This window comes from Balearica regulorum, chromosome 11, assembly GCF_011004875.1.
Source record: "Balearica regulorum gibbericeps isolate bBalReg1 chromosome 11, bBalReg1.pri, whole genome shotgun sequence".
In the NCBI taxonomy this organism is placed as follows: Eukaryota; Metazoa; Chordata; class Aves; order Gruiformes; family Gruidae; genus Balearica; species Balearica regulorum.
In genome coordinates this window covers 434,639-504,310 of record NC_046194.1, presented here as the reverse complement: position 1 = coordinate 504,310, position 69,672 = coordinate 434,639, and the positions used below count along the sequence as shown (strand labels likewise).

The 69,672-nt window shown below is 50.4% G+C and overlaps 2 protein-coding genes and 3 long non-coding RNA genes across 7 annotated transcripts; 2 read left to right on the top strand and 3 right to left on the bottom strand.

Annotated features, from left to right (window-relative positions):
• Positions 1-9,439: 9,439 nt before the first annotated feature.
• LOC104639454 (G-protein coupled receptor 83) lies at positions 9,440-22,050 on the bottom strand. Its single transcript, XM_075762962.1, has 7 exons — positions 21,808-22,050; positions 18,730-18,812; positions 17,945-18,629; positions 17,020-17,145; positions 15,577-15,710; positions 10,873-11,485; positions 9,440-9,871 (listed from the first exon to the last, which is right to left on the bottom strand). Exons 3-6 carry the CDS (start codon positions 18,326-18,328, stop codon positions 10,891-10,893), a joined length of 1,239 nt encoding a protein of 412 aa, XP_075619077.1. The 5' UTR covers positions 18,329-18,629; positions 18,730-18,812; positions 21,808-22,050; the 3' UTR covers positions 9,440-9,871; positions 10,873-10,890.
• A 31,373-nt stretch (positions 22,051-53,423) lies between these two features.
• Positions 53,424-55,078, top strand: LOC142603301 (uncharacterized). The gene is made up of 2 exons (XR_012837193.1): positions 53,424-53,741; positions 53,869-55,078. It is a non-coding gene; the product is annotated as an uncharacterized LOC142603301 (long non-coding RNA).
• On the bottom strand, positions 53,894-55,506 carry LOC142603299 (uncharacterized). Its single transcript, XR_012837191.1, has 2 exons — positions 54,869-55,506; positions 53,894-54,331 (listed from the first exon to the last, which is right to left on the bottom strand). It is a non-coding gene; the product is annotated as an uncharacterized LOC142603299 (long non-coding RNA).
• A 6,656-nt stretch (positions 55,507-62,162) lies between these two features.
• Positions 62,163-69,055, bottom strand: LOC104636710 (G-protein coupled receptor 83). 2 transcript variants are annotated; one of them, XM_075762966.1, is made up of 5 exons: positions 67,809-69,055; positions 65,874-65,999; positions 63,714-63,847; positions 63,163-63,181; positions 62,163-63,033 (listed from the first exon to the last, which is right to left on the bottom strand). In XM_075762966.1, the coding sequence occupies exons 1-5, from the start codon at positions 68,301-68,303 to the stop codon at positions 62,557-62,559; spliced, it is 1,251 nt and encodes a 416-aa protein (XP_075619081.1). In that variant the 5' UTR covers positions 68,304-69,055; the 3' UTR covers positions 62,163-62,556. The 2 variants fall into 2 exon arrangements, with proteins under 2 accessions (XP_075619081.1, XP_075619079.1); XM_075762964.1 differs by having other exon boundaries at positions 62,166-63,181.
• Positions 64,793-69,169, top strand: LOC142603297 (uncharacterized). 2 transcript variants are annotated; one of them, XR_012837190.1, is made up of 3 exons: positions 64,793-65,307; positions 66,118-66,176; positions 69,046-69,169. It is a non-coding gene; the product is annotated as an uncharacterized LOC142603297 (long non-coding RNA). The 2 variants fall into 2 exon arrangements; XR_012837189.1 differs by having other exon boundaries at positions 64,793-65,321.
• The last annotated feature ends 503 nt before the right edge of the window (positions 69,170-69,672 follow it).

The following is a 69,672-nucleotide window of genomic DNA, read 5'->3' as shown; positions in this document are numbered from 1 at the left end:
TGCCGTTCCTCCCCCCTTCACCTTCAGTCTTTCCTTCCTTTGCAATGACCGGGGGAAAGGCAAAGGCAAACCAAAAAATTTGGCAGCTTGGCTTCAGAAAGAATCGGTAAATCGATTCAGGCTCGGCCGCTCCGGCTGACACCGGTCTGGCACAAGCCGAGAGCAGCACAGGGGGACAGCAGCGACAGCCCGGCCGAGCGGAGCCAGGAGGAGAGGCCGAGGGAGGCGGGAGAGGCAAGCTGGGGGGCAAAGCTCGAGGTGCTGGGGGGCAAAGCTCGAGGTGCTGGGGGGCTGCGGGGTGAGGAAGCAGGCGGCGTCTCCGGGAGAGCTGTGAGCGCTTGAGGTGCACGCTGTCGCTCGGCCGTTGCACGCCATCGCTGCCGGCAGAGCTGGGTGCAAGGTGGCACGAGCACCGCTGTCCAGCAAAGAGCTCCGCTCTTCACGGCCGTTGACTTCGCCTTGCGTAAGTAACCACCGCGGAGTTTTACCACACTCGGCCTGCCTCAGACTAATTATGTTTTTGCTGGAAGACTCCAGATGAAAGAATTAAGCTTTTCCCAGGCATGAGGTTAGTGGAAACCAGGTTTCATACACACATGCACACAGAAGATTTCATGAAGTGCATCTGGCATTTAGCTGAAAATGGCAGAACCTACAGCGTAACGCACAGGCACAAGAACGTCAATTTTCATGGGAAGCTTTAATTTCCCACCTTTTTACTGTTTGATTCTCCAACTGCCGTGTTCTTTACAGCCAAGTTTTAGAATGTTTTGGAACATGATGTTTTGGTAAAACCCAGCGTAACTTCCCTGAACCCGTTGCTTTCGCCTGCAGGCCAAGGCAGACGCAGGCTCTGACCCTCCCGGCGGGTGATTCCCCGGAGGTACCCGCAGCCCGTGCCAACGAGCACGCAACCTGCAGCAACGTTTGCAGGCGTTCCCCTTCCCGCTCCGTTCCTGCTGGTATGAGACTCTGTGTCCACATCCCCCCTCTCTCTCCCCATGGAGAGGAGCTCCAAGAACATCTCAGCATCTTTTACAAGCCGGAACGAGACTGCCATTAACTGGTGTGGCCATGTGAGCTTCCACACGCTTGGTGCCAAATGTGGACTCACCGTGCAGGGGCCAGCAAGGAGACGGTGAACAAACCACCGCCAGCGCTACCTTTGCCTCTGGCGAAACCAGCCGGGCTCCTCCGCTGCCTGCGTGGATGAACAGGTCTCCGTTTGGGTCCAGCTGCCGGCACAATGCACTCCTGCGAATGACACCGCAGTATAAAGCATCCCTTCCCTCTGCCTTTCATCCTCCTAGTGCCCTTGCTTTTCCGCAGCCTGCGTTTTATTTCCTATTCTATTAATTTGCTGCTATGCCAATTTTCTGAGATAATGAAAATACGATCAGTGTTCTTCACTTAGCAAACACTATGGCTAGCCATGGTAAGTGCTGAAAGGAGCAAACAGATAAAAGCTTGTAAAACAGAACTCTTAGAGTTTCTAAAAGAGCTTTAGTTTCTCCAAGAAAATGGAGGATAAAAATAATGGAAAACTACATGATATTTGTGCTTTCTGTGCTGTTGTAAGCATCTATACAAAGGGATGTTAGCCAAGCTGATGATGCTGATGTCCTCCCTTTTTACGGACCCTTTTTATACCAGTCTGCAAGTGGTCAGCTGTGCTGAGGACCAGACTGCCGCTGGGCACACCTGCGACGTGGTGCTGCTCCCGAAGGCATGCCCTGGGCAAAGGGCTCCCACGGGGACAGCTGTGCCACAGCTGGCTGAGCCGGGCTCTGCGCACCGGCAGCGGGGCGGGAGCGCGATGAACAAAATCACCCCAGGGAAAGGGAGAGAATCTTCCTTTAAAGCCTGTTCCAGAGCTGAAGCGTCTGTTCTCTTCTTGAGCAAGCTCTTCTGTCATCCGCAGGTAAGACCTGGAGGATGCAGTGATAAATAACCTTGCATGTGGCAAGAACAGGTGAGCCAGCTGGATTTTATAGTATTTGCATTCGGAGGAAAAGAAGAGCACAAAGCACAGCTGGTCCTTTGCCTGAGGCCACCAGCCGCCCTTTACTGTCACTTGCAGGGTTTAGCAACCCTGCTGCTGTAAAATGCAAGGGTGGCGTTGCAGGGTTGCACCAAGGACTAAAATGAGTGTCTGTTAGCTGCTAATTCCCTGGCCAAACCCCCAGGAACCCATTGCTTCTGCCTGGCCCCCTGTGCAATCGCATTAACGGCAGAAGACTGACCTCCGGGCGGTCGGGGGGCTCAGGCTGGGCGCAGGGCTCTGACCGGCCCCTCAGCACCCAGAGGGGTCAGAGGGATGCTCGGCCGCGGGGTGCGGACGGAGCTGGGGGAACGAGTGTAGGAATTGCCGCTGGAAAGACTTGCACACCCAAGCCGGGTTTGTCACTAACCCTCAGAGTGACTTTTTCCTCTTTTTTTATTCTGTCCCTCCATTTCTCCATCCACACCACGAATCACATTGTAAATGAGATGATAAAAATCTGCCCTCAAATTAGAACTGATGCCCTCAGAGCTAACCAGAAAAGGCACTAAACTTTTTATTTGCAATGTACAGTTTAAAGATACAATCTCACCAGAAGTATTTCACAAGGGCACCAGTGAGTCATTAGAAGTTGCTCATCCTGGAGACTGCTGGAAGGAGGACCACGATGGTGCCCGCAGCATTTGAGTGCTGGGGATCAAACAAGCTTAAGGTTCATTTTCAACCTGTTCTCATTTATAACAACTGAGACGCCTGAATATATTGCTAAATATTCATGGTCTTTTTTAGTAATGTTAATCATTACAGTTCACCTGGAGGATGAATATATTTCTACATTATGCCCTGCGAGCTGTGAAGGACAACAGAATACTTGCATTCCAATAAATAGAAGGCAAGGAAATGTAATTTAATACAATTATTTTAAATAGAACACAGGGTAACCTTATGTTCAAGTCAGCTTTAGCTTTAGGTTTCTTAAAATTAACCTTCAAATTTAACAAAGGGGGGGAATAGAAATGTGAACATAAAGAGGGGATACTGCGTTAAAGTATTTATTTGGAGCCATCTCCACGCAGGGAACTGTCGGCGTTATTCACTGCTTGTAAGCAAGAGCCACTGGTGCATTTAATTCAAGAATGGGGTAGAAAATGAAGGTAGTCTGTTAAATAACTGGCCTGTAGAGACAGATTCAGGGAAGACAATGCACTGTGAAGGGAATCCTAGAAATACTGTAATGGTAAAAACTGAAACTAGGTCCCTTTTCAGTCTTTAGGAAGGATTTGGTTTATTAACCTTAATGTGAAAGGCCCGAGCAATGTATTGCAGTTCAGGAGGAAACAAGACTGTCCAAAATAGCCCAGAGTCCTCCAGTCTATTGCGACACCTCATTAACTGAACTTCGTGGTAAATCCATCACGGAAGTTTTGGGTGACCCAGGGACTCCTTATAATTATGATTTCTGCCTTGTTTGACATGTATCACCAGGAAAAGATCAAAATGAGCAGTGGAAGGAGAAAAAAGAAGAAAAAGGGTTAGGCCATTGATTAATTGGTCACTTAATTCCTGTTTGAAATTGCCTCAGACAAGATGCAGCACCACCTCTGTCTCACAAAAAGGAACAAAAGCTGTTGCTCCAAAACTTGACTGCCATCATTTTTATTGTGCACCATAAACTGTCTCCTGATGACACCCAAAGTCTGGCTGCCCCAGAATCACACTGATTACAGGACTCAAGTTGGCTACAAGTGTGGGGTTGAAATAAATAGAAATTACTTCTGCAGACCTGGTTGAGGAATACGCTGCAGTTCTGGTAGAATGCCACGAAACAGTGAAAAACGCCATTTTGAACCTCACCGTGCTACTTTCAGCTACAAACACCAACTGGAGACCCTTGCGGAGGGGAAATCCTTGGGGCAAGAGACCACCAAGGTTCAACAGCCTGCCAGGACACGGTGTGTGTTAGATACTTACGTGTACAATGAACGCATGCGGGTATGTTAGATCGAGCTGATGCTTGGAGAGGATATAAACCTTCATGCTCTGAAGCAGCATTAATTGCACGGCAATAGGCAGAAATTCCATTAATGGGGACAATCCCTATGATCGTCCCTGATGGTGTTCCATAAAGCGATTGTTTTTGTCTCCAGCAGACAAATTAGATGGTCCATCAATCCGATTTTATAAAGCAATTTGTTCTTATCTGCCAAGGAGATTTTTATGAGGCCTGTCATGGAAAAGGCTCCTCAAGTGACAGACTATTGTGTTGTAAAATCGGACACATGGTTTCCACAGGATTCAGCCCATTGTTAGTTTTTTTTTCCTTACTATTTTTTTCCCCTCTCACCTCTGATAGGTGACAGCTGCTCTTCATTGACAGCTCATTGCAGTGTTCTGATGCGATTTAGCATTACTGAACAAGGCGTTATTAGCCAGTATGGGCTCGTGGGAGAAAACTGCATTACCAGGGCAACTGCCTGAACTCAACCCTTATTACTGGGGTAAAGGAAAAAATACTGGGGGGAGGGAGCGGGGCAAGAAGTGCTTTTGCTTTGGCGTCTGGGGAGACTTCCAGTACCCTGCTAAGGAAGGGTTTGCTTCAGCGCAGCGCACCAGGCACAGACGCCTGCAGACCTCGCTCCTCCGGCCGCGGCAGCTCGCTGCCTCCTAACCATTACCTGCCTGCTCCAGCACAAGTCCGAGCATCGCTCAGGCGCTCGCCTGAGCTGCAGCAGCGTTTGGCAATCTGCTCCTGCGCTGCTGCCTCGTACCATCAGCCAGCAACCCCAAATGACTTCGGTCCTGTTCCAACATAGACACCCAAAACACGGCATCGCCAACGCGTCTTGGCAATGAGGTTGCCTCTGCCGTACCTGCTCGGCACAGAAAGCTCGCCGGGATGAGCTGGGTGCACGGTCATGGTCGGAAAGGTGTGTGCACTGGGAGCGCTTGGACGTCAAGCTCGGGGGGAGCCGTTTAGGACTATATGCTGGACTTTGGGTAGGGATTACTGCCGAGCACTGGTGGGGCAGGGCAGCTTTGTGAAAAGCCTTGAATCTTCAAAGTGAGAGCTGACTGCAGCGCTGTGCTTGGCGTGATAAACCTGCCCCCACCCTGTCAGTATTCCTGCTTGGGCTTCATCCAAAGTCTGGGGGGATCAGAAGCATTTTTCTCCCTACCGCAGCGCAGGAGGCGATCGCTCGAGGGAAGCAGGCATGTTCGCTCCTCAGTCGGTGAGAGGGTAGAGCCATCTGCCCTGACTTGAGGGAGAGACTCTCCTCTGCTGCCCATGGCAGAGGGTGTCTGCTCATTAGCTTCCAAGTGTGAATTTGGGTGTGCCCTTTGCATCCCAGCCTCCTGGGCAAGGGTCGGGCTTCTTCCTCCTCTTCTTCCCCTGGTCTGGGAGTGACCCAACATGCTGAGCTATATCTCAGTGCACGAGGACGGACTCTGATGCTGACCCAGCTATATCCCTGCTTCCCAGGGCTTGATCTGGATTTCACTGAGGACATGTCCATTTATTCCTTCAGCATGCTTTGGACAGCCCCTTGGTTCTGTTTTCCACTTGAAGAGCTAACTGATGATAATTGTATTCTGTTTCTCCTTCCTGAGCTAATTTTCTGACTCATTGTGGGTTTTTTCTGCTTGCTTTTTGTTAATCTAGTTGGCATTTTGTGGTTTCTTTGTTCATTATGTGATGGGGCTATATAAGGGGATTTGTCTCTGGAATTCAGGTATCCCCTGCACTGTGTTCTCTGTTATCGTCTTCATCAGCAACTATGCTGAAGGCAGTTAGATGCATTTGGCATGAGCTAACCTTAATAAATCTGGGTTGTTAATCACTCCGACATGTCTCTGTTGAATCGTTGCATACTGATTTGTGTGTGCTCAAATAGTTTCTCCGGAGTAGCCTTCTGGTAACTCAAGAGTTTTAACAATCCACCCTCCAAATTCGCCCTCGGGGTCTTACCTCCTGGGGCTGTGCCGGCCAGGGACAGGTTCAAGTCACCTGCCTGCCGAGGACAGCAGCACCGCAGCCGCCAAAGGTGCAGGGCGACTCGGTCTGCAGGGCATGAGCAGGACGAGGGCTCTCCCGACAGCACGGGCTTCCCGGGGGACTCTTCTCCCACCCCACGCTCCCGTTCAGCCCTACAGCCTCGAGGCTGCCCCACCGTCGGGCTGCAGGGAGCAAACAGTGCTGCGTCTGCTGCCCGCATGTCACTGCGGGCTGCCCCGGCCAGGGCAGGTCTCTGTGAACAAAACCCGCAGCAGCCTGCGAGCGCAGCCCCCTGGGAATGGGCAGGAAAACACCCAGCGGGAAGCGGTGGTCCTGTTCTTGGAAGCTCTCCCTTGGTCCTATTGATCTTGCACACAGGGCTTCCTCCAGCACCACTCAGGAAGCCATTCCCATGGGCAAGTGGCATGTCTGAAGACAAATTAATGAGTGTTTAAGCATCTATTTACCTGCTGAGTTGGCTCAGACCTTGACCTGTTTCAGCAAAAGCAGAATCTCTTAGATTCTCTTTTCCAGACCTTGGCTAGGTAAGCCCTCTGACTGCTGCAGCAAGCCTTGCACCTGCAGTTCAGCAGAGATGCAGTCTCTTGCCCCTCAGTCACTGAGCCTTGCCCAAATCAACAACAGAGATCAGTTTAGCTTTTTTTTTTTTTTAATGTTGTGCATCCTATCGTTTGCCTGAACGCTACTGAGAGAGTGCTGCTGTGTTAGGACATCCTCGAGTGATACAAGAGCCTTGAGGCACTGGGCAGAGCATGTGAGGATTTGAATCTCATTCAGGCATTGATAATTACCAGTCTAGATACCTAAACCATTACGAAGATGCAATATAGTCAGCTCTTACATCATGCCCATTTAGGGGAGAAAAATTCAGCAATGAAGAGATGCTACGATTGACAGATCCAAGGAAAACCAGCTAGGTTATTTTTCACAGCAAGAGATGGCTAACTACATAGATTAGCAGAAGATCCAGGCAGTATGGAGAGACCCACTTCTTTGGCATGATGTCTTTGATTGCTCCAGAAAAAGATTATGCAGCCATTTAAAGAAAGAAAGGGGGGGGGGGGGAACAAACCCAACCTAAGAATTATTAAAGATGGACTCAACACAAGGTTAAGGGACTTCAAAGAGACTTTCACTTCACCAATAGCCATTAGGCGTGACAGGGGCTCCCAGAACAGCTCTTATCAAAGGGACGATGGCCAGGTGTGACCCCAAGCTTTGCTTGCTATGTCCCAGAAATTTGGTTGTTTCTGAGCAAACCAGCAGCCAGTCTGTACCAGTATTCTTGGACATAGATCTCAAGAAACTACCGAAAATTTCTATCTATCCATCCTGCACTGTAAAAAAGCCCTGGGGATGGTATTTAATCCCCAGCTTGGCTCATACCCCAGAATTTGCCAACAGCGAGGTAGATTTCATTTCTGAATCACAGCGAGAGCTATAGCTTGGTATTGCTCATGGAAGATATCAGCATTAGTGTTGTTGCTATGGTTATTTCATAGAAACCCAAGATACAATATGTACATTGAAAGAAAGCATAGAAAGGAATATCTTAGAAACCGTGTGGGTTTTGTGTGCACAGTGCATCAAGGCACACTGAGAAAACATGCTGTGCACGGGGCTGGCAGTCCGTGCAAGTGCTGCCACTTGGGTGTGGGGGTCACACACAGCCCCTCGAGTGGTTACAGAGAGCTTTTCCATCTTCTGTTGTTTCTTTGTGAAATGCTTGCTTTGCGGGTGTTATTCAAAAAGAGCCCTGGGAAAGTCTCTCTGAGGCAATAAAATAACAAATAAGGAATGCGTTTGTCCAGGATGCAACGTTAGGTGAGTGGTTTTGTTAAACTCTGCATGGTTTTCAGGTGACACCAGTGGTGTTGTCCATGTGCATCTATCTGAATTAGCTGAATAACTGTGAACAGCAAATAAGCCCATGAATCACAGCTAGCCAAGCTCCACGTCTGCCTTGTTAACTGATGGATGCTGCTATCACAGTTCACTTAGCACTACTGCCACGGCACTAGAGAGATGGGTAGTTTTGGTTTTTTTTACTTATTACTTGGCCATCACTCACGTTTCCACTCTCAGAGGAAACATCCCAGTGTCTGGGAGAAGCCTGTCCACTGTACATTATAACTGCGTCTCATTTACATCCTCAGCTGGTGCTAAAAACTTGTGCTACAGCAATCAAAGGGTGAAGGATGCTGGGTTTTGCAGTATTTGGGAAAAAGCTTCTTAAACTTATGAAGATATTTGAGTGGAAACAGGCTGCTACACTTCTGTAGAGGAAACCAAAAACTCCGTACAGATATCCACCCTTTCCACAGGGCAGAAATAACATTTTAATAGAGTGGAATGCATGGTAGTTAGAAGGGGCATTCACTAACAGTTGATGAGGGGTGAGGAACAGTAAAAAAGGCAAATGGCAGCTTCTCTGAATAATTAGATGAGGTGACACTCATTAATTAGAGATGCTTTTAACATTTTTAAAAACTCATGTGATTGATTGTTTCAATTGAAAACGCACCCTGCTCTACACAGAGAGAGGGCAGTGCCTGCACCCGGCGGCAGGCTGCCTTAAATTCCCACAATCAATTAATTGTTAGTTTCCAAGTGATCGTGTATTCATCCATTTCTCCTGCTGCTCATGATGCTCGGCTCTCTTCTCGTGCAGATGTTGCCATGTACACCGGAGGTATGGGCTTGTAGCCAAGTGGGGTCAACTGGCCGGCAAGCAAGGACATCCCCTCCTTTCTCTCCTGTTCCTTCTCACTGTGCAAATGGGGTGGGGGGAACGTCAATCTTTAGCTTCCCTTCTTCAGTCTCGCTCATCCTCCCCCAGAAGGGTGGTGGGAACACGTCCTTGCCCCCACCAGTGACCCGGTCCCCCCCCACCTCCTCCCCGGGAGGAAGCTCAGCCCAGGCTATCGCCAGGGTAGACCAGGAGCATCCCTGACCCTGAGCAGCCCTGCCTGCCTTTAAACTACTGAAAACCACCACCTGGGTTATTGGAATAGGTGAGGTGGCCGGGGTGAGGGGACCCCAAGACTCTCGCCGCTCCACCGGCTCCCACTGGATTGTGCCCACGAACTCCGACTACCCGCAGCTGCTCAGAGGTGCTGCCGCTCTTGGAGTAGCTTGGGACTTTTCCCTCAGTGTGTGGCTATCTGTCCCAGGAGGGGATTAAGTGGGATGTTTTCCAGGGAAAGGCTGTCTCTCGATGCTGCCTTCCTCCATGGACTTGACCTTGCCCTGACCACGGCCAGCACGAGCCCGCTGACGTTCAGGGGTGGTGGGTCCTGCCGTGCCCGTCGGGGAGCTGCAGCCCGTCTGCTGCCCCTCTGCGCTCCCCAGCAGAGCTCGGCTTCTGCCATCATCAGTTCCAAGCGCACTGGTGTTCGGTGGAGCTATTTTTATCCAAAGCAGCTACGAGTACAGTGTTTCCCTATGTGTGCAGGCCTGAGGACCAGGAGGAACCACTCCGGCAGTCCATCCCAGAGCCCCTCCGTCACCACTGCAGCACGTGCCGGTCGCCAGCACCAAGTTCTGGAGCATTACCCGGGAACGCTCGGGGCTCAAAACACACACGGCTTTATTCCTGCAAACAACTTACGACGACTCAGCCCAAAGTCTGGATGGATAAGTGAGTAATAAGTATCTACTCGTCTTTTGTCTGGCTTCTCCAAGTAAGACAAGTCCCATGCTCAAGCTCAACCAAGGGAGCTGAGAGGAGACGTCTGGCCTCTCCGGTCTTGGTGCAATGTTTAAGAGGGGTCTGTGATGGAGAAAGGGCCATTGCTGGCCAGGCCAGGAGGTCCTTCAGTTCCTGCTCCCCAGTGCCCAGCCACTGCTCCACACTGCTTGCAAAATCACATAGCAATTCTGGTTTCTTTCTGCCTTTAACGTCTCTTTTCCGTGTCTTTTTCTTTTTTTCTCTCTCTCGTGTACTAAATCTTCCCTTTGCTCTGTATCCTTTTTTTCACCTGCCTCCCAAGTGTAGCTAAATTAAACTGTATTTTTCCCAGGACTGTAAACAAAACCCTCCCTCTTTTAGTCCAAGTCAATTCCGTTGTTTAAATGAAACTCTTTTACAGCAATTAGCAATTATGCAGAAGGGTTTCGTTCCTCAGTCAGTGAATGCTGCAGCCCTGATAAAATATTTTGTGGCCTTTTGTTTAGTGCCAGTGTAGGTTTATTTCCTGAATTAATATATTTATAATAAAACCAAAAAGAAATTCTCAACGGACTAAATTTGTCCGCCCGAGGCTGCTGCCGCGATGCCCAGCGTGCATTCCTGCTCCCCTCTCGCCCGGGCTGGTTCAGCTGCTGGCTCTGCGGGGGGAGCACACCATCTGAAGGGGAAACTGCTATGGGCTGACCCTCACCTCTGCTGGGAGGCTTTGGCATAAATTATCTGGTGAAACTCCATGTGGACGGAGTCAACCTGGATGTCCAAGTGCTTTTTTCAAACACATGTCAGAATGGGTCCGTTCCTGTCGCTCTGCAAAGCCCCCATGTCGCGGCACGTGTTACGAGCTCTGAGACAGGCCGGTGACTTGGGACAGCACGAGCAGCGACAGAAACCTGGCTCCCACTCCCTCTGCTAGTAATCAGATGGGAAACCCCGACAGCAAATCACCCCGTCTGCGGACCTCCATGTCCCCTGCACGACTACCTGCTCCTTGGACCAGCTGCAGCTGTGGGCGCACAGGGACGGGGCTTGAGAGGCTCTGCTCCCCCTGCACCGAGTAAAGGGGGTGCTACTGGGATGCGAGTCAAAAGTGAGCAGTAACACCCCAGAGTGGCAACACGGGCTCCTGAGGAGAAATGGGGGGATGCTTGTTGATGTCCACCGAACTCACCTCAGCCCTTCGGCTCACAGGTCTGTGTCGGCCGTCTGGATGTTTACGGTGGAGCAAATGGTTTGCGAGGCAGGTCCCTTCCTGCACCTGGCCTGCTCCACCCACGCCTCGCGGCAGGACGTGACCACGGGCGGCAGCACGTTGTCCTGAGCCTGAGGCACCTTCTGGCACACGCAGAGCAGGGACTTGAGCTCCGAGCGGAAGCTCTCGTTCAGCCAGCAGTAGATGAAAGGGTTGTAGCAGGTGCTGCTCATGGCGAACCAGTGCAGGGCGAAATAGAGGGAGTTCTTCGTCTTGATGCCGAGGCTGGAGATGAGAACCACGTAGCAGTTGAGAGGGAACCAGCAGACAGCAAAGACCACCACCACCAGCATCAGCATCTTGATGCTCTTCTTCTTGTTCTTGTGGTGGGTGATATACTGCTGCGTGGTGACGTCTCCGATGGCGTTGCGGAGCCACAGCTTCTTGGCCAGGCGTGTGTAGGTGACAGTGATGATTAGCAGAGGCAGGAGGTAAAGAAGGAGAAAGGTAGACAGGTCCAGATACTTCCAGACCAGCTCTGCGGGCTCAGGGAAGTCGGGGAGGCACAAACTCCGGACAGTGGCTTCCCTTGAAAAACAAAGAAATACATATATAGCACGTGGCCGCTGCTGTGCACGTGGATGCTGCTAATTTGTCAAACCACAGTGGGGCTTCCACACCACCCACAACCACCTCCTCAGATCTGTACTATGGACAGAGGAGGGACCCTGTCAGCTCAGCAAAACAAAGCTTAGTCAAACCTCTGTTTCCCAGATAGTCTTCTCATGACGTTCTCCGTGTCCGTCTCACCGAGGATACGCCTGGCTACTGTTACCGTTATCTGCTCTCCCCTTAAATGGTCGTGTTGTCTGATGAAAGAAATTCTTAGACAAACTGAAGTTTCCTCTTAGAAGCTGCAGTTGATTTTAATTGAATGAGTCCCTGGTGTCCCCCTCACAGGGCAGAAGTCACCCCCCATGGCCCATTCTTGCAAAAGGGGCTACCGTGGAAGAAGCACTGACCTGGCTGCATCTGCCCCGTGTGCGTGGGCACGGAGACACGGCAGTGCTGGTCTCCTCCTCCCCAAAAACCCAGGGCAGGAGGAAAGAGGGCAGTGGGTGAGGCCCACCTAACGCCCGCTTTTCCCCAGTCTCATAGGCAATTCCTATGCACCTGGGAAAAGGACACATCATGCCCAGGTTTCCCTGAACGTGCCCACCCCGGGATGCGTTACTCCTCTTGCACGTGGGCTGCGCAAACTGTTGTCTGGCCGCGCACAACTGACCTGATCATCCCGGGACACGGCAGAGTCACAGCCCGCGCTTGGGTCACCACTCGCAAGAGTTCTGACTCGTCTTTGCCACGACGGATCTGCAGCCCATGCCCTGCACGGGTACACCCGCCTGTCTGTGCCCCCGAGCAGGTACAGGACCCCCTCGGCCAGAGCAGAAAACCGCTCCACCGGCCGGGAGTCAAAGCCCTTACGGATGGAAGCGGAAGGGGCTGCTGGGGGCTGTGCGAAAGCCTCGCAGGCACCACCCCACCTGCACGGACAGCGCTCCTTCCTCCCCTACCAACCACCTCGTCTCCATCAGCTTTTCAGGAGTCCAGCTCTTAAAACCTTATTGCTACATCTTAAAAAATGATGATAGGAAAACCTGGTCGCTTAACTGAAGTTTAACTTGAGCCTGACAGTTTAACTTCTAATGGTTAACTAACAAAAGAACTGAGTTTAACTATATGCGACAGCTTATTTTAACCGCACTTCAGCAATCCGTCCTGTTCAACCCAATGGATCGCGTCTTCTGGCTGGCAGCAGCTCTCAGCTGACGCAGCCCAGCACCCTCCACAGAGCACCACGCGTCCCCTCCGCATCCTGCAGTGACTGGAAATGATGATACATTAGGAAAAAGGACCACTCGCATATTTATTTCTGGTGGATGTTTTCTCCTTGTCTTTCCTTTTTTTCCTCTCTTTTTCTTTCTCTTATTCCATTTTGCCCTTCTCTCTTCAACCCTTGTACTCTGCTCACTTCTATTCAGCACAGACGTTAGTCCCTATCAGACTGCATTATTTGTTGCAGTATTGATTAATATCTCTAATATCCTGTTTTCAACCTCTGGAGCTGGCCCTTGTGCCACAAATAGAAGATTGCCTGAAAAGGGATGGCTGCGAGCAGGGCCGGCTGCCGGAGGGATGACAACGGGCTGGGAGCAGAGCTTGGCCGTGGAGGAACCTGGAGACGCTGCTCGAGAGGAGAACCGATGGAGAAGGGAAAATCATCCTTTCTGAACCACGCTCCCAACCTTTTCCTCCCCAGGATCCATCTTGCTGCTGGCACGGGTGAAGGCAGCCCTGCCTGCACGCAGCTCTGCCTGCCTGCCTGCCAAAGTAACCGGAGATCTGGCAGGGGAAGGAAGCACAGTGCCCAAGGTGACACCAGAGCACGGGGTCAGACCCACCGCGGCCAAAGGGCAAAGCTGCAGCGAAAGAGCAGAAGTGATGGGGCGGGAGTGGGGCGGTCATCCCTCACCGCCCCCCGGGAATCGGCCGTTTGGGGAGCGCCTTGAGCTTGGGACGGTGTCAGGGCTGCGGCCGTTGGTGCTGGAGCGCAGCTGAAGGCTGGGGAGGGTGATGCTTCGGGGCTTGTGGAGCCTAGAAACACATTTGAACGGAGCGGGCAGCAGAGCGAGCCCGCAGGTAACCAAACCACCAGCTGCTGCCCTCGCTGCCCCCCTTGCCTCTGCCCCTCTAAAGGAGGGTGCGGAGCTGCAGCAGAGGCTCACCCTTATTGCAGCAAAGAGGCTGGTCGAGAGCGAAACCAGTCAGGACGCTGTATTTCGGTAAATTCTGCTGTGACCGTGGGCTGCTATGCCCTGCAGCCAGAGAGGTTTGATGCCGGTGGAGTCCACGTTCTCCCGTCCCCAGAACCCCAACAGCTCCCTGGTGGGACTTCTCAGGAGCCCCCGGCTGTGCAGGAGCTATTACGAGCAATATTACCACTGCGATTTTTATTCAATGGAAAGCAGGGATGAGAATAGCACGTCCTGGAAGTCCTTATATCGCTGAGCCGCCTCGTGCCGATGCGAGGCTAGGTTTCCTCTGGCCGTGCTACAGGATGAACAGAGACAGGTGCTGCGAAACAGATAGCGGCGTTTGTTCATTCATAAGCAATTTGTTCAGTAATACCCTGACCACAGCTGCAAAGCAACACGAGTACAGGAGTAACCCAGCACTTTGTTTACAAAGTCCGAGCAGTTGAAGATATTATATCCCCCAGAGAGGTATTTCTCAGTCAACTCAATCACAAGCACAAGCAAGGAAGAGCCGCGAAGCGCCAGATTACACTCCCATTCTGTGTAACCTCTCGTATACAAACAGCAATAAAAAGCCTGTGCAGGCAGCCAAGCACTCTCCCTGCCATGCTGACGGGAGGGAAGTGGCTGCGCTGTGGGAAGACAGACATTTGCCCTTTGTACAGAAGGTCAATACCTATGATAGAAATCTGTCCCGCTGCCTGCCGCCGCCTCCTCACCCTGCTCCCCGGGACGCCACTCTCAGGTTGAAAATACTGCTCACCATAAGGTTATCCCTCGGCCTCGCGCCTGGCATTCCTGTGAAATGCAGGCACCAGCAGTGCGACACGCCGCCACAATAAACGCCAGTTTCTGTAGTATTATGAGCTGTTTTCTAGCCAGGAGGAGTCACAGCAATGCCACAGGCTGGTGGGGACGAGAGGACCAGAACAGGTTGGGTACCACGGAGGAACAAAAGGCTGCGGGGGCAAACCAGAACTTCTGATTATTTCTCCCTGGTAGAGAGGGGGATTTTGCAGCAACGAATGCAATCACTAGACCGGCTGGAAGCAGGAGGAAGATAAGCTTTTCTTTTTTTTTTTTTCTTTTTATCCCACTCTAGACTAGAACCTTCACTTTCTTCTGATACTTCAGCAGTCCTCCTTTCAGTAACTTCTGCTGCTCTGTTGGGCCAAGCAAAGATCTCCCTTCCCTGCTGGGCGAGGTGACTTTGTGCCTCTGTTCCTCTCACCAGCCCGTCACTGCAGAGGAAGAGGTGAAGGTTTCTCTCTTGCTTTTCTCATCTATGTAGCCTCACGCTTTAAGGCAGGCTGGTCCTGTTTCATAAATCCAGATGGATGAAACGCAAGGAAGCTAAAGTGCGTGAATCAGCGTATGAGGTCTTGGAGACGGGTTCACGACCCTGCTGACTCACAAAGGCAGTCCTCTCCTCCCTGTTCTTTCTGTACAGTCTTGCTAATCTCAGTACCAGATGTTTACACCACGAGTTTTAATTTTACGGCCTGACCGTACCGTGACGCTGGAGAAGGTTTGTCTCACCGACCCCAGGCTGCGCCGGCACCCGACTGCGCCTGGAGCCTGCCACCAGCACGAGGGTGCGGGGTGAGACTCACCCTCCCTTGTCCAGGCGTTTGGGTGACGGCGAAAGCAAACCCAGGTCCCGAGGACGCGCGTGCCCTGCAGCGAGCCGGGCCAAGCTTCTGCTGCGCAAAGTGAGATTTCATCCACGCGCAAATTCCCACCGATTCCACCACGTCCTTCCCCAAGCCCGGGAGCCCCTCCAGCAGCTCTCGCCACTGAGAGCCACCGCCGCAGCGGGCTATCGCGCCTCTCCACGCTCGCTTGGAAGGGGAAACAACTCACCTGTAGTTATACTGGAAAAGCTTTTGATAGATGGCATGGGGTAGGGAGAAACAGGTTGCCATCAGCCAGATAACAGAGATGCTCAGCACTCCTTTTGTTAGTGACATCCTCTGCTTCAGCGGGTTCAGGATGACCTGCAACACAGACTTCGCCGTGACTCTTATTTCATGGGAAAGCAAAGTCCCTCCACCGATGCACGCAGCAGAGGATCTAATGCTTTGAAGAAAATGACTGCCGTGATTAGGAGAACGTCCTGCTTATTAGAGTGACCAGGAAAATGGGAAGCCTTGAACTTTTCAGTCTGCTCGGAAGTGCTTTCAAATAAACTTTTTCCTCTGTATTGTTCTGTGAGGATCATTTTCCTTAAATTGTGGGCTACATTAGGTAGGGAAAAGAAAAAAAAAAATATCTACACAAGTCTCTTCACTTGTGGGTATGTTTGTTTATTCTATATGAATCACATCAAGAAACGTCTCCTGTTCTAGTTGAACCTACGAAACTGAGCCCTCCTCCTCTCTTTTGAGGCAATAACTTCCCTTTTATGAATTTTTCTTTGTTAGATGAATAGGTAAAGAGCTTATAAAGTCTGAGAGTCTGGAAGATACTATTTGGCTGATAGGAAACGAGAGTGATTGCTAGAGATGAGCGCATGGCCTGGGCTGCCCTCGCCTTCCTGTACTGGTAACGCAGCGAGCGTCTATCACGGCGGGCAGCTGACGCAGCCTGGCTGCGGGCACATGGTGGGTGAGGTCTTCCCACAGCTCTGAAGTGTCCTCCCAGTATTCCCAACAGAGATTTCCCCCTCTGCTGCTCCCCTTTACACTGGTTCAGCATTAGTCCCATAGTTATACCACGGGACTTTTAGTCTCAGAATTTCCCTTTACTCCAACTGTCCTGCTTGATGATGCAGCAAATGCCCAATGGGAAAAGAAGAGCAAAAACACGAACAGACAACTAAATCAGAATTTAAGCTCAGGATGCTACAGACTGGTGTTCTATGGGGTTTGGGCAGTAAACTAAAAAGCTTGGAAAAGTTCCCTGTACAGCTGAGCTAACACTTTGCACTCAGCAGCGGCTCTGCCCCCCCCGTAAAACAAAGCCTCTTGAATCAACTCGTCCGGCCAAGCTTAGGAGCCAGGTTGGACCTGGCTCTTTTCAAACTATTGAAAAAGGTGTGCTCACCCTTTGCCACTGAAAGTTTGAATGTGTCCTGTGTTGTGTTTCGGTGTTTTCCCTCCTGCCCTGTACCTGGGAGCCTACAGAAGTCGATCAAGCCTTCCTACCCCTGGCACACCAGGGGTGTCCTTGAATTTAGCTCTAGAGCCTTCTCACTGGATATGGGTTTAATGCCCAAGATTCAGCCTTCCTGAACCCGTGGCTCGACCGAGACTGGCAGGGGCTTGGGAAGAGCCTTGCAGGGAGCAGCGACGGGTGACATTTTACCTGGTGCCTGTCCAGGGCGATGGCCGTCAGGGTCAACGTGGAGACGTGGAGGGAGCAGTACTGCACGAAGCGGCTGACGTGGCACATGGCCTTTCCAAAGATCCACGTGCTGTTCACAAACCGAACCTGAGGGGAAAACAACAGGTCATCAGCCAGCCAACGTCCTGAAAACAAATCCACGGGGAAACCCTTTGGACTGCACCTGAGCTGGCGCACGGGTTTTGGCTGGCTGGCTGGGCTGCTCCACCTGAAACCCAAAGAAAGACCAGCTACGCTGGATTCTGAAACACCTTTACACAAGGGTTTATAAATTCAAACCCCACAGATTAAGTGAGTGGTGCTGTCACAGCCCTCCGGGCCTATTTGTATAAAGACCATTTGTGAACAGCAGTAATAACCTTCCGATTATACTAATAACTATATTTGGAAAAAGTAGACTGAGTTTTGGTCACGTAAACCCCCCTTCAGGTCTGGAGGACTTTCACTGAAGGCTTCACCCAACTGGCAGCTCTGAAAAGCTCGACTACTTTCTTCCAGCCACCCAAGTATGACTGGCATTCGGGTTGTTTTGACCCACTAAGTTTTGAGTGTGGCTCTCTAGTGCTCCCCTGTGCGCACATTAAAAGGACGTGTTCATCCAGGCGCTTATTCTGCATTCCCCAGCAAGCTCTTGCTGTGGTTTGGTGGCATACTTGGAGAGACTTTAGGGTCTTTTAGGAGAGACAGAGTCTAATGGAGCAAAGTGAGCCCACAGGTTGCTGAACAGTGTTTTACTTGCCTGGCAGAGTTCTCTATTAGAGTTGATTGTGTTGGGTTCGCGCCTCAGTCCTAGCAGAGCATGCATAGAGAGGGTGTGACCACCAGGGAGAGCATTCTGGTGAGAGACTCCCTCCTGGCTGAAGGGACAGCATGGCGGGCCACTTACCAGGGTGAAAGGCGTGTTGAGCAGCGTGATCATAATGTCAGACACTGCCAGGTTGACGATGAAAAGGCTGGTGGCCGAGTGCATCCTCTTGTTCTTCAGCACCACGTGGCACACCAGCATGTTCCCAAAGAGAGACATGATAATAATGATGGAGTAGGCCACGATTAGGAGAGCTTTCACTGTTGGTTTTTGGGATTCCGGCTCGTATTTAGCCAGCTCAGCAAATTTCTCCCACTCAACAATGCGGCTGTCTGTCCAGTTGAAGGTTGTCCTGTTGGTTGCTTGGTAGATTGACATGAGTTTGGCCAAGGAAGAGTAACGGTCAAACTCCTCAAGAAACCCCATCATCTGTGACCTGTACGACTGAAGCAGCAAGCGAGGCATGGTGGATTAACCTGAGTCTTCACTCAGCTTGAGGCTGCTGGGGTCACAGCTCCAGCTGTCACAGCAAGTGATCCATCAGCTTCAACTTCTTGGTTCTCTAGGAAGCTGGTGAAGATGCAGCTGCCATTAATAAAACCTTAAAAGACAAAGCTGGAAGGAGTCTCTGAGGTGCGATGGGTTCCTCGGGGCAGAGGTGGCATCGGGGAGAAGTTCCAACAGGCACGTTGGAAAGGGGCTGCTTTGGGACTGCATGCTCTCAAGCCCTTCGTATATCAAGAAGAGCAATAGTTCCACAGGCGGCCTGGAAAGAAGAACTAGTCATTACATGTAGCAGATGTAAGAATCAGGTGGGGTTTGAAGTTGTTTTAATCTCACGTCAGCTTTTTCTTCTTTGTTCTCACCTGAGCCCATTTTTCCTCCAGGTTCCACAGAAGGCTGCGCTGTTGGTGCTTTCATCCTCTACTTCAAAATACCTGGTTCTTTTCTGTTGAAATGTAAAGGCAGAGACGTTTTTAAAAGCACAGGTAGCTTCTGCCTGCATCTAACCCCAGCAATTATCCTAAAGTGATTCAGAACACAGAAATCACTTCAGAAGTTGACCTTAGTCTATCTCATATTTTCTCCTCCAAACGACAACTAAATTCTGCTTCAAGTGTTTCAGTTTCAGTGAGAAAAATGGTCTTTCCTGCAAAAGGCAAGATTTAGCAGTGAAGAGGCATGCAGCTCCCAGAGAAGTCCCTTACACCATATACAAAAAAATGACACATAACGCTAGATACACAAAAACCATTCCCTAGAAACAGCAATCTCTGCTTCCTCACCCTTACTGATACCCTTTTGAGATATTTCTAAATACATTTTTTTAGATTGCCTTGATCTATTGATGTTAGGTGGAACCTATTAACTATGCACACCAGTCTTTACACATATGCTACATACGGGAGGAGAAAGTCGTTTAGAAGCTGTGTCGGGTTGTCTGAGAGGGTGGCTGGTTTGTTTGGTACATGCCATTCCCGTCAAGCCCCGTGGCTGTTTGCACAAATCAATGGACCTCACATGGTGCGAGGAGTTAATAAGCAGAGCTTTCAGAGCTCTAAAAGGCTCCCTGATACCTTCCCACACAGCAGACCAGCAGGCTACCCAGGGCAGCCAGCTCGCTGCGTGGCGGGGGGTGGCCTGAAGCAGACATCCAGCAGACCCCAAACCAACTCACCGCTCAGTCACGCCGGTGGCCTCGGCTGCAAACCCCACCAAGCAAGAAGCAGAGACCGACAACTTCTTACAGAAATAAGGTGCAGGGAACGGAGTGTGTGTGTGTGTGTTTGTATGCATGCATTCCCATAATACAGTCTGCTTTGGCTTGTCTCCTTATTCTGGGGAGTGTCGGGAATACTGGAGGACCTACGAGAGATTGCCTCTCAAAAGCAAGGGGATGTTAAAGCAACTTGGTGGGGTGGAAGGGGGGAGGAGTCACCCAGGAGACAGAGAGAAGAACAAACCTTGAAAACGGGCAATGGCTGTTTCCTGGGGAAATTTATGAGTGAAAGCAGGCTGGGTAGGACAGAGAGCATGGCAAACCCTCGCGGATGCTGCTACAGCAAAGTGGCTGTAATGCAGCGGGCAATTCAGCTCCTTGTTGTTCTCCCAACGCCAACGGTGTTGGAAGCATCAGGCCCAGCCCTAGACCGGGTCCCAGTGTGACCCTCTCACAAGACATGAACCTGAGGAGCTGCCGTGAAACTGGGAGCAGAGCTGCAACCAGGGAAAGGGAACATTCACCTTATGTGAAAAAGATGGGACTCACTGCCGTGAAGCATCTCTGGGACAGAGCTTGGCATGAGTCCGAAAGGACTTAATGCTTACACAGGTAATGAGAGAATCCAGAACTACATCCCGCTGGGCTTCTGGGTGGGAGAGCAGACCGGCACCAAGGGCCTTGAGAGACCTGCGAGGTTTATCCCACGCCTGGGTAAGGCACGCAGGACTCCACACCTCTTTATTGTCCGCTGTGGTATATACTGAGGTTGTCGTTCTTTCTGGTGCACGGCAGCTCCCGGCGGGCAGCAAGAGGGAGCTGCGTGGAGCTGTAAGGGTAATGCAGCACACGTGTAACAAAGAAAGAGGATTTTAGTCAGCTCCAGCTGAACCACTTTGATCTTTGAGTAAGCACAGCTGGGATATTCATGCTACACTGAAATGCCATCACAGAGCTGGAGAGAGGATGTGACAGATGAAACCACCTATTGCCTTCCCTGCATCAATTTACATCAGGCTCTCATGTGGAAACTTGTCTTTGCTGCCATGAGATGAGGCCAAGTTTCAAGAAACTGCTATAACACATAGGCCAAAACAGATCTGCAGCCCGTACGCTTCAGACTGGTGGATGGCAAGAAGAAACCTTGTACAGATTATTCAATTTAAAAAAGCCAAACAAGTTTTCCCAAGTGCCCATGTGATTGAGAAGCCCATTTCTCAAGGAGAAATGCACTCTTGAGTAGCTCAGTCATCAGGTAACCATGGCCTTAAACGTGGATGATGAATGGGACATCTCTTCTTCCTCACTACATATAGCCATTTCTCTTGCACCTATGTCCGTGTCCCTGTACGATCAAATCCAAAAGCTGATCCATCTGAAAATTAAATCGTGTTTGCAGCTGGATCGGTTTCCTGACCTGACCCACTGCACAGCTGAACCTTGTTCTTTCCAGAGAAGGCACTGGGAACAAACCATAGAATATCTCGAGTGGGAAGGGACACATAAGAGTCATCGAGTCCAACTCCCTGCTCCTCACAGGACTACCTAACACTAAACCATGTGACTAAGAGCAGCCTCCAGATGCTCCTTGAACTCTGGCAGGCTTGGCCCCGTGACTGCTTCCCTGGGGAGCCCAAGGAGAATGGAAGAGCTTAAGGTGATGGCGCTGTAACCTGATTTTCTAACATGGAATTTCTCCTCAGATCTCTCTGTATCCAGTAAAACATGACTTTCAGTAACCATTGATGGTCTCGGCACTGGCTGCTGCCTTGGACAAGACCACAGGTGCAGCAGAGAGGGCTCTCCTGTTCTGAGGAAGGGTGTGGTTAGATGCAGGTTATCCTGATGAGTTGAAATACTGTGGTTTCATGCAATAAGGGAGTTTAGCTTTCATTTTTTATAACTTGATATGATCTGAAGGACCAGAGAGGAACGGCCTACCGCAGCACAACTTTTCCTAGCTCTTCTTCTAGCATCTGGTCCAAACGGGCTGGCTGAATGCTCCTGGCTGCTTCAGCGATAATTTCTTCCCCACGCAGAAACGTTATCCTCAACGTAAAGACATCTTTCTGACAACAGCCTGCCAGGCGATTTGAATTCTGAACGCAAACCAACGTTTCTCTCCCTGAGCCGAATGAATCTTTACACACCAGAATACACGTTGCAGCCCAAGTCACACGCAGCTTCCCAACGCCACCCCAGGAGACAGCCGCTCACCGCTTACCTCACCCCTCCGCGATCCCGGGGGCAGCCCCGCTCCCCCGGCTGCCGTTACCGAACCGGCCGCGGCCGCGGCGGCCCCGCGTCTCCCCGCGCCGCACGTGCAGCCGGGGGGCGGAGCCGCCAGGCCGGGGGCGGGGCTCGGGGAGGGCGTCACTACTCCATTCATAAAAAAAGCCCCGGGCGCGCCCGCGGACCCCCCACGCGCGGCGCCGAGTCCCGCTCGCGGGCGACGCTCCGCCCCCCCCCCGACCCCCCGACCCCGCTGCCGCCGGCGGCTTCCTCGGGGCAGTGCCGGGAGGGGCGCGGCCGTCACGGTCCCCGCCCCGCGGAACACGCGTGGGGGAGACGCTCCCGCGCAGGGCGCGCCGCAGCCGCCCACAGGCGCCGTGCCTTCCCCTCGCGTGGCGCCGCGGGCCCGGCGGGGGAGCGTCCGGAGTGGGCTGCGCGGCTGGCGCGGGGAGCTCCCACCCGCGGAGGGGGGCCCCGGTGCAGCCCGGGGGGAGGCGGGTTTCTCCAGGCAGAGCCGCCCCCACGCCCGCTCCAGCCCCCCCTTAAACACGGGGCTCACCAGCTCCCCGGCTCTTAACAAGGTTCCCTTGTGAGCGCAGAGCCCGCCGCGTGCTCGCGGTGCGAGGCGCTCGTTATCGGTCGGAGCTCCGAGGAACACGATCCATCTCCAGGCGTGTACGCGTCTGATTAGAAAGCAACGCCGTGGGCTAGTGATTCTTTTTTGATTTGTTTCTGTGCCGCAAGTTTGCAAATACCTTACAGGCATATAAAAAAGAGGTCCGGACAAAGCCAGAAGTTTCCAGCATAGAGAACTCTACGGGAACTGGAACTCACGTGTTCCTCTGTGGCATTCTAGCAGGGTAAAGAGCTGCTTACGAGTTTCATGTTCTTTCATTTTAATAGTATAAGAAACAGCAGATAGGCTGCTTAATACACGTAGTGAAAATTGTCACTGTTCCTTTTGAAGATGAGCTGTTCGCAAGTTCTTCTGAAAAAGGAACAAGATTATTTTCTTCTAAGAGATTTGGCTGGTCTCAAAAGTCATTAATGGGAGCTAGAATAATACCTCGATTTTTCTTCTGCGTGAGCTGCCAGAACACATACACGCTGGTGCTGAGGATGAAAGTCTGATCTCCTCCCCACATTAATTCCCAGACCAGCTGCTATGGAAAGTCAACGCCTGTGCCACCTTTCTGAAAGGGGATTGCTGAAAAGCCGGAGTGGAAGCCCAGCGAGCTCGATGGAGCTTCTCTGGGCTCCAGATCAAGCCCTCGGGCAGGACGAGTAGAGCTGCGGTGCCGTCAGCCGCCCGGCGAGGATGCGGCAGCTGCCCAAGAGCAGAGTCCGCCGCAGCCGCCGTGCTGAAGGGCTGCGGGCGCGCTCCAGGCTGGGTGGGCTGTGGGCATAGGGCCTTTGATGCCTGTTCTGGTACGGAGCATCTGAGCATGCAGAGATGCTGGCAATATACTTAATGGAAAAAGAAAAAAAACAAAAACCCTCATAAAATTCTCCAAGCCCAAATTTCTGAAATGAGACTCTGCGCAGGTTGTCAGCACTGATGGATTGTTCTTAGACAAGTGTTTTTCCCACGTCTGGATTTTTTTTGACAGATGCTGACACAGTAATGCAGAGAAAAAAAAAAACAGTTTAGGCTTCAGACAAAGATTTTAGAAGACATATTTTTAAACTGGAGATTATCATCTTTCTCATTTTGCATGTTGGGCATGTTGCTCACACCTTACTTTAAAACAAAAAGAAAGAAGGTTTTGTTTTCTGCTCACTTCCAGTCACCTCTGTGGGCAGAAAACAAAACCTCCATTCTTTTTTTTCTTTTTTTTTTTTTTTAAATTAAATTAAAAAAAAAAATCCAGAAGCATCCTCAAGCTCAGTTTCCCAATCCTAGGAAGCTGAGGTGGTGCTCGGGAGAGGTAATTCAGCGTGTGCCCTCTCCTCTGCTGCCCAAAGCCGGAGCTGCTGCTGGCCGTGGAGCCTCGTGCGGGGCTGGAGCGATCGGCCCTTGTGCTCCTGGCCGCTCCCTGAGCCTCGCCAGGATCGCTGGTCCTGGCTCTAGCACACACCCGGGTCTCCAGCCACATTTGCAACCTCTGTCAAGTCACGTAAACAGTGATGATAACCTAATTTTTTTTTTTTTTTTTTTCCCCAGTTTGGGTATCTATATGCCATGAAGCAGACTGAGCATCCCAGCTTGCACCACATCAGCCAGAGGCTTTATGAGAAACCAGTAAAGATCTTCCTAGTAAATAGCAGAAAAAGAGAGCCTAGACAGAGATAGGAACTCCTTCTGCAGGAGGAAAGATATGTACATTTGACGTGTGTGTTCCTAAGGAACCAGTTTTTTGCTCAAAATTTTGTATTTATTGCTTCCCAGGGTCTCAAAGCCGCTCCAGTTCAAGGCTGTGGCACAACTCCAGTTGCTTTCCGCAGAAGCAGAACAAAGTCTTGTATTTACTATACTATTTTCTTGCCTGAGGGCTGTAGAAAGGACATGCTGTACATTTATTATCCTTACAAGATGCTTCTGGTTGGGTTTTTTTTTTTTTCCCCTGAAGTCATTCTCATCACGACTGTGAGATTCCTATGCATCTGAAGAGTCATTTCATTATCCTCTCATATTTTTCCTGCCTGGCACATATTATCGGCTTTATAACTGCAAGTATGTTCAAAGAGGAAAGCTATGAGTTTAATCTAATCAAATCTCCAGCAAAATCCCAGGCATGTTATCTTTCTCCAGGTGCAAATTATTTAATTAGAGGTATGCGCTAGAACCTCTTGAAACACTCTAGCACTCACCAGTTGAGGAATTAAGTCTTGATTCATTACAATTGCTGCGCCTAGCCTTCCTCTGCACGACGACTGTCCTTATTAACCCTCCTGACTGGGGAGAGAGACTCTTCCCGTTGCAGCTGGCCCCACGATTGCCCACTTACGCCTTACCGTTTGCTTGGATTCTGGACTGAGGTTAGGCAAGAAGCTGGATGCCCGCTCCTCTTCCCAGCTTTTCCTCTTGCCCTGGGTTACTGTCCCTCTGCTCAGTGAAGGGGGAAGAGGAAGAGAAGGACCAGGAGTCGCTCACCTTCCCCACCCCGCTCTCCATACCCTTTCCTGGTGGCTAACACTGGCCTTCCGTGCCCAGCCAGCCTGCACAGCCACCAGCCGGTCCCCGCTGGCAGTCACTGGTCGAGGTGATTCAGCAGAGCATCACTCACGGGAACCAGGTTTGATCTGCTCCTGCAGTCAATGTTCATGCACGTGCCTCAATGGCTTGATGAACTGAACGTCTCAGATAGCTTGCAACCTGAACTCCGAGCAGAGACTAAAAGCATTGTCAGCCATGGTCCCAAAGGCACCGTTCAAAGCATCGGATTGAAACCAAGCTTTTTCAGAAGAACTCACAGCAATGAAATGACTCGTCCTTTGCTTTAAGGTTCCCATGACGTTAATGCTTCCGCTGACGCTCGCACTCTTGGTCCCCGCCAGCCACCTTCTGTCCCACGGACACTCGATGGAGCTGCCAGTCCTCTGTTTTCCATGTCATTAGACAAGCGTCTAACTGGTGCTTGCTTGCTTTTTTACCTATCGGAAAACATTTTAGGAGCAGGAGTGGCTGTGTTGTGGAATAAAAGTGCTTAAGAGTTTTCTGCCTGTTTTCCTTGGGCAAAATTGCCTGCCTGTTACCTGCCTGTCTCTGCGGAGACTTTGCAGGCTGGAGATATTAAAGACATTCAGTATCTTTCTTTCTTGTGTCTTACTTTTAAATGTCAGAAGGTCTTTTTGTTTCCTGGAGGGCTAGATGCCCTCTAGACACATGAATTAATAGCGCCGCAGATACCCAGGCGCCAGAGGCATTGTAACTTATGAGCTGCACGAACTCCTCCTTTCGCTCTCAAATATTGCTGTCTATTATCACCGCCAGATTTTAAGGCACAAAAGGTAGACCTAACTCCCTGAAATATTTATTATTAAGCCTTATACCTGCATGCCCTGTTTAATGCGCACAGCCGGGTAATGTGTGGGTCACTCACCCCTTCTCGCTCCTGAGACACGCTTTTAAGCCGCCAGCTTGGGTTTACCTAAGGTGGTGGCAGCACGGCCAGGGGTTGAATTAATAACTTCTGATCTGCAGGGCAAGATCTTCTGCACCAGACTGCTTCCCTTCATATCTACTGATTCATGGGAGCTGGGCTGAGCGTGGACCACAAGCCTTCCTCCAGACGGAGCCGCTCCGCAGCAGCCGTGCGGAGGCTTTCCTAACCTGGCACACACATGCCAGATTTCTAAACAACTGACACTTCACATTTAAAACAGAAACTACAACCAAATTTTAAATTCATCTGCTATCTTAAGTCAAATTACAATTCAGGTGGCAGGAACCGAGAAGTGCAAACTAATCTTCCAGCAATATTCAGGCACAATTTCCTCAGGGTCAGAGTATGATCTGGCATTAGCTGCCCATCTAAATGGGAACAGTGCTTTCAAACACGTTATTTCAGATTAAAGTCTGCCATTAGCATATATTTTAAATAGCACTTATATTCATCGCAAGCGAGTGGGTGGAGGGGTAAGGTTTACAAAATGGGTTTCAATAGGAGACATAAGAAAAGAGCAACAATGCAATAGCAATTGCATTTGATTTTCTGTGGACAGTTACAATTTAGACTTTATTATTCAAAATTCAAATGGCAAGTACGTAATAGCTACTAATAATGGAACTTCAGAGTGGTTGGAAAAGAAAGGCTTTGACATGGATTTGATAGTCCTTGAATTTTCAGCTGAAAGGCTTGGGTGACAGAACAAAGAAAACCAATATGACATTGTAAATCTGCCCTCTCCCTGCGCTGATGGGTGTTTAGTGACTCCACTGGGGTCTGGATCTTCAGCCTTGATTTTTCATTTTTCCTTTTCTTCTCCTTGAAATCAGAGCATGCCACTGACAGAGTGCTCGGTTCCCACCTGACAGCCGGCCACACGATTCCCATCATGGTACGAAACGCCAGCAGATAACAGCGACAGCCAGCCAGCTCCTCCCCGTGCCTCCAGCCTGGCTCACCGCGTGGGTCGGCAACCTTCTGTCCTTCGGATCGGATCAGCCCTCGTGTGCGGGAAGACCAACCCTCCGACCTTCTCTGAGGAATGAATCTTCCTTTGCTGTGGCAGACTCTTGGCTCCAGAAGCCTTTAACGCCCCTTATGTTTTCTTCTTTGGAGGTTCTTCTTCAGTTCTTCTTCACCCTCTGTGTAGGAACACAGGACAGAAAAACAAACAAACACACGATCCATGTTTTCCTTACAGAAAACTCGTTGCTCATAAGAGTGACTTGACATTGAGTGGAAAGGGTAAGCCATTTTTTGTGTGTGACGTACATACGTCTGTTACTGGGCACGTTAACTTCTTCACCTCCGACTGCGGCTTACTCTTGGGTGCACCAGCCAGCGCACGTTGTGTTTAGCCTGCCTGTGAAGATACAGAAACAGTAAACAGGGACGCTCCCAGGTTCAGGTGAGACCGTGCAAAACCTGCCTTTCATCCCACACTTCACTGAGCTCGCAGGGAGCCCTGTTGCCTTTGATGAAAAGTTCAAAACTCGTTCGCTTTTCACTCTACAAGTGCGTTGCTCATTCGAGACCAGAGAGCTGACGCTCTGCAGGCAAGACTTTGCAGCAGAAACGCTGTCACTCTGAACTCTTTTGAAAGCGCCTGAGACCTGAGGCAGGAGCACCGGCAGACACGGCAGAGACCTCTCTCATTTGCACCTCACCGTCCCAAGCGAAGGAGGCAAAGCCTGAGATTTAGATGCGTTTGACAAGGTGGGGAAAACTTAGGCAGCACCTTAGCATTTGCTGTACGTTTTCCTGGCTTTTAAATAATGGCATCCTGTAATGGCTCATCATCTCTGTTCCCTTTAAAGGCTCGATTAATTTAAAGGCATGATAGGTTTGCTGGGATGACTCACATACCAAAGGAAGGGAGGGATGAAGGAAGATGAGACTCAAAAAGTAGTGGTAAAATAAACATTCACTTCAAAACTCTGTCCCTTGGTGCAGCTCTGACCAAAGGAGGAGAGGTGATAAAGCCTAGAGCTGCATCCGCCGGCAAAGGACGGTCATGCGGAGCAGCTGACAGCGACTGCAGCGTCCTCCCGAGCTCGAACTGTGTCCGAGTCACCCACCAGGCCCCTGATCCGGGGACCATGATGTGGTGGCAAACGTGTCTCTGGGCAGCTGTTAACACCCGTGTCAGGTCAGACTAACTCTGAGCTGTGGAGCTCTGGCTGAAGCTCACCCGGTCAGCTGAGGAGGATCTCTGGGCATTCTCCCCATCTTCTGGACGGAGGAGAAAGGGTGGCTACGTGTCGGTGACGCATCTCCTCCTGCATCGCCCCTGGGTCTGCCAGCACCTTGCCTTGACCCTTTCCCCGTACCGCGCGCTCGGAGGCTTGCCGTGGCCGTGGGCGCAGCTCTGCCCGGGGGCCCGGGGCTGGGGCACCAGCAGAGGCAGAGGACCGAGGGTCCCAGGCTCTGGTGCGTTTCGGAACGGCAAAAAAGCCGCGTGCATCAGCGGCGTGCTCGCAGGGAGGACGGGGGGGGGGCAAAGCCTTTGCAAAGCTGAGATTCAGCCATCGATGGGAGGGGTTTGAGCAGTACATTGCTCTGTGTTTGCAAACAAATGGCACAGAAGCAAAAACAATCCGGAAAGGGGGGGGGGGTTTGACAGCCACTCGCTCTGAAACATTTAATATTTAGTTTTCAGCTAATTCAGTCAAAAGAGGCTATGAAATTATAATAATGAAATCTGAAGAGCATACTCCAAATGACATTTCCCCAAGAGGTCTAAAGAGCAAAATACAAAATTACTGATTACCATGCTTTTTAATTTAGAAGTTAAACCTGCCTTACCACCAAGGGAACGGAAAACGGCAAATGTGGCATCCTTTCTAAAATGGGCTCCAGAGGCAATCCTGGTTATTTTACATCCAACCTCCCTTCCAAGCAGCCTGAAAAATAGGATTAGTGCACATGTGGAGAAATGTGATTGACTGGAGGAAAAGTGCAGACACCTTTGTTTTGGAGAGAAGATCTCCTTGCTTGAAGGAGGCAACGTGGATAAGGAGGACCGTCTACGTTCAGCCAGTTTGGGTTCCCAGGAAGATTTCAGCTGGGTTTCTCCACTTGAAGAAAGTGAGCTGCCGCAGGACCGCGGGCACGGCGCAGCCCGACCAGCCCCGGGAACGGGCAAACCTGGCAGAGAGCAATGGCCTGCCTGCTTTGCCTGTCCCGGGATGGCGTCAGCCTGCCGGCGTAGGACACGGGGACAGCCACAGCAGGGCCGCAGAGGAATTCTTCAGGGGAAACGCTGCAGCAAGAGAGGAATGACTTAACTGAGCTGAAACGAAGAGGGGCATTTTTCAACGTCGCGAAAAGCCTCGGGTCTGCTGAGCAGCGCTGGGACTTTGCTGAACGGCTGGCCTTCAGGTGCTGGAAAAATACTGCGGTTTAGACATGTAGTTATGCGGCACCACGCTTACACCTCTGCACCTTGAAGCAAACAAACAGTTCAGGGGCTACAGCGTCTTATCAAAATGCAGCGCTTGAGGAAATTGGAGCTTCAAAGTCTCAGGTCTAAGGAGCTAAATAAGAGCACTGGGGAGTGATCTCTGGACCTGGGACCAAGCAATACAGAAAGATTTCCAAAGGCGCTTGGACACTTAGATCTCTGTAACAATTGTGGACAAGGTAGCGATTTTCCATTTCTTTCCTCACTGGTACAGAATCCTAAACAATCTAGGCAAGAAATAAACACACAAACCACCCAGCTAGCATACAGCTGTAGAATACAGCCAGCCAGCATCCTCTGCAAAGGCTGCTCCTGGCTTCAATTGTTGGGCAAAACATACTGCGTGTGCAAACTTTGGCTCTTTTATCTGCAATATTTTCTACAACTTACTCAAACGGACACAGTCGCACAGTACGAAGCTAAGTCCCATCAATACGCATTTCACTGCTGGGTAAAGTTGGGGCAGATTTTTTCCTCTTCACCGCGATATTAGTATACTGGTTTTTATGGGGAAAAAAAAAAGCCTAAATACAAATTTTAAAAAGGCAGTTTTTCCTATTGTAGGTTGATTCTTGAAAGATCAGGTACCAAAAGAAACCAGAGTCCTTAAACTGGGAATGAATGCATTCATAGGGAGCGAATCCAGCTCCGGGCACTCCCGCACAGCTGGACACCTGGGACATTATCTCCAGGGAAATACCAAGAATTTGCCAGCTTCTGCTACATTCCTGCTTAACTCAGCTGAAGGAAAAAACACGCAACTTTATTGCACCAGAAGATTAGGTTCTCACAAAAGAAAAAAAGAGAAAAAATACCTATGATTAGCGAGCCCAGCTAGTAAAGGTTCCCAAGCTGTCACACAGGCAGCGGAGGTCACGTCTCAGCCGGCACGGCTGGCGTGCGGCAGGAGCAGCACGCTGCGTCCCGGCTATTACCCTTCAGGCTGTGGGATTTCTGCAGGGGGTGGTCCCCCTCCCCGGCCACGGTGCAAAATCTTCTCCTTGCCATTGGGTTCAGATGAAGCTTCAAAACATTTTTGAAAGTCTCGGGTTTCCTCCGGATTTCGGGGAACTTTGTTCCGCCGTTCGGTACCTGTCAGGACAGATGAGAGGCTGTTAGCCCGCTCTGAAGCTGAGGTACCTCTGGGACAAGGAGAGGTTTCAGGAATGCTGATTTCCTGCTTCTGTTCGACTTTCTTGCTCGAGGGACTGATCTAAATCACACTCCTGTGGGGTTCCTCCCTTTCCAGAAGCCAGAGCAAAAATTACGAAACCCTTTCTTACTTTTGTAATGTTTTGCTAACGAGAGGAGGCACCAACCGTCCAACGGCTCTGCTGCTGCTTACGGCACGGCTTCTCCAAGACACCGCCTGGGACGGGGGCGAGGGGAGAGGAGGCTCACAGGGGCTGCCCGCTCCGTCCCTGCCTGCCCTCCCCGATGCACGTGCCTGGAACCCCGAGCGCGTCAGGCGAGGCCGCAAAGCGCTCGACGGCACAGAGCAGGAGACCCGCGCGTTGCAGGAGTCTCCCGGAGGGCAAAAATACAGATGCCGAGCTAAACGCTGCTGCTGAAGGTTTTTCCCAGGAGGAAACGCGGAGCAGGATTTCAAAGCCTTCGGTCAGCTTTATGCCGTCCTCCTCGGCGCCAGGGCCAGTGCCGGGACCTCTGGAAAGCCCGACCGAATTGTCTGTTCCTCGGCCTCCCTGGCAACCCGCTGCTCGTGTCAGCGATGCTTAATTACACTGGGTGATGGATTAATTTGTGTATTTGGGACTTATCCAATCTGGAACTCGAGTCCTCTCCATTTTTCTTCCTGTTTTTTCCCTGTCTTAGCTGGTATCTCAGTCAGAAAACTTCAAACTGCAAAAGTCCCTTCTGCTTCTCTCACCCCAGACTACGGCACTTACCATCGAGCGGCCGTGGGGATCAGGTGGATAGATCTTTCAAACGGTATTTCCTTTTCTTTTTTTGTGATTATAGAGTGCCCGGGATTTAAATGCACATGAATGTTCTGTGTTTTCTGTTTCACTGATTAGCTTGGCAAGCACAGAAGCCAAACCTTCCCCCGAGGCAAATGAATGGCTGCAGACGAGGAATACCAGGAACCTCTCTTTGTTAGCTCAAGAATATGAACACTTAAAACTGAAGAGACAGGCATTTTCTTTTTGTATAGAAAATTTATTGCCAAGTGCTGGGCCTGGGGAGCTATTTTCCTCTTTCTATTCAGTTAATTTGTGCTAATCAACAGGGTATAATCTAAGTGAAAAAAGACAGTGCAGGTCAGTGACCCTGGTCGCTGATGTGATTTGCTGGGACAGAGGGACGGCTGGCTCAGACCAGCCCAAACTGATTTGTGGACCTGAACCCTAAAATCCTTCTGTCAAGGTTGGAGAGCTCATACGAGAGCAGAGATACGCCGCAGGGCTGGTGCCATCTGCTTATTTTTGCAGTCTAAGCCCTCCCGTTCCGATTCAGGAGACAATATTTGTTCCCCTCGGAAGAGGAGAAGGCAAGAAATGGCTGTTACAGTTGCATGGGAGCTGTGAACAAAGACAGGCCGATATCCTGCTTTGCTTGCAGCTCGGGTGGTAATACATCAACAGCTTCCTCACGTGCGAGGAGCTCATTGCCAGAAAAGATTTGCTAAAGCTAGGGGTAGTCGTCGAGGCAGCTGGATCTATCTCCGTGTCTCCTAATCATGCCAGCCAGTGTTTTCTGCTCCGGTCAATCAGGACCGCGATGAAGTGATGGAAGCGATTCACAAAGCCACCTGAGTACCTTCGTTGCCACAGCGGGGAGGATGAAGACCTCAGTGAGATTCTTCTGCCAGGCTGCTCAGCAAGCAATTGTCTCCCTTCTCTCCTTAGTATATGACTGGGATCATACATGCTGACAGCACGTTTCAGAGGAAAACTGAAGAAGAAAGTGTTGTGTGTCTGTGTGGGGAAATAGGAACAGCGTCCTATAACTTAAACCGTGCCACAGATCTTCCGGTGGCTTCTGCTCCGCAGAACCAGCAGTGGCTGTTTGTCAGGAGCTGGGTTAGGGGCAGCTTCCCGCAGCAAAGCGGCACAGTACCACAGCTTCCGAGCACAGCACCCTCCCTGAGCTCAGAATTATTTCAGACTCATCTGCAGTTCCAGCCACAGGAAGATGCCTTCGTCGAGCGCTTGCTAAGGCTGCAGAGCCAAAGGCACAGCAATCCATAAACGCCAGAGCAAAGATTTCTTGTGCAACATGAGTCCTTGCTGCTTACGTGTCTATTTTATGGCAGTCTTCATTTACACAGTCTAGTACTATTTCTCCACCAGGATTTCTGTTTCTTCTCCACCAGGACTGGATAATGTTTATTTAGTGATCATTTCATCAATACGCGGTTGCTCTCTGGAGATCAGCTGCCGGGGCATGACGGAGTCTTTCTGCTGGCTGACATTCAAATTTCTTGCATAGGCATTTTTATTCAAAAGTAACCAGCTTTCTAATAACAGCTTTGAATCAATCTGTAGCTCTCACTACTGGATGCAATCCTGGAGATGCTGGGGTGGTCTGGAGATAAACAACGAATATTCAAAACTTCAAATCTAGATGAAGCGATGTTTTTTTCTCCGTGTTAGCTCATGCCTCCGTTCCAGAAGTCAATGCATTAAAATGAAAAGCTGTTAAGTGTACTAGTGCTTCAAAGAGCTTTAAAATCATTTCAGGAAAACGTCAACCCCAGTCCTTGGCAAGCATTTGCCGATCCGCCCCCGGACGCGGCACAGGGGCTGGGCTGAGCCAGCTCAGGCTCCCCGGCCCAGGTGTGTCCCCCCCCGCCTCCGTCCGCCCGCCGTGCTGCCGGAGCCGCTCGCGGTGACGGACCGGGCGCGGGGTGCGAACAGCACGGCTCTCGGAGCTCAGAAACGCTGAGCGGGTTTGTGTTCTCCTCCAGAAACACGACTGTCTTACGAAATCTGCTTCCTCTTCCAAGTGCTGTACCTTATACCAGAAGAACACAAAGTTGGCTTTGATGCTGTTATCTGCGTGCGTTTGCCTGTTTCTCAAATGCTTTGAAATACGTGAGATCTCCTCTGACGAACTGCATCAAAACAGTCCCTTTCCTACAGGGCTCAGCAATTAATCCTAATCTGAACTCTCTGGCAAGTATCAAACATAAAAGGGAACCAGAAGACACAGGGCAGCTCTTCACAGGCTGTGAAAGTGCTTTTGGAGTTGCTGCAAGTAAAATCTTCCTGGATGCTTAGGCACTTATCACTGGGGTAGAAAAGAGATTTCCTGGGAACGTCCCCAGACACCCTGAGGATCTGTTTAATTTAGGTGCCAGAACAACACCATCCTTGTTCTTACGCTGTTCTGCCTTGAGCTGTACAGAAGGACTGTCCAAATCTTCCCAAACCAGGAAAGGCAGAAACCAGTTTTCTTGAAAAACTTATAAAAATACACGAGAAGTGTGCAAGGATGACCTAACCAGCATTGTTAGTGGTGCTGGCCTCCCGAACAGATGGGACGCGGGACGGGAGGAGGAACCCGTGCTGGTGCTGGGGTGTGCTGCTCCTTCGGTCCTTTCCTTCACGCTCAGCCTCGTTTGCTTCGTGCCCTTTAACGTACCCCAGTCCCCACGTTTATATTTTTCCATATCTGACCACGTGCATTGCTTTTAGTGCTCCCTTGGCGTTAAAAACTCCACACAGACGTTGATGACCATGACCTCAGAAATCAAAAGTGAAGGTAACTGCAGATGAGCTAATCCATGTATTCATCAAGATGCCTTTCAAGATTGCAGACTGTATATCATTTCCTCTAAAGGGTGCTAGAAAGCGGGATATTTTCTGAGAATGTAATTGTCTTTTAGGGCTGTAGGCAATGGATTGCAACAAATTGTTAAATTTGTACCTCTATTTGCTGGCTATTTTACTACTGAAGTGAGATCATCGCAGAAACAAGAAAAGAAATAGCAACACACAGTCATATTGAATTTTTTTTTTTTTTGAACACAGATCAACATCTTTAATGCTGGGTTACTCAATTAGACAGCAGATGTCTTTGATTTTGCTCTTTTGGTGATGGATAAATAATTCCTCTCCCTTCCAATAGCTCTCTGCTGCCCTGCCCTGCGTTATCTCCTGTCGTCTGACCAAGCCATGATGTTCTGCTATTCTCCTCTCAAAATAGTATGGTCCCGACGCGGGAGAAAACAGGAAACGGATGATCTAACTCGGTGCATCACCGTGCTCCCGGCCATGCAGCAGCTCAGAGAAAGAATGATCAGTACAGATAAAGGGGAAAAATGTACTTTGGAGCTGTTAAGTGGAGAAGCAGTTTGGAGTCGACTTAATCCTCAGAGAAAGCAAAATTGCTCGCTCTGTTTAGAGAATCTTTTGTCATCTTCTCCTGAACCGAGCAGGCTTATTGGAGTGGCTGCTGTTTAGAGCCTGAGGCTCCAGACGCAAAGAGCGGGTCCCAGACACCCAGAAACCGGGGTGCCTCCTCCCCACCACGGGGAGCGGGGGGGAAGCGTGAAGGGCTGAATTTTCATGAGTTCTGAATCTGCTCTTCCCAGCATCAGAAAATAGCATCTTTCTGGGCATTGCAAATCATTTATTTGGATAATCAGTGAGGCTAGCAGAGGCAAAAAGGGCAGTTTCAGCTGCCGGAGGATAATCTAATGCCATTGAATTCTCACAGTACCACAGCTGTGCTCAGAGGACAGAGAGTTGTGAAACAGCCTTACCAACAACAGAGGAGGGAGAGGTATTATGGAAAGATTCACAGGAGGGACTAACCGCTTCATGACTTTGAAAAGCAGACAAGAATAGGCAATTATCCTTCTATGAGTAGCAAATAAGGCTTTTAGTTGCAAAGTGAAGTCTGAACTCCTACTGAAACTCCTAAGTGCTTCAAGATGGGGGGGACTGAAACTTTGGCCGCATCTCTGTGAAAAGCAGAGCCGCTCTCAAGGTGCGGGCGCTGAGCTGGAGGAGCCCAGAAACGCACGTCGGCAGGACCAGACCTCGCTCTGCCTCCCCGCAGCCCGCCAGCCCCGCGGCCCAGAGGACTCGGTCTCGCGGTGTTGCTCCCGACCGCACACGCGCCAGGCTCCGCTCTTGGTTCTACACCGTATCGTGCAGCATAAACCTACTCACAGATTGTAAGACTGTGAAGGAATTATCAGACACCCAGGAAAAGCTGGATAATCTGTACCTACTCTCATTTTCTGTGTCCCCCTGGCAAATAGCCCTGCAGTTTCCTGCTGGTACGGTGCTAAAATAGAAGGGAAATTGTTTCCTTATGAATCAGCACAACCAGTATCTTTTGCTTGTTTTATCTGGCTGAGTAATTTGTCCTTGGGAGGGAGGAAATTGTGCCCATAATCCCATGAAACATCCACGGTCAAACACCCACAGGCCCAAGGGAAGGCAATTGACTCTGGGAGCCAAATATCGAGACAAATTTCTGATTATTCTTTCCATCTACCAGCTTTTGATTAGACCCTGCAGGCTCTGCTGAGGTGCACAGGCAGCATCTCCCGCCGCCGCAGGGAGCAAAGCACGGAGGCTCACCCGGATAGCACCGTGTCACTTTGCCACGCGCTGCTGTTCTGTACGGTCCCGCTCGGGGACGGGACCCGCTGGGTGCTGCTGTGACGCAGCCGGGATGGCAAGCAGAGTTAATTTATTGCAGAGAGACCATTGCTGCTCTGCTCTGCATATTTGGAAAGTTAAGAGTCGCTGCGGAGGCAGAAAGAGCAGGATATGACACAACTCCTCTCCCCATGACCTTAAAAAAAAAAAAAAAAAAGACTTATTTTTATGAACAGAGAATGAACGCAGACAAATACTGCTTTCCTGCTGGCAGCCGCCTGTATGGCTTTGCAGGTGCCATGTGCGTGGGCCAGGCAGCTCGCTGCCCAGCTCCCCGGGAAGCAGGAAGGCAAGGTGGCGGACGAACCTCCACAGGGTCCACAGCTTCGGGCACGAGGCACGAAAGCTCTCGCCCCCTTCGCATGCCAGGGCTGCCTGGAAGCTGGCAGAGCCGCCGCAGGCAGGGAGACGTCTCCTCCACGGGCCTGGGTTCACCGGGGAGCCCTGCTGCAGCCGCCGGGTCTAGGGCACAGCAAAGCCTCCCCAAAAGACGCCTCGGGACAGAGCACAAAGAAGGGTCCGACGGATCTCGGGGCAGAGGTGGGGCTCTCCTCTCTGCCCCTGCAGAGGATCTCCCAGTGACTGTATTTATGATGGAGTGGAAGCAAGTGTTTTCCTATAGCAGAAGGGATGATTAACAGGTGATTAACAAGCCCGGGATCTCGTGGTCCATCACAGCCCCAGGAGCAGAGCTCACCACATCGCCCCGAGCTGCGGGACCAGACGGGAAAGCACAGCAGAGCCGCACAGCGCACACCGCTCCTGTCTCCTCTGGTGCACTTGGGTGGTGATAACAGGCACGGAGCAAAACCAGGGGTGAAGGAGAGGTACAAGTTCGAGACAAATGCAGGCTGAAGGTTAAAGCTCAGGGTACGTCTTTGCTTGCTGAGGAGCAGGTGATTCTGTGCTCCCTGCACCCTGAACCAGTAACCAGTCTGGTTTGTCCTGACTTCAGTGAAAGTCTGGATCCTGAGCCAAAATTAGGAAGAAACCCATACTGACATTGGTAGCATTTTGTTTCTTTCAAGCACGTCTCTTGCCTTGGTTTCCGCTGCTCACTCCTGGATGCAGGGACAGTCCGGCTGGCTGTGGCCGCATCACTGCTCCGGCGCGGGGGAAGGATGCACCGAGCAGCCGGCACGGACCCGTCCCGCCCTCGGGCGAGTGTCGCCCTGCAGAGCTGGGATGAGCGCTCCTAAGCCACCAACCAGTCACACACCAGGGTTTGTGTCTCCTAGCGATACCCCACGGCAAGCTCCCCAGGAACTCGGCCGGATCCTGCTCTCAGCACCCCCAGGCTTCACCCGCTGCCAGCACTCCCGAGGTGTGAACGGACCGACGGACGGGTCCCTCCGCTCCCAGGGCGACCGAGCCTCTTGGGCCGCTCGTGCTGCTCCACGCACGGGGGTGTCGGGGTGGCACGGGGCACCAGTGGCTCCCAAACAGCATCCGAGCAGCCAGCCCCCGCCCCAGCTCATCCCGGGGGGCAGAACCACCTTGGTGTTTCAAACCCCACGACACAGAGCCTTCCCCCCGCCCTGCAGGACGGCCTGCCTGCCGCTCTGTTGCTGCAGACAGCTTTTGAGCTTTATAGCGAGTCTTAAAACAGGCACCTTTTTTTTTTTTTTTTTTAAATTGTGTCTCTTGTAGTCAGATAATTTCACAAAGAATTGTGGGTTTCGTAAGAAGTGAGTTCATAGCAGTCCTCTTTCCTGAGCAAATGTGACTTGACACAAGCTTGACGGGCTTTTAAAATGCTAATCAAGAGGCAGCTGGAATTTATGACTGTTTGTAATCACGTTAACCAGGGGATGCACGTTCTTTACAAGGAGCTGATCAGGAGTACCACCACATAAAACTGAGAAGCCCAACAGCGTGGGGCGATCCCTCCCTTTGGGAAGAGCAGAGGAGACGCAGACCCACCCGAAGGGCAGTGCTGCAGTCCCCGGCCCCTCGTGCCCTTTAGATGCCGGTGTCCCTGTGGGACAGCCCCGGTCCCCCCCCGATTAAAAGCCAGCCATGCTGAGCTGTCCTGTTACTCTCACCTGGATCTCTGGGATCCCATCCACATGAGCTCAGTCTCTGTGGTGCTCATTCGAAAGGTCAGGATCTGACTCATGACTCTAGTATGGCGATATTTTTGGCTCTGTTTTAATCATTTTCTCCTGTATGTCTCATGCACCGGCTGCCAGAACTTCTTGTCCTCCCAATTATGGTGAAAATAGATTATTAGTAATAGACTAATTCAGGAACTACTCTGGAATTATTGACGAACACAGAATCTAGTTCAACAATACGAATTCCTCATTTACCTTCCTTGCTCCAGCGCTGGTCTGGGGATAGTTGTTGGACCAGGCTTTCCAACTTGGCTGGAGGGTGGAAAGGGAGATCACTTGTCTGCTGCTGCGAATGTTTGCCTTAAGATCCTGGTGTTTAATGTTAACTTGCCAATGCAAAAAGACAGACAGAAAAACCTTCACTAGGAACCTTGCTGTTAACTTGGGGGTCTCCTTTCTATTTCCAGTGACAAAATTAACACTTTTCTGTACTCTGCAGAGAACCAGTGCCCTGCTCCTTAAACCCCACAGTCCCCCTGCTTCAGCCATAGGCATTCCAGTCCAGATCACATGAACTCCCAGATCTTTTTGACATTAATTCATATTCCTCAGTCTAGACCCATCATGCCCAGCTATTTCACTCATGAGATCTCAACAATTTTAAAACTGCATTTCCTCTGCAGCAATTTTATTCCACGTTAATATCATGTCTTTTATGTCTCATTATTTGGCAAATGTTAATTCATACCCAGCCCTCCTGTGAAGCAGAGAAATTGCTATCATTAACCTCATTTTACGGAAAGGAGAGAGTAGAGAAATTAAGTGATTTGCTAAGGGCAAAGAGGGAGAATCAGTATTAACGTGGGAGTAAGAGCTCAAAGGTCCTGTCTCTGAACCATCCCTCTCCTCCACGTCCCGCTTGCCAAGCATCCTTTTTTGGGTAGCCAACAGAGACCTACATCGCACTTTGCTGACATCTTCTCTTCTGTTTTATTCCACATCACCTGTCTAATAAACACTGGGGTTGCCCGGGCATTAGAACAACAAGGAACTTCTGCCTTCTCTTCCTCTTCTATCCAGCAGACCGGCAGCAACGTGCCTTCAAAGTTTCTGCATTCGGTGCCCCTTTTCTTCAGCCTGAAGACGCCGCCGTGCCCCTTCGCAGCGAGATCGTGCTTGGTCCATCTCTCCCGGGGCCAGCGACTGGTCTTCGCAGCGGGACAGGCCGCGGCAGCACCGCACCACCGGCACGGCCACCACGGGCACTGCACGGCTCTGCCCGCTGCAAGGGTTTGCCACGTCCATGGGAGCACGCCGGTACGAACCCCGCGCATCGTGCCAAGGTGAAACGATAATGTTGTTCCCTGACACAGTCACGGCTCTGACATGCAGAGATGGTATCTCTGGTTTCCCAGAAGGCAGGGCTTTCTCAGCTGTTTTTATTTTTGCTGAGTGACACGTACAACACTCAGGAGCAGTTAGCTCGTTCCCAGCTGTCGCAGGGCTGAGCCGCAGCGAACGTGCCGACAATACTTGACACTGGAACAAAACAAGCCCTCTCCTCAGCAATCGCTGGGCATCCTTTTTTTAATGCTACATGTACTGGAAACTCATATCTTGGCTGACAGAAGCCTGGATTGGCAAAAACTACATCTCAACTTAGGGAGGTGTCAGAAAAGATATTTTTGAGGTTCTGGACAAGCTCAGTCAGTGAAGTGCAAGTACTATGAAATACCGTTAGCACAGAAGATTGATTTTGTGGCACACGCACGGGATGCTGCACTCCTCAAATACAGCCAAAAGACAAAGCAGAGTGTGCACAGCAATGTAGGGGACACTTTGCTGTTACTAATGCCTCATATTTATTGAGGCTTGCGAGAGGGGGCAATTCATCTCACTGTACAACCAAGAAAATTTTCCTTCTCTGTTTCCCTCTCATGTTATTTTGTAGGGGATTGTATTTCTCTACTGCATATTTCCTAGTCTTTTGGGTATGTGTTTAGCTTTCCAAGAAATGTGTCCATTAAGAGGTTTATTGTAGCCTCAGATACAACTTTACCACCAAAAGAAACTTCCACCATAAAAATCATGTTTGTTAATTGACTGATTGCTGAAGGCTGAGCACAATTAACAAGACTTCTCCACTATTTAGGACTCATGCATGACTAGGACCGCGACAAGGGGAAGTAAATGAAGATGAAGGGGAAGACATGAAATGCTTTTTCCGCATGAAGAGGTGAAAGTTAAAATAGCATTAATAATAGCAGAACTGGATTGCAGCAGGCTTCCAGTCCCTGGCTATAAAGAAACCCCAACATATAATTGATAGGTGTCATTTTCAAATGCTTTAATTTTTGTTAAGTGTTTTGCGGAAAACTGAATAAGACTGAGGAAAAAAAAGATTTTTCTGATCATTCTTTGACTGCTTTAATATGATTTGTTCACATTTGGACAGAGGCACTCAGCTGGGTCACCAGCCCCGCCAGCTGCCGGCAGCGCCGCGGTGGTCCCGGGGACGTGGCTGGTGGCGCAGCGGGGACACGCGGCCGGCGTGCCAGCACGGGGCTGCTCAGACCGACAAGGGCTGCCCCACCTGGAAACCCTGCTCTTTCCTTCTGCCTGTCCTCCCCGCGGCTGGTTGTGCCCAAAGACATGAAAGACAAAGCTGGATGCTGGCAGTGTTCAAGGTCCCATTTAACTGAACAACAGAGATGCTTATCACTGTGGAACTTGCCAGGTCTCTCTTCCTGCATAAGTGCTCAGCCACCAAATGGGACAACCAGAACAGGGACTCTGGAGCTGGGTTTAGAAAAAGCAAGTTTTTGAACAAGTTTTTATCCTTGCCACGGTCGCAGAAATGCAGTACCATGCACACTCCCGCACAAGATCCTGCATTGCTCCGTGTCCCTCAGGGAGCAGCAGCGATGCACTGCTCCAGCGGGGATGCTCACGGGGCCATGAACATCTGCTCTGCCCCACCCGCTTGCAGCTGATGCACCTCTTCCTACTTAGGTGATCACGGTAAAAAAAAGAGTTGATTCTTTATTAGACTGCAGAGTAACTAATTATCATTAGATGATATTGTTCATTTCCATATAGATATGACAGAGAACAGCTTTCCAGAAGGCAGCCTGTGTTTCGCAGTCTTTCTGTGTGGGCATCTGCCAGAGGCAATGGTGTTCTCCGAGGAGGGGAGGTGGGCAGGCCAGGGTCCCCTCTGGCTCAGGAGGAGATTTCCCCACTCAGGGGGAAGGCTTTCCCCTTGCTGGGCAAGTGATTTAATTCTGCAGTCTTGGTACAAGTGTAGTGTGAGGATCACTCCCATTCCGCCTGCGTGTATCTGGCATGCCTTGTAAAAGCTTGCCTGACCGAGCCCTTCAGAAGACACTGGTGGGAAGAATCTCTTTTTCTGTGTCCTATCCACATTACCAGCTTCCTAAGCGTACTGCCTTTTCCCAAAGCACGTGGCTTTCATGGGAAAACAGAGGAAACTAGGGTTGCTAGGAGCACCTTCGATGGCTAGAGCTTTTTGAGGTTGCTCCTGCTGCTGCAATATTCCCTCGAGACGGATGGTGACACTGTCAGCCAGTTATGCTCCTGGCCCTTTAAGACTCGCTCCGAAATGTAATACTTCAGGAATATGATGGTTTAAACAATTTTAGTCAGTGAGTCAGTTCCGGATTATCAGCCTGCAGCAGGAGGGTAGTGACTCTCCCTCATAAATTAGCAACCAACAAGCTCTTCTCTTTGATGAATGTTATTTTAAAGACTCATCTCACTTATTAGCTCCAAGTACACTGTCCTTTAATCACTGCAAAGGAACATTGCACCCTCCTGCCCCTGGCAGCTTTATTCCTGGGATGACTAGTTCAGCATCACCAGAAGAGAAAAGAACGAAGGAGAAGGAAGCAGAGGAGAAGAGGTCCCACCAGACATGTGGGGAAGTCAGTGCCATTATGGGAAAGTCACCTCAAGTGATGGGAAGGACAGGAAGTAGCTTGCAAGGCTTCCAGAACTAAAAATATTAGAAAACAACTAAACCTATGCCTGTCAAAGTGTTACCTGGCTTGGGGAAAAAGGAGTGGGAAAGGTCCTGTGCCAAAAGGTGAGCAGTTCAGGCTCTGGTTGCCTCATCTTACCCGTTACCACACAGCCTCTAAGCTTTCACGTGAGCTATGCTTATTTCCATTGACTGGTGCTGTCTCATCAGTATTTAACTCCCCCACTACTTCAATGAGTCCTGGGTTCGGCCGTGACTGTACCACTATTGCTCTCCACAAGCTGTGATTTACTGAGGAGGAGTATCATAAACTGACCATAACAGTAGGTGAAGCTGCTAAGAAACAAGTTCCTTGCACACGGTTGGGATTTCATATCTCACTTTCTAGAAGGTAAGAGAGTCTGTGATTATCCCTACAGTGAACTTGGTGATACCAGCAAAGAGCCTCTGGGTCTGACTGTGCAGAAGAAAAGTCCCCAAAGTATCAGTTCACTGAATATTTATTCTAACTACAAGGCATCATGGAAGGGTGGTGACTGCAGCAGCTGCCAAGTGTGATCCAATCTCCTAAGAGCTCAGACCAAGTTTATTTGTGGTCTAATTCCACTAGTTTCTGTGAAGATAGAAAAGGTCTGCTCTTCACCTTCAGTATCTATGAAGGGGGTTACATTTCAAATGAGGCTCGTATATTTATGTACATATATACACAGACATTTTCAGGGTGAAGGGGGAACCACACTGACACTGCAGAACTAGAGACTGGTGGTGCTTCGTATTTGATTCAGGGCACAGGGAGGGATTCACCCCTGGTTTAAAAGGGCTCGCGGAGCGATGTTTTCTGCCCGCCCTGGCAGATGCTAGGCCTTTTCAAGAAGGACGCTGCCCAGATGCTCTGCTCCCAATACCACGCGGTAGCAGAGGAATGCTGATGGCTTGTAGCTGATTGCGTACTCACAGCATCATTTCTATTTATTCCTCACAGGCTTCATGCCACCCGAATGTTGGCTCAGCTCAGACAAGCTAAAGCATATGCTTATTTGGAACAGTGTTTTAAACTCTTAACTCTTCCAGGTGAAACCCATCTTCCCAGAACTCCCTTTTTCTGCCCTCCCAGCAGTCACTCCAAACTTCTTGAACCCATTCACCTCTACTGAGACCCCTTCCTACACTGGAGTCTTGTTTAGAGATCGGCCGTTTGAGGAGCTAGGGAAGAACGAAGGGACTCGATCAGCACTTCTCTTGTAGACTTGCCCGTTTGCTCAGAAGTTTCAGAACCTCATGGACAACGCTGCCCCTGGCACCACTTCTTGTTGCTTCAAACCACTAACTTCATACTAGAATTTAATGATTGGCAAATCAGTAAAACACACGGACAAGAGAAAGTGAATCTTCACTTGGCTTATGTTCCACCACTAACTATCAGCAGAGAAAGGATTTAATTTATAAACCTTACGTGATGCTGAGATACTGCTGCAGCATCTCTCCCTGCAAAGGCCCCAAGGCACATTAACCAAGGGAATTACTCTAATACGCCTTGGTCAAAGCGAAGCACCCAATGCCTAGTGACGCTCATAGGAAAGTGAATCCTCTTCCTTGATCCCATAGCCCCAGGAAAAGTTTTGTAAAGATTTTTAAGGCTCCGATCAGAGCTCATTGAAATTTGTTTCAATAGGCTTTAAAATCAAGAAATAAAAGGCCATGGGAATCCTCCCATGAACTTCCCTGGGCCTGGCAAAACACCACCATTAGTCTTGCAATTCTTTCTTCCCGTTGCTTCTGCATTTCACCTCCAGATCTTTCTCTTTTGTGGCCCACATTGTATTACCAAATGCTCCCTGAAGAAGTAAAAGGAGATCACGCTGTTATTAGGCTGGCATGCTCGTTAACAAAGGCATTAAAATAAAGTTTGAATGTTTGAAAATTAATAAAGCCAAACTGCAGTGTATACAGAGCCTTTAAACTTGCACAGGCTACAGAGGAAAGCGGGGCAAGCACCTGCCTGGTTGCACAGGCAGCCCTGGAAGAAGTGATTTTCCAGGGGAAGAGACCTGCCGAGCAGGAACAAGGTCCATCTGAAGTGCGAGGAAGAGGGTTTTTTTCATCACAGACTTGCTCATCACTTGATGAGGAAACCTTTAAACTCAGACTGATGAGGTTGGTGACAAGAGCCTACACGTGGGTCCAGACCACAGAGACCTGGAAGGAAGCCTAAGCATGGGCAGTCAGAGCGGGGACAAGAAGGAAAATAACGGCTCATTTTTTGTTCGCCCTCTTTGATGTCTGTGTCCAAGTGAAAGAAGTAGACAAGTAAGCCCTTTGCCAAGAACAGCGGAAGATTCCTGCACAAAAATTTTTCAAGCAGAAGGTCAGTGGTCTGCAATAGGAAAATATTATAAAGTAGGATTATTTTTAAGATGCTGCTGGAAAATTTTTTTTTTTTTTTTTCAGTTTAAGATTGTCAGTTTGCATTTTAAGCTAAAAAATAATTGCTTTTTCCATGGCAATTGGCAAGTCCTTTTGCTGGGTAAATCTCCTGTGAAACTAGTCTTTTTCATAAAATATTTTAAAAGTCTTGTGGGACTGACAGCTGTCATACTGGCTTCACTTTTATCCCTTTCATCTCCTTCCTTAGCTCACTGACTGTCCCAGGGATTTTTGGGAAACCAGCAAAAAGCCTCCAGCAAAGGAGCAGCAGGAGCCCCTGGGATCCCCTCCTCCGCCCCGTGCGGTGGTCGCAGGTCACGATCTTCACCTCTAGCAAACGCTGCTGAAGTCACCAGCTCCACGCGCAGCACGGATGGGTCCGGGCACCATTCTGCAGAGGTACGGGCTGGCGGCAGGGCGCTGTCCGATTCCACATCAGGTGCCCGAGGCCTTTGCTATGTGGAAAGCGCTGGCGAAGCTTTGCCAGCCCGGCAGGACGTGGGCAGGGACCCCCCAAACGCCCCTCACACCTCTGCCGCCCCGTCCTGAGCCCCCGCAGTTGTTGCGCACCCGATGGGCACAAGGACGAAAGTAACGGTCAGCTGAAGGGGGACGCCTGAAAGGCTTTCCTTTAAAAACAGCACCTTTGGGGGCTTTTTGCTGCTGCTGTTGGGGGTTTAAGGCAGGTAAATAATTCACCAAAAAAAATCGCAGTTAGAGTTTTTCTTTACCCAGAGGCAGAAGTTTATATTTTTCACTTAATATTTCCAGGCATTACAGAAAGAGTTGCTTGAGAAAATTCTATGTGTTTAAAAAAAAGAGGGAAGGCTTTAAGTGATTTATGTTTCCTTTAAACGTACATGCCAAAGTTTAACCTTTCTTTTCAACTTTTTTAAAAAAAGCTTTTTCATACAGGGAACAAAAATAGAGATTTTTGCATTTTAAAGTGTCCAACAGCCCAGGGTGAGACATCCCCGCTGGACGTTAGCAACAGCCCCGCTGGAAGAGCGAGGAGGAGGAGGATGGCATCTGCCTCAGCAGAGGCGCTGGGCAGGGGATCAGGACAAGCTCCTGCTACCTGATGAAGGGCAAAGCACCGAGGTCAGGATTGCACCCGCCGCTCCCCAGACCTGCCTGGCGCCCTGGGCAGGGTAGAGCCTTGGGTTTATTTAGCTGCACAGCACCGATAACAGCACCCCTGCCAGTACCACGGTTTGAGGACGCAAGGCAAGCACCAACATCAACGTGACGGGGCTCTGCAGGGAAACGGGAACCTCCTGCTACGCAGAACCTTAGTGGAAAGGTCGAACGGACACCAGGGCGTTTGTCTCTTCGGGTAGACACAAAGGTACCATGGCAATGAGGACAAAAGGTGTTTTAATAGGCAGACGTTTGTTATCACAGGAAAGAACAAGATGGTTTAGTTCATTTAAAAATCTCAGATCGCAAAGAAAGTTGAACCGACATTTATACACACACACACTAATTACCAGGGACATTAGCACATCATACGAGTTTCCTAGACTGAAAATATCACAAACTGCATGTTGCTAGGTACCTTGCTTTGGGAACTGCTGCCTGAAAGCCCAGTCAGCTTCAGCAAATTCAAGAAAAGCAAAATCGCATTTAATCACAACGGTGACCGAGTTCATAGTCAGGATCCAAACCAGCAAAGGCTGAAGTACAGACTGAAAAAAAATTATTCCAGGAGAGAACAGACATTCCAGGGCAAGATGGGGAGAGGAGGGGGAAGAGCGGTCTGTTCTGAAGAGGAACCACAACTGAAGGAAGATGATGTCAGCCTCCAGCCCTAGCGATGAGCCCCAGGGTGGAAGCCAGCTCCTCAGCAGAGGAGGGCAGGAAACCAAAGCAGACATCTAACCCCGAGAAAGGGCTCTCCAGAACACACCTGAAATCTGCTCTTGGAGACACAGGGGAAGGCAAACGGTCCTTGGATTTCTGTTACCCAGTTGTACCTGGACTCACACATCACGGTGCCTGGCTCTCCCTAAATCAGGGACGTTTCCCCAAAATACCTTTTGGTACATATCATAACAACAAGAGACAGAGGAATGTGGCTCATATCTTACTGTCTATTCTCTTAAGTTTCTTAAGGCAAGCTCATCATTACATACCCCACAGCATGAGACAGCAACTTGGGAAATTGGGGAAGAAGCATGAAAAAACAACCAAAAAAAAAAACCAGAATAAGCCACTTTGTGGCAATGAGCTCACCCTTCTCCGGGAGCTGGCTGTGACGGATCTGGCTGGCTGCCTGCTGGGGGTGGTGGGAGGAGAACAGGGTGCTGAGGAGCCAGAGCCAAAGGAGCTGAGGGGAGCAGGCTCCTAGAAATAAGCCCTGGGTGATAAGGTGAGGAGCTGCAGCTTGGTCAGGACACGCACAGCCGACACCTGACAGGGATCACCACCATCACACCTGGCAGGGCCATTGTCTGCAATAAGCTTTGATTCCTTTTCTCACATTACTCCACAGCATCCAAAATCTCCCTTGAAATCCCCATCGGTTGCCAGGATTTTGTAACCTAAAAGCATGTACATACTTTGAAAAAACAGTCCTGATTTTTTTAAAGCAGTGAGCCTTAATTAGCCATCTCATCCATGGTCATTCATCCCGACAATAATGACACTGTGCTTTCCCCAGGCCACATGCACGGTTAAACCTGCTAACCCCCAGGAAGGGTTTCTATATGTTTAGGCAACATATAGGGCACTCATCAGCTTCATCTCACATGTGATAAAAATCTTTGGGGGTCACCTCTCCCCAGAAGTCCACTTTACCTCTGGAGTGTGTTGGAGAGACAAGAGGAACAATTCTGTGATTTGGGAACAGTTGTTCCTTCCTGGAAAGCCCTGGCTTTAGCCTCCGAGCCCCGAAGCATCTCTCCAAACACAAGGAGTGCAGCCTGAATAAGTGGCTGTGAGTAATCTTGTTTGGCTGATATTTTTCTGAGTCTACCAACTTTTAACTTTTTGATGACCTTCTTGAGTAAGTACAAATGTTGTGAACTGTATAACTCTTGAAAGCAGGAGCTGGCAGTGTGCGATAAAGCAGCTGTCAGGAGTGTCATTCCAAATCAAGATGATGGCAGATTTGAAGCAATTTTAATAATGCTTCTGATTGTTATTTCTAGCTAAAAGAAAAAAATGAGAGGGGAAAAAAAAAAGAAATACATAATGAGAATTGTGTGTTTTGCTTTCAACACACACTTTAGTTGAAAGCTTTGTAGCTGTTCATACAAAATGAAAGCTTTTTCCCACTTGTATTCATGTAATAAGAAGGAAGCACTCTCCCAAAAGATTAACAGAAAGACCTGATCCCACAGCTGGAAACTCAAAAAAAAAACAACCCTGGAGGCACATGAAATAGGGTAATATGCTGTAGGTAATAGCGCAATAACCTTTAGTCCAGGACCATTGCTATTCAATACATAATATTCCGCCAGATTGGGCTGAGATTATCCCCCGCGGGTCATTCACAGGCGGTGGAGGGGCAGAGGGGGTGACACCCCCTGAACAGCGGGTTACGGCAGCAGCTGACAGGCAGGCTGGGTGCTGGGTGCCCGGTCCCATCAGGGTGGGTGCTGGGTGCTGGGTGCTGGGTGCCGGGTGCTGGGTGCCCGGTCCCATCAGGGTGGGTGCTGGGTGCTGGGTGCTGGGTGCCCGGTCCCATCAGGGTGGGTGCTGGGTGCCCGGTCCCACCAGGGTGGTCTGCTGCACGGCGGGCTTGGGTGCACGTCCACAAAACTTTGCTGCAACCCATGTTTAGCCGTGGTACGACAGGCTACAGCAAAGGCTCTATTAATTCAGCTAGGCAGCCAAGGAAATGTTTTGTCGCTTTCCTGAAAGCTGTGGAAACAAGTAATGATTTATAAAAACTTATTTATGGTCCGATTCTCCACTTTGCCGTGCACCCCGAGCCGTGCCTTGCTCCCCATACGGGGCTTTTGTGTTGAGGTACCAACGCCCCGGGAACCACGGCAGGAGCTTTGGGTAGAAGAAAGAGAAGAAAGAAAAGTTAATGGCAAGTAATAGCAGTATTCATCACTCAAAGCATTCCCAGGCCTTTTGCAAATATTAAGTAGTTACTCACAATGTTGAAGGAAAGTAGGTGTTAGCGAGGTGGGGGTTTGAGCTCTGCCCTACTCCTTTGGAAAAGCTTTACCAAGACATTAATGCTAAAGAGTTTATGTCTTCAGATTCCAGATGCTAAAACAGGGCTGAGAAAATGGGATTTTGATTGATGTGGCAAGGGAAACCAGCGAGGCGAGGAAGCGAGCAAAGCTTTAGCGTGGGAGCTGGCACCGCTTCCCTTGCGGTGTGCCACGGGAGAGCCGAGCTCCCAGCAGCAGCTGGGCCCCGTCCTTCCCCGGTGCCTCAGTTTCCCTCTCTCTACTGTGACCTGGGCAAGGACTTACAGCAGATCTTGCCTTCGGCTCTTTCCCCCATCCTGTGCTCACGCTTTTCTTCCAAAATAAATCCGAGTGAGTGGCGGGCGGGTTGCGGCCAGGCAGGGGACAGGCAGGGCAGGCAGCGGCAGAGCAGCCCTGGCTCTCCGCTCGCTGCCACAGGGCCCTCACACCTCAGCGAGGTCTGATTCCCCTCAGGAACATTGTCAGCTTTTGCTCGAATTACAGATGTCAAAATGCAACAGCACCATTGTTTAATTTTCCTCCGCTACCACCAGAAGCTGCTTACGTGGTGTCTCATCCCCACGACACGCTGTGAAAACGAGCGCTACCGCCATCATTTCACGCATGGGAAGAGAGCTCCCCCGGGACAGAAAGTGCCAGCGCGTTTTGCGGTGGGCTTGTGGGTGTAAGGTGTCCGTGTCCCTGCTCCCGCGCCTGTCGGCGTGCTGGCTGGGGGTGGGAGAGCAGCTTTTCAGCCCTGACACCCGCTGCACGGGAGGGTGCTGTGCCCCTCACCCAGGCTGTGGGGGCTCGCTGCCTCACGGGTCCAGCCGGGCCCCCGGAGGGACCCTCCCCGGCCGCAGCCCAGCACGGCGGCAGACCTGCAGCAAAGGCGTTTCCAGCTTCTGCAAGGACGGGGAGATGGACAGTAAGTCCAGGGAGCCGGCATGGTCCGTGCCGTAGAAGCACAGGGAAGAAAGTGTTTTCCTGAGAGGTGGTGTGATGGTAGCTGCACCCTGGCAGGAGATTGCTGGACTGCAGCCCAGGACCTGCCACGACGCAACAGGCAGAAAGGATCCGTGACTCCTTTTATTTCTGTTACATCTCTTTTGGAGTGGTTACTCTTTTAGAAAGCACCTTGGTCTGGGTGGGGTGCCTCGCTGAAGCTGCTGCGGGGTTCAGAGCAGGCTGACCCTGCTGTGGTGGTGGTCTCACTGCCAGCAGCCTTAGTGCCACAGTGGGCAAGTCTCGCTGCCTTCGTTTTTCCATCTCTTCACGGGCGCTAATGGTGTGACTCAGCCACCCTGAGTGCGAGGAGAAAGGCTGGAAGGAGGTACACAAACCTCTTTCTCCTGTGGTCCCATACAGCCACATGCCTTTTCTCTTCATTCTCCCAAATTAGTCTAACCTCCATGTCTCAGCATCGTCCATGCACTCCTGTGACAAAGAGGGACATTGCTCTGCTCTTTTATTCCTCCATAAACTTTTTAAAGTTGTCAGTTTTTAAATCATTCTCACAAGACCAAAGCCATACTTTCTGCACAGCACTATGAGGGTAGCATCCTTTCTGTCCTCTGATGGAAGCAAACCTTGCACAGGTTGCGCTTTCCATATAAAAAGTACCGAGCCTTGTGACTTTGAGACTAATGCAGAGGACTCACGAGAAGAGTGGGTAAAAGGCAGGATGCCCACTCATGAGAAGAAAGGGAGAAAAAAGGTGGCATGTTGTTCAAAACAGCTTTCAGAGTGGTGACGAAACTATGGAAGATACATTAATAACAGGGCAAAATATCTGTGGGGTTCATCTGTTTGTTTTAACTTCCCCAGAGCAAGTGTTTTCCAATTGTGGGCTTTTGTGTATGTTTAGGTGCAATATCGTTACTAACAAATCATAAGCTGGAAAGGAGAGACTTTATGTCAGAGGATGAACACTGATACCATTAACATTTGGTTCGACTTCCCCGGAAATTTGTCCCCTACCTTGTCTTTTTTGGAAGAGTCCAAAGTTTTAAGTTAGTGTATCAGCGGTATTTGGCCACTCCGCGCTTTGGCTGACCATTGCAATTTAGCCGTCAAGACCTATTTTTAGTCATATGACTAACGAAGAACTTTTGGAGTGGATCCTGAAACGTCCTGAGACTCAACAAGAATGTGACAGTGGCACTCAGCGGAGCTTGCTTCGAAGTGCTTTATTTGTTCACTCGCACAGTGCCTTTTTATCCCCGTGTTTGTAGTGAGTCACATTTCCTCCGCCCACGGCTTCCTTGTGAAAAGTGGTATAATAATGAGGTACTCTTGTGCTAACTTGGTATTCAGCATAGGCCCAGGAAGTTAAGCTTTTCTATTGATTGGTCTTTATGGTTGTGAGTACAAAAGCCTCTGCCAAAGTACTCTCTGCCAGGCTGGCTGGGTAAGATCTGTCAGTGAAGTGTTTTGAACATGATTGCTCCGCTTCCTTTGCCGATCCGTGCTGTCACTTCTGGGAACTCAGGACTCGCTGTAGTTATCCGGCTGGGCTGCATTAGGAACTCGAGGTTGGGCTACCTTATCTTATTTATTTTAATGTGTTCTTTTAACTTAGATACAGCACTCCTCAGATGTATGTTATGTCTGAGGCCCAAGAGATCTCTGCCAAGGCGGTAGGCAAAGCTCCAGAATTATAGCACTGGCCTTAGCAACGAGTGATTTAAACTGAGGCTCATCCCTGAAAAAGGATGGTTGTCTGGTTTACCAGGACCTTGGGTTTCTGGAATTGCAGGTGAACTTCCAGGGACACGCATGCACATGCAGAGACAAACTCTTGTCGTATACTGATAATCTCATCTCCTGTTGCAGATGACTAAAACGCTCCAAATAAGTGCCCAAGTTGGTATTGTACTTCTCAAGTCTCGACTTATTTCGATATGATTTTTCAAATTCTCTGAGGAATCCCTCTTCACTCAGGCTGCTGTAGCACCACCAAAAACCAGCAGTTTATTAAGAGGGCTGCGTGTATGATAGCCTTCATCCTACCTTCCAGTACCAAAGCAGCTTGAAAATTAACAAAGTTGCCCATCTCGGGTCACGATTCGGAGGACAGGCTGGTTTCCAGAGCATTGGCTGTTTCTGCTCTCGTACCGGACACCTCGGGGGAGGCAGCAATCGACCGCTTCTCCCGGGCGGGGGTTGCACCAGGGCAACGGTTTGAACATCTTCTGGGTTCCAAATCCTGCTGCCAGGTGGAAGATGGGAGGCTTGACATTTATTCTGACTTCTCCTGGCTTGGCAATGTTGTTTCCGCCTCGCCCATGTCTAACCTCCCGCCGAATGCCGCCTGGAGCAGGCTGCCCCTAACGCTCTCGGTGCCGCCGGAGGAGGCAGAGCCGTGAGGGCAGGTCCCCTAACGGGGCACGGCAGCCGCGCGGTGCGGGGTTCAGCGCCGCGGAGCTCTTGCCCGGACCCGTTTGCGGCGCCGTGCGGGGCGGGGGCACGGGGCGAGCAGCCCCCGAGGGAAGCGCCGCGCAGCGGGACCGCACCGGGCCGGCACCGGCGGGCACGCGCGCCCGCAGACCCCGCGCACCCGCCGCGGGACCGGTGCCGCAGCGCCCCCTGGCGCCTCCCGCGGGGCGGCGGGACGGGACGGGACGGGGACGGGACGGGGACGGGATGGGGATGGGATGGGGGATGGGATGGGGATGGGGATGGGATGGGATGGGATGGGATGGGGATGGGGATGGGATGGGGATGGGATGGGATGGGATGGGGATGGGGATGGGATGGGGATGGGATGGGGATGGGGATGGGATGGGGATGGGATGGGATGGGGATGGGGATGGGATGGGATGGGGATGGGATGGGATGGGGATGGGATGGGATGGGGATGGGGATGGGATGGGGATGGGATGGGGATGGGGATGGGATGGGGATGGGATGGGATGGGATGGGATGGGGATGGGGATGGGATGGGATGGGATGGGGATGGGGATGGGATGGGATGGGGATGGGGATGGGGATGGGGATGGGGATGGGGACGGGACGGGGACGGGACGGGGATGGGATGGGGATGGGATGGGGATGGGGATGGGATGGGGATGGGATGGGATGGGATGGGATGGGGATGGGGATGGGATGGGGATGGGATGGGATGGGATGGGGATGGGGATGGGATGGGGATGGGATGGGGATGGGGATGGGATGGGATGGGGATGGGATGGGGATGGGATGGGGATGGGGATGGGGATGGGGATGGGGATGGGATGGGATGGGGATGGGATGGGGATGGGATGGGGATGGGGATGGGGATGGGATGGGATGGGGATGGGATGGGATGGGGATGGGGATGGGATGGGATGGGATGGGATGGGGATGGGGATGGGATGGGATGGGATGGGGATGGGGATGGGGATGGGATGGGATGGGATGGGATGGGATGGGGATGGGGATGGGGATGGGGATGGGGATGGGGATGGGGATGGGATGGGGATGGGATGGGATGGGGATGGGGATGGGATGGGATGGGATGGGGATGGGGATGGGGATGGGGATGGGGATGGGGATGGGATGGGGATGGGATGGGGATGGGGATGGGGATGGGATGGGGATGGGGATGGGATGGGATGGGGATGGGATGGGGATGGGATGGGGATGGGGATGGGGATGGGGATGGGATGGGGATGGGATGGGGATGGGATGGGATGGGGATGGGATGGGGGTGGGATGGGGATGGGATGGGGATGGGATGGGGATGGGGATGGGATGGGGCAGGATGGGAAGGAGTGGGATGGGACGGGATGAGGGGCAATGGCAGCATCAAGGCTGGTCTCAGCAAGGACGAGGGAGCTGTGCCGAGGTGTTTGCCCCGGTTCCGGCACTGCGGGAGCCGCTGCCTCTCCCCTCCCGGCCAAAACCACGAGTGCTTCCTGCTGGGCGTCCCTCTTCTCTGTGGGCGATGCCGCTCTGTGCTGGGGCTTCATCCCCCGTCAGTTCAGGGGGTTCTGGAGCTGACGGGGAAGGCGGGCCAGGACTTCAAAGAGCCGGCGAGTAGGAGCACGGACAACTGCAAGCGGCATTTCACAAGTCACCCCGTCAATGGGAAACGCGAGAAGGTGCTGGGGAAAAGCGGTGGGGTCGGTGACCAACTCAGGATGGAGTTGCCAATCTCTGTTGCTTTCCTCATTTTTTGTGTATATTTTCTTTATTCTCCTCTTGCTCTTTCCTCTCTTGAAAAATAAGAGGAATGACAATCAATAATATATGCTGGTGAAGAAAATACGGTCAGTTTAAGTGCAACTCTTGCAACAGCAACCTTTCAAAGCAACACACTGGAAGAGACCAGGCAGCCCATAGTTTAATTTTATCCTGTGTTGGGATCAGAGCTAATTCTAAATTTGTTCATAGAATTACCAGAAATCTGCCCCTCATACTGCAGAAATCCAGGCAAGCTATTATCCCCTGATGTACTTATTCTTTACCTGAGGAAACTCCTCCAACCTCCTTGTTTCTTCTTGCCAGCCATCCCAGTGCCCCCTGGCCCTGCCGGCCGTGGGCTGCAGCTGCACGACTCGGAAGTTCCTCCTGGCGATGCCGGTGGCAGGCGAGGCAGGAGTCACGTTATTGCAGTGCTTACAGCACCGTATGTCGTGAAGCCCACCAGATCTAGGGCAATGCCGGAGCCAGCCGCACATCCCTTCGGTATCTGTGGGGAGAGAGCAGAGGAAAGCAAACTCTGATGGTTGGGTCCTCACCTCCCTGTCACTGAGAGCACTTCCAGCAGCTGCAGCAAAGCGGGAGGTGTAAATATTATTCCAGGCCTTGCTCCTCTGTTTAAAAAGCATCTCTCACCCTAGCCCATAGTCGTGGCTCAGATGCTGGAAGGTGGGATAGGTGCAGGTCGTGAAATCCCCCCCCCCAGCAAAGACCACCCCGATGCAGAGAGCGCAGGTGGGGACCGCAACGCCCTGTCCTGCAGGCAGCCCCTCGCACCCGCACCACAAAGGCTTCCAGGGCTGGACACCGATTCCCTTTGCTTCTGCAAGAGCCGCAACCGGCATTTACTGCAACAGACTTGAACCCGAGCAGGAAGCTACAGGAATAACAAGAATCTTGGATGCGTTTTCATTAACGGCGAGTTCTCCAAGCCACTTTGATCTGATCCTCAGAGCATTTTTCCTCCCCTCTGGACTCTGTGCACTATAAACCCAAGTATGATTTCGTGGAACAACTTTTTTACTACCTCCTTGCCTCTGACACTTTTTGCTTTTTCTCCTTGCGACGCTGCTCTGACACGCTCAGCACAACCGTGGGTGGGTGCCACGCATGAAGCCAGACACCCAAGAGGGACCTGCGCTCTTCCCTGCTGAGTCATCCACAGCCCCGGACGTTCCAGGGGTTTTTCTCCACCCTAAAAACAAATAAAACATTTGGACCAAGTTGAAAAGTTAAACTGTAACTCAAACATTTGTCTGAAGTAGGAATAATGGAAAAAGAAGAAAGCAGCTTCTTTCTCTCTCAGCATGCAACAAGAAAACTTTATTAATATGATTCTCTAGTAGGAGTCCAATAAATGTATGGTATTGCTGGGAACATCCTGAAACTCGTTACTCCAGTTACAGATGCTGGCTGCTTTGCTTCTTGGTGGCTCTTAATTATTAGTATCTCAGCTATGGGTTTCATGGAGGCTCTTAGGTAGGTGAGTCCTGCTATATTTTCATGCTTATTTAATGTAAAACTTCCTTTGGGAAATAAGGTGCTAAGTGAGCTCTGAATCAGCAAGGCAAAACCTACCGAAGTTGCTGCCAAGTTCCTGCAGGTCGGTCAGTAAGTTTGCATTGGCAGAGATCGGGGCAATCAGTCTTTCTCACCTGAAAAGTCTGTTTCGTGCCTCACTGACATATTATCTGGAATAAAGCAAAGCAAACCACAAGAGAAATAAACCTCTGCATTTTAGCAAATGAACAGAGGTGTCAGCTGAAACAGTAAAGCGCAGTTGTAAAAGTAAAATAAATAAGCAGTGTAATGCTAATCTTAAAAAGAATTACAAGACTTTCAACAATGTCAGGACCTCAGTGGGACACATTCCCGCTGAAAAATAGACTCCGATCTCCCAGGCCTTTGGATTTACAGTGGGTGAGAGACGAGAAATAACGCAGCATGTGTTGTGTGCCGCCCTCCCGGTCCTCAGACCTTTCACCAGCTGCCAGCAGCTCGGTCCCCTCTGGGCTCTCCATCACACCTCTCCTTGCAGCGTCTCCACGCCTTTTTGAAGACACGCTTCCGCATCGTTCTTTGTGGCAGCACGCCCAGGAACAGCACCCTGCCGATAAACGGCCTGTGGGATTTTAAGCGATCAACGGGACAGCTTTACACCAGATTTCTATGAGATGGATGTCAATACAAATCTCGTTTACTCCTGTCCACTTCTTGTTAGGAGAATTTTAAAAGTGAAAATTAATTAGGAGCAGTTTAAGGGTCAGCACAGATACCACAGATGAGGATTTTCCACTGAGAATTTTGTTCTTCTAGGCAAAAAAGAATGACTTCTCATTTTTCTGTGCATAGTGTCAGGCCCACTCTCCCTCACCTTACTGGACACCAATCTCTGTGCAAATAATGGCACTGTGAGAGTTAACGCCTTTCTTGTAAAGAAAAAATCATCAACAAGGAGCAATCCTTGAATCTGAGTCAGTGATCAAAAATTCAAAAAATGGACAAAGTCCATAGCAGAAGTAAAGTTGCTATAAGTTTTACCAGCTTAATAATTACACAATTAGCTAATAATTACTCCGCTGGCAAGCTTATGTCCTGCACGATTAGAACTGGATTATTTAGTAATAGCAATAATCCTAAACTGAGTCTAAATTTAAGTTGCCAGTCTGACATGTTTATAGTAATGCGTTTGGGAGGTAGAGAGCTTTACAAGTGAATCTTCAGATTTCTTCTTACCACAGTTAAAGGCAAAATGAGAGTGACCCTACAACGAGTGGATGTATTTCCCCATTCCTCTCACTTACATATATACCTCTCTCTTTCTACATCTCCCTGTTCTTCAAAATAAAGGCATATGGTCTTGATTAGGAGAGAGCCGCAATGCTTTGTGCTTTAGTGGTGCTGTGAAGCGAACCCAATTAACTGGTGCCGTTCTAATGGCTCAGGATGTGACTAGTTCCCCCCCAGCCTGTGGCACTGCATCCTGCACCAGCAGAATGTGAGGACACCTACTCCACCGTTCGTTCCCTCCTACTCCACCGTTCGTTCCCCCCCGCGCTGGCGGCAGCTCGCAGAGCAAACACATTGTCCTCCGTGCCAGACGCTCCGTGCAGACCTGCCTGAAATCAGTGAGGGCTTTTCCACTGAATTCCTTTGAGTCGGGTTACGGAGGAAGGAAAAGAAACAGCTTTTGCTGTGTTTAGCTTTTGCTAGAGGAGCAAAAAAAATCCACATGAAGCAATGTCATTTTTAGACCTCTGATTTTTTTTTTCAAGTATTGCATAGAAAATAAATCAGGTTGTTTCTGCAGCATTATGTGACATGGCACAGGCTATATACATGTACAAAAGGCAGTTCCATATAATAGAATAAGTTATTTAGTGCCGAGGTTGCTTTACCTGCGTTGCACAGAATGTCGGGTGTTTCTGTTGTGCCGCATGGCAATACCATTCTTTCGTGAGCTATGTCCCTAAGAGCATATCTTTTATTTCCAAGTGGAAAAAAAAAATATTTCACGGAACCTCTTTGACAGAGGTCTTGCTCTGGTTTCACAGCACATTTCACACCATCATATGCTGTTAAACCTCTGTCAGATGCTATAAAATATTGAGCCACAACCCAGGCACGCAGGTCAGCATCCAGGACGGCAACCGTTACTTTCAGCCTAAACCAAAGACATTTGCTGCTTCCCCTGCGGCGCGGGCTTGGTGTGAGCGGAGCGGAGGGAAAGCTGGTTTCCCTGTTCGCTGCCGGGCCCTGGCCGAAGGTGTGGGCAGCGTGGGCTGCAGGACGCTGCCCCGGGCGCTCTGCCCGCTCTCCGGCTCGGCTCCGTCAGTGTCCGGCATCCTCCGTGCCGGGCGGGCTGGGACGGAGGCGGGGGCGAGCTGTGCTGCCCTGTGTCTCCTGGGCACCTTCCTGTGTTTGTGCTGCATCGGCTCTTTCTAAAAGGGTTTTGCACCAAGGTCATACAGAAAGGGACCGGTCCTTACTCTGCCTGCACCACCTGCCAGCACAAACAACTGGACAAAACGCCTGGGCTGAGGTACCGCGTGGCCTCGTCGCTTGGTGTCTGTATTCACGTCACTGTACTCAGTGACATAAAGCATTTGCGTACATCAGATCCCTCTCAAGAAGGGAGCCTTCTGACCCTGCTGGAGCAGCAGGAAGCTGATTAGAGGTGGTTAAATGATTCGCAGCTGCAAGTTCATTATTCTGATTGTAAAGTTCCTTCAAAAGGAGAGAGATAAGAAATGGCTCTTCAGAGACGACAATAGTATGTTCTTTTCTTTTGGTATAGTTGCATGATTTTAATACTTTGAACACTGAAGGGTTATTTTAACATAGATGTAGGGTGCTCTACACTTGCCGTATTGCTTTTTTCCAGTAGGTGTGCAGCTGGGAACGGATGTAGCAACTTCGGTAACCAGGCTCCCTGCCTGGGACTTCCAGCTCTGCTCCAAGAGACCAGGTCTTGCACAACCACGCTGCGTGTGTTGTTACCAAGCAGTTCCTCTCAAACGAATACGACTTCATTAACCAGCTTCACAAAAACTGTCAGAGATGTAGCAGCCTCCGCGGTGCCGGTTCCTCCCCCATTTGTTTGGTGGCAGGCGAGGGAGAGAGCAGGTCCCCAGCGAGGGGACGGGGACCCGTGCGATGGCTGAGGATCCCTGAGGAGCACTTGGGAGAAACGCACAAGAAATCGGGCTGTGCTTCTGCTCATGGAAGTGTTTGTTGGGGAATAAGAATTAAATTCAAGTTAGATGTGTCCATGCTCGTGGCCAGATTGAGGCACTCTGGTGAAGAGAAGTGCTGCCGAGACCAGCTATTTACTGCGTGGAGCTGCAAGAAATTCATGGGAATGAAATGACATTTACAGTCGGCACACGTCCATGGCTGACTCCTCATCTGGGTAATCATAGCTCTGCGTTTTACAAAGGGCTTTTCATGCTGAAAGATGTCAAAACGCATGCAGACGTAAGTTTTGGTCGTGGTTTTGAGGCTGTCAGGACCAGCAGTCTATGCTTTCCTGTTAACCCGCTTGTTAGAGGGAACATCTCCCTTTCAAAAAGTTACACAAAGCCCGCAGGAGAGAGAGAGTCCTAAACCAGATATTTTATTTGACTGTTATCAGCCCCCAAAAACGTTGGTGAATCCAATATTCTTGTATTACAACCATATGGAAATTTTAACAGAGCTCATATTAAAGCAAGAGCATCCAGCGGAAGGTTGCATATAATGATGGCAAAGTTTGCCACGCTTTTACAAAAACGTAAGCTTTTGACAATCACCTCGAGGAAATAATATTTTTCAAAGGCAGCTCAACATCGCCAGGCTGCAGATTCTTACTGAAGAAAGCGCTGTGGGTGTAAGGATCAGCATAGGACGTGCAGTTAGGAAACCATCATCGGTTTTCCATCTGAGAGCAAGCCGTCCCTTAGAGAAACCATGCCGGGTGAGGGACATCTCTGCACCCCCGCCGCTGGCACACAGGCAGACTGTGGATTTGCCCTTGGTGTGCGCCGTGCATCTCTCCGTGCAACGGCTGAAGGAAGCCAGACCCAGCTTGCTGTCGTGTGAAAAAGATGAGTAGCAAGAACAGGCTCTGTTTGGTTTATTTGCCCCAGAGTAATGAGTTCTAGCAGTTCTCCAGGAGCACGTTGGGAAATACCTGTAAACTGCGTTATTTAATTTCCTTGCATTTTTCCAACATCTGAATGAGAAAACGTTTCATTAACTTACCTTAACAATGTTGTATTTGGGTTTGTGGTTTGTTTGTTTTTCTAGCAAGAGACATCTTGTTTATAGAAACCCTCCAGACAGTTACATTGTGGAAATGCCATTTGCAGTGGTATGAATTCCAAGTTTTCCAGATAGTAAAAACCCCCAACTTAGTCGTAATGTCAGGTTTATGCTGTTATTTACTCGTAACATAAAATGAAAGACTCAGATGTCTGCCTCCACTGTGCCAGCTCCATTCAGATCTCCGCTTACGCTTCTTTATTAGTCTAAACAAAATAAACGCTCACACGACAAAGCCCACAGGAGCAAGTCTGTGAAACACATTTCTTGTAGGTGAATCAGAGAAGACATCTGAGCCTTGGGTGCTTGTTCTCTGAAGAGATTTTGCTAACTCAATTTCCTCCCCTAAGCGCATCCTTCTGCAGAGTAATTCCTGCGGACGCGTGGTGGGGACGAGCGATCACCGTTTGTGAGAGGGGAGCATTTACGTGGAGCGCTGCACGGGAATCTCGATTTCCAAATTTAAATTGTCTTCACTCAGATTTGCAACTGTAGCAAACCGCCAGTCTTCAGTGGAAATGCCAAGCTGTGGAAGTGTAATTAGTATTACTTGCATAGGAAGGACGAAACTCATTTTGCCTTCGCTGCCTTTTAAGGCTAAATCCTTCGCAATCACGAAGGCAGAGCCAGCACCGAATGGCACAAATAAGGAAACCGGTTATTCTTTCCGAGGAAGAGAAAAATGCAACTTGGGTGAGTTTTCAGAGCCATTAGTCTGAAGTTGGCCACATGCTCCCACTTGATATTTCTCACTGCTGATCCAAATCCAGCTCCGAAATGCCGGGGCTGGCTCCCACCGTGACCCGGCAGCTGCCTGCACCGGCTGTCCAGGCACCGCACGCCCGCGTGCCCACGCGTGCCCACGTGCCGAGGAATCTCAGCTATTTCGTTACGGATGGGGAGCTGCTGCGCAGAACGGGATAAACGCTGCTGAAAGCCCTCGATCACCACCAAGAGCAGCAGGAATGCAAGTATCAGTATTTGAGGCAATTGCTGTGGCACATTACCAGATGCTCAGTTTTATTGAGCGGGGGAGCGTATAAAGGTCTACAAAGGAACTCTTTTATCCTGTGCCAACTTTTCCCGCCTCCCGCCTTTTGGTTTTAAAAGCTGCAGATCTGTTCCCGACTCTCAGAGGTACATCGCAGGCTCCGCCTCAGGCAAAGCTGGGTGCCCTGTTCAGCCATCGCTGCTGCCCGGCCGGTTGGCTCCAGGACAGACAGACTGACACCCCACAAAGGACACAGTTCGCGAGGGCTGGCAAAAGGTAAAATATTATTGGAACTGAAAATAATTTACACGTTACTCTAAAGAAACGTCAATTAACAATATTAAAACACAGCAATGTACAGTTTTCTTAGGAAATATAATGATGTGAGACATTCTTGATGGAAAGCCCAGAGACTGTAACGGAGCCCTACATACATCAGCAGAACAGGTACCTACTGGCCAACACCCCTCTTGTAGGCACATCCTGGCAAGGCAATTCCGACTTCATCACCTCTGGGTGTCTGCATACAGTTTTTATGCTGAACCACGAAGTTTTTCACGGAATTGGTAAAGAGCCGTATTTGCGTAGCGTATTTGTGTGGACCTTCCAGCCCGTATGTGAGTCTGCCGTCCACCCTCCCTCACACACAGAGCGAGACCCCCAGTTTGCTTGCCTACAGCGAGCCTGCGCTCCCAGTGCTCCCAGTCACAGCCCAGTTCCCAGCCCTGGCCTGCCAAATGGCCACCCCTGGTTTGGAAGGGGAGAGACGGAGGGAGGTCGGTCTCTGAAGTCCATCAGTCCCTGACGGCCTCTTCCGAATGTGCCCAACGGGCCGTCGTCACCCTGCCTGGGGAGCTGCCCTGAAGTCAACCAGCTTAACTTGCTGGGGCCAGCCGACACGGCTGTCACGATATTAGACTCAAACTGGTGTCTCCACCGGCACAAGCTCCATAAAATGATTTTGACTGCCAAAATCTGACTTCCAATTTAATATCTCCTACGCAGAAAATGGAAATACATCAAAAAAGAAACATGGTAGAAAGTGCAAAAAAGAAAAATTCCTCTGGAACCTTTTGTACTTATTGAGGGGCTGGTTCAGTCCTTAGCGAAATGACGGGTGGTATACGTTCTAAGGAAGGGGTGACTCCTCAGCTAGCTAGTGCTTAAGAATAAGCTCGCTTGCGTAATTTCTTTCGTGACCACAGACTGCAGTACCAGGGGTGTTTTACGGTGACCATTAGTAATCCTTACAGAACAAAACAAGCCACTGAAAGAAGAACACCTGCCAAAAGGGAGTGAGTTTTGCTGTCCTGCTTCCAAGCCGCGTTCCCGCTGTGGGTTTTGAGGTGTTTCCCCCTCCAGCGGCGGGCACAGCCGCCCGCCGTGCTGCGAGGAACGCGCCTGGGTCGCAGAGGGGGGGACCGGCAGAGCCGCGATGTTTCTGCAACAGCAGAGTAAGCGGCTGAGACGCTGTGGGTATAAATTTGAGAATGGCTTGAACAAATTACGCATAAATAAAAAGAAGGAATCAATACAGTGTTTCTATATGCACAAACAGCCGTCTACTTTAAAACAGCATGCATCGGTTGGCACGTGTCCAATCAGTGTTGGTTCCCATTATTTTATTAGGCTATGAAAGATTTTCTGTGCTGTTAAAGAATTCTCTTAATTTTTGCTGACTGTTCTGGTGAAAAATTCACCCGGCACCCCTCCCTCTGGAGCCCGCGTGTGGGCAAGTCCATCCCCGGAGGTTTTTGAAAGCCTGACGGGACCAGGTCCTGAGCAGCCCAGTCAGACGTTGAGGTTAGCTTGCTTTGGGCAGAAGGTTGGACCGGATGGTCCCCAGCAGGCCTTTCCAACTCGATTTTCCCCCGTGATTCTGCAGTTACGACACAATGCTGCCTGGCCATCAGGTGAAGGGTTTAGCTTTCTGCCACAATGGGCTGAACACTGGATATGTCTGTCTTTGCAGAGTTCCTCTGGGAGGATGCCCTGGCCTTCTGGCAGGCATTGCCTCTTTTATAATGGCAGTTCTCAACCCAGGCGTGCCTGAAAGTGGGGGAGATGTCCTGCAGAGCGTGACCCTGGGCTGCACTCCTTCGCCGGCACACGCACAGCAAGGACTTCAACTCAGATCTGAAGCTCTCGTTCAGCCAACAGTAAATGAAGGGGTTGTAGCAAGTGCTGCTCATGGCAAACCAGTGAAAAGCAAAGTACAGAGCGTTGCTACTGTGGATGGCCCTACAGGAGATCAATACCACGTAGCAGTTCAGGGGGAACCAGCATACTGCAAACACAATCACCACCACCATCAGCATCTTCAACGTCATCTTCTTTTTCCGTTGATGGGCGTAGTATTGCTCCATGGTGAGGTCCCCGATGGCATTTCTCAGCCAGAGCTTCTTGGCCACCATGGTATACGTGATGGAGATCACAAGCAAGGGCAGGACATACAAGAGAACAAAAGTAGTCAAGTCCAAATACTTCCAGAAAAGATCAGCAGGAGGAGGGAAGCTGGGGAGACAAACCGTTCGTATCGTTCTGTTTCTGAAGATCAAAGAGAGAAAGAACTGTCAATTCCACAACCAGATGCACGCAATACCTGGAGGACAAACATCCCACGTTCTTAGTTTCAGTAAAGGTACAGATAGTGGAACTCATTCAGTAACTCAGGCAAGTGCCACTTTCAGTGGAAAAGCTTGCTTTAAGTTTGACCAGTGAAGGTACGTTAACACGTTCCCAGGAAAAGAAAAAAATAATCCATATTGACATCTGTGCCCTCTAATGGTGAGCACCACCTCTCTTCTGTGCCTGTCTGAAACTGCCTCAGAGATTCAGCCCTGCGAAGTCAGCTAACAAAAAGTCTGAAAGCAACGCCGTTGATTTTCATCGTCCTTTCATGAGAAACACACCGCCTGGTCAAAGAGAAGGAAGACTTCTCTGTTTCACCATACTTTCTTTGTTAATAACACAGATTGAGAGATGTGTGCCTTACGATCTGTGGGGCTTTGATTAAGCTGCATATGTCATATTAAAAAAAAAAAAAAAGAAAGAAAAAAGCAGAGTGTAGATGTCTTACCCAATATAAAATCTTGTCAAAGTCTGATAAATGGCATGCGGCAGTGAGAAGCAGCTGGCCATAACCCAGATGATAACGATGCAAATCCCTCCTTTCACCATGGACATGCGCGGCTTGAGGGGGTGCATGATAACCTGCGGAGAACAACCAGTCCTGAGGATTTACAATGCCTTCAACTGATAAAAACACACTGCAAGCTTTAGAAAGAAAGAATGCATCTTTGCTTTATCCGTGTCCAGGAGCAAGCATTTCACGCTGATCACTGAGTAAGAAGAAACAGCGTGCGTGCTTTCCGGGACAGCAAGGAACGCTCAGCACGGACGTTAAGCGTGGCACAATACAGACGGCAGCCACGGGGCTCACCGCGTCCGGCGTTGGTGGACTTGCAAGACGGAGTGGCAAGGTGCTTGAGAACCACGACCGAATGCCATCCTTGGCCAACATAGCCCTAACAACCCTGAAGTGTGTTCTCTTGTACTCACAGGTTACCCCGTGCAGTACTGGCTACAGCACAGCGTGCTCCACGTGCGTTTGCTGCTGAGGAGGGCTGCTTTGTCTGACGATGTCTTGGTCACTCCTTGAGCCTCACGCTGCAGTTCGAAGCTCTGCAGCAGCTCTCTGTCCCTCCAGTGTTAAAAGGCAGAAAGGAAAGAGTCCTTTTGCAGGACTTCAGAGAGCATAAAGGGCCGTAAAACACAAGGAGTTGTGCAAGTATGAAACGTTACTGCTGGCCCAGTGCCCGGAGCAGAGAAACACGCTCAGTGTCACCATCAGCTTGACTTCAGAGATCATGATGGCTAGATATCTGTTGAGCTACGTGCACTATGGATGATTATATTAGGCAGTGAAAGAATAATTAAAAATAGATCTATCATGTCATCCAAATGATCTCTTGGCTGATGAAGTCTTTGGTATCTTATGCATGCCTTTTCTAGTCTCATTATAAATATCTACTTAATCAAGCTCCTGCAACTCCCCTGGAGCATCTGTCTGCTCTGGTACCTCTCAGGACTAGCAATATTTTTAGAGGCAAGTGTTGACTTCTCCATGCTCAGTGACATCTCCTTACTTCTATTTTTACCTCCTTGGGACATACTAGCTAATTCCAGTTCTGAGGAACCTACTCCACTGGATTTAAAGGCAGTTATTGTGTTTGCCCTTAATTAAACAAACACTTGCCTTGCAATCAACCCAGAATCTACTGATTAAAATGTATCATTATCAAAATGCTTCGCTTTCAAGAGCTGCAGTGTTGCACACAGAATGGGCAGACTACCAAACCTTTTGTGGTACAAAAGACAGAAATGGATGATCTATGTTCTGGCAGTCACTGTAATTTTCTGACACCAGATGGAGCACATCCCAGATGATCAGAGTGGAATCCGTTCATCTAGCCATGTCATTTATCACGTGAAATTGCTCTTCAGTAACAACCGTTTCTGTGACTCCAGCACTGCGAGAAGAGTAAGTCTGCCTGAGAGCGCACCTTGCAGGATCTGCTCTGCCAGTGCACAGCGTTTATCAGCTTACGCAAAAAATCTGAACCGCATTATACTGCAAGGAAACCCTCTGGTTTGCACTGGTTGCTTGACCTGTAAGATTTTCCTGGTTGGTATTTGCAAAAAAAGTATCGGGGTGGGAGGAGGAGAGGAGAATTTCTTACCTTGAACTGAACGTGCCAACCTAGTTCTCACTACTTCCAGTCTTAGGCATCCCAAAATAATGAGACGAGCCTAAAAACTGTTAAGACTCTTCATAAATAAATGCTGAGATAATGCATTGGCTTGCTGGTGTTTGAACTTCAGCATACGTTCCTGCCATGCTCCACAGAGTGGCTGAGGTGGGCAGGGACCCCCGGAGATCATCTAGTCCCACTCCCCGTGCAAAGCAGGGCCAGCTGGCACAGGCTGCCCGGCCCGTTTCTGGCTGGGGTTCGGATACCTCCGAGGACAGAGACTCCACAACCTCTCTGGGCAGCCTGTTCCAGCGTTTGATCACCCTCACTGCAAAAAAACCCGCGGATCTTAGTCCACCGCCGTGAAAGCTAGAATCCTCCCCTCCGGTCCTTGATTCCCAAGACAATGCAGGTTTCCCGGTACTGGGATTTGAAGGGGGAAAAAAACTATGTACTTAGCTCCTTATTTTCTGTGTGTCACATACCTGATGCCGATCCAGAGCGATGGCAGCAAGGGTCAGCACAGACACGTGCACGGAGCAGTACTGAACAAACCGGCTGATGTGACACATCAGCTTTCCAAAAACCCAGGTACTGCTTACAAACCGCACCTGAAGAACAGAGAAAATTGGATTAAAACAGTGTCCATTATCTGAAGAGTAGCACATGGGCTTCCCCACAGCATGGTAAGGAAGAAACACTTTAATATCATTTCCTTATGTTTTGTAGGTGCATTATACTCAGTTTTCTGTGGAAACAGTGACTATGCAAGAGGCTCTGAAAGAGAGGTGAGATTTGTTATACCGAGGAAACAAATCCTCCTGAGTAGTGCTCTGTGTATGTGTATGCGTGTTTGTGCGTGCATGTACGCATGTAACGTGGCCCTGCTGGAACATGGAAGGAAATCTTAGCTCAGCTCCTTGGTGAGGCTCCGCAGGGAAAATCAGTAGCTTGCCTCCTTAAAAACGGTTGCACGTTTGAATTCGTGGATGCTGAAATTTGCATGGGTTCAAAACTTAGTGAGATAATGTCACGGAAGAAAACATCACTGAGGGCACTGAAGTAGCAAGATAACAGCTCTGGGTTAGGGGCTGCCATCTGCGGAGCATCCCTGCCTACCTGCCCTGCGTCTGTACCCTTCCTGGGGTCTGCAGCTACCAGCCACGCTCACGGGCAGGATGTGGAGCTGGGTGGCAGGGTCTTGTTCGCACGCTGATCTCTAAGCCCGACTCTCCTCTTGTCACATCGCGTGAGATGCATCAACAGGAATTTCAGAGGTGTCAGTCAGGGTACGCAGAGTGGAAAACGCTACCCTGCACGTGAAAAAGCAACTCGCGCTTCACAGGCTGGGTTGCCTTCCTCCCTGATCCGACCTCTGCGGGTACAGGAGCCCTCTCCGCGGGCGCGTGAAATCCAGCCTCCGGGGAGGGGGGTGAAGCCTCCCTGAGACCGCAGCGGCAAGGGCAGCACGGCATTCCTTATGAGTTCCCCGAGAGGCGCTGCTTATCGTGGCTTTTCCGCAGAGGAGATTATTCCAGGTAACAGTTGTTGTCTCGCCGCCTTGTTATTCCTAACAGCGCAACATTTATTCCAAATTAATGTAACTCAATCTAGAAGCAGATTAAGCTAATTTGAAATAAAGCACACTTACTACAAAACATCTGTCCACACAGAAAATTAGTCAAGACTAGCTAATCTGTTTTCAATTAATCTAATTAACTTCCATATAGAGACCACTCTAGTAGCAATGACTCTGTCCCTGAATGTGTAGCAACGTGCTGTTTCTTTGAAGTCGATGTAAAGCTCTTTCCTAAGGGAGATTACAGTGGTTTAGTTACTTGTGCCTCATGTGTGGCTGTTGTTGTCAAACACACAAGAGGGCACTATCCTTTGCCTGAACAGATTACGGGATGCAAATCCCATCAGAGCAAGGCAGAGAAATCCCACCAAAGGAGCAGGACCAGTTTAAGAAAAGGTGAATTCAGACTGATAATTCAGGAACTGCGTTTGGAAGGCAGAAGAACACTATGGGCATCTCTGGGCAAGGACTGAAGCAGTACTTGGGATGCTTTCGAACCAGAGGGCTGTGTCAAATTCAGCTATAGAGAGAGTCCTGTTTGCATGTTGCTTATAGATTGTGACAGTGGGGCAAGAAATTAACCCGTTTAATTCTTCCCAACTCATTCTTTTAATATTTTTTTTATGTCTTATATGTCACCGAGCCCTGCCTGCATGCGAGGGGGTGTCGGGGGCGGGGGGGGGGGGGGGCACAGCTGTAGCTTGTCCGGGAGGCAAAAGGACAGGGGAGGGAGCCAAAAAGAAACTCTGCCTGTTAACCTGTTACCGGCCCATCCAATACACGTGCACACAGCTGACAGGCACACAGACACCAGCAAAACACAGACGAGGCGGATGCTCACCAGCGTGAAGGGGGTGTTCAGAATGGTGATCATCACGTCGGCAACGGCCAGGTTGACAATGAAGAGGCTGGTGGCAGAGTGCATCCTTTTGTTCTTGATCACCACGTGGCACACCAGGATGTTGCCGAAGAGAGAGATGCAGATGATCACAGAGTAGGCTACTATCAGCAGCGCCTTCACCGTCTGGCTCTGGGACTCACCCTCATACTTGGTCCCGCTGTCAAAGTCCCCCAGGTCCTCAAGGTCCAAATCACTGTGGAAGAAGGATTGGTTAGGGAAGCCGTACAGCGCAGAGAAGAAGTTGGTCGCGTTGTGATTCTCCGCTCTCCAGAAGGGCTTGGAGATGTACTGCAAAGGGAACCACGTGTGCCTGCTCATGGCTCGGGAAGCAAAGCTCCAGCGCTGTCCGTGTGCCCGGGCAGGCTGCATGATCCTCTCTGCCCTCCTTCCAGGCAGCTCAGGTGCTAAAGTCAGTGGCTGCAGGAGGGAACACATGCACTTGCATTTTAAAAATGTGCCCCGTGGCTGCAAACTGCATAGAAGAGTTGATAAATGGGTCCTTCTTCCTGTGCTGGTTACACGAGAGCTTTGCTCCAGGGACGCTCCAGCTGCTGTCCTTTTTCAGTCCCGTAGGTCCTACATACAGAAGCCGATTCGGATGCTGAAATATCAGAGATCCCCAAACACTTTCTCTCTGCACCTAGGAAGAAATCCTAGTGAATATTTCCTTTTGGGCACTGTTCTGCTTCTCTCCCACAACTTCTCCTTGGAAATCTGCTTCATGGGTTTTCCACAGTCCTTCACCCATCAGGTCTCTGTTCCCCAAGTGCCTTCAGAGCTTGCCAGAATCAAAACAGCAAGGGCTGCCTTTCCCTTTTCCTTCCATCCTCAAAGTATCTCTGAGCTATACACTGAAGCAGCTTTGCTCAGAGGCTGAGCAGTCCCTGCTTTCCCTGCGATATATACAGCCTGCCAGATGACACACCGCCTATGAAATAGCCAATAGTGTATCTCTTCCCAGTTTCTCCTGAGGTGTACTGCAAGCACACACATAGACGATGGGAGAGCCTGACATGTGCAGAGCCAGCAGAGCAGCAAAATACAGAGAGAATGGATGTGTCCTGATCTTCCCTGTCTCCCCTCTCCTCCTCCTTTCCGGGTACCCAGCACAACAGCTACATGGGGCAAAGCACCTTGACTAATTTGCAGTGTCTGTCTGTCTTTCTCTCCCTTCCAGAGCTTGAGCAGACAGCGAACAGCCGAGGATTTCTGCCTCCAGAGAGCCCCCGGCTTTGTGCCTGGCACCGTTCCCTTCTCGCTCTCCTGCGGCACAGAGGACAGCGTAACAAGCGAAATGCAACCCGAAAACAAGATCAGAAGTTTCAGGGTGCTGCTGGGCGTCCAGGGAGACTCCTGCCGCAGCTCGGCCCTCCGGCACTGAGCCAGGACGGGGGAGAGCAGGAGCAAACAGCAGCGACACGGGTGGAAATCCCTTCTGCTTTGCAGACACGGTCATTTGCAGAGCAGCCTCAGGCGCCAAGCCCAGAAACGCCCAGGCGAGAGCCCTTCTGTGCTGCCCCCCGGGCTGGGGGCGGGCAGAGGGGGAACAGGCAGGTTTCATACCGGACTGGAGCCAAAGTCACCTTCCCTTTCCTGACAGTCGGCATCCCGGCACGCGTTTGGCGACACAGAACGTCTTTTGCCACGAGTGCGTTTGTCCTGTGTGTCTTCAGAGACACCACTCTCCGCCCTTCCTCAGCATCCCCAGACCCCCGCAGCCCCCCCCACGTGTGTGTATACACATATACACGCATGCCCTGACACGCGTGGTGGGCAGGTGCGTGTGCCACCCGGCTCCGGGGTG

Excerpts from the sequence above, each read along its gene's own strand:
- LOC104639454 (XM_075762962.1), bottom strand. The coding sequence starts at position 18,328 with ATGCCTCGCTTGCTGCTTCAGTCGTACAGGTCACAGATGATGGGGTTT. Across the intron at positions 15,711-17,019 it reads TCGCCCTGGACAGGCACCAG|GTCATCCTGAACCCGCTGAA; the intron begins GTAAAATGTCAC and ends TCTGTGTTGCAG. Across the intron at positions 11,486-15,576 it reads CTTTTCCAGTATAACTACAG|GGAAGCCACTGTCCGGAGTT; the intron begins GTGAGTTGTTTC and ends TTGTTTTTCAAG.
- LOC104636710 (XM_075762964.1), bottom strand. The coding sequence starts at position 68,303 with ATGTGTTCCCTCCTGCAGCCACTGACTTTAGCACCTGAGCTGCCTGGA. Across the intron at positions 66,000-67,808 it reads TGAACACCCCCTTCACGCTG|GTGCGGTTTGTAAGCAGTAC; the intron begins GTGAGCATCCGC and ends TCTGTTCTTCAG. Across the intron at positions 63,848-65,873 it reads TCGCTCTGGATCGGCATCAG|GTTATCATGCACCCCCTCAA; the intron begins GTATGTGACACA and ends TGTTCTCCGCAG.